This window comes from Haemaphysalis longicornis, unplaced genomic scaffold (assembly GCF_048455015.1).
Source record: "Haemaphysalis longicornis isolate Haplotype H1 unplaced genomic scaffold, Haemaphysalis longicornis Haplotype H1 scaffold_489, whole genome shotgun sequence".
In the NCBI taxonomy this organism is placed as follows: Eukaryota; Metazoa; Arthropoda; class Arachnida; order Ixodida; family Ixodidae; genus Haemaphysalis; species Haemaphysalis longicornis.
In genome coordinates this window covers 78,959-148,602 of record NW_027526383.1, presented here as the reverse complement: position 1 = coordinate 148,602, position 69,644 = coordinate 78,959, and the positions used below count along the sequence as shown (strand labels likewise).

Genomic DNA, 69,644 nt, shown 5'->3' with positions numbered 1-69,644 from the left:
CTTTAAACAATTTTAGCACATCAACGGCTTGGCGCGATACATTGCAGTTCTCCACAAACACAAGAAAGTCATCCACGTATCTCACTACTTTGAAAGCCAATCTGCACAGGTTTTGCTGTATATGTCTGTCAATTGCACTGAGGAAAATATTGCTAAAGACTGGAGCCACCCTGGAACCAATACATATCCCGGTTTTCTGCAAATGTAATCCCTTATTCCACTCTACAAGGTGGACTGTAAGTAACAAGACAGGATTTCGAGAAAACCACTCATAGGAACACCGCAATTATTAGCAAACTTCATCTCATCATTTTCCTCGGTACTGCACCCCTTCACACAGTTCATCAGTTCATCGTGAGGAGCAGAGTAATGCAGATCCTCAACATCGATGCTGAACATTTGGCACGTGCCGGAGTTGTTCCTACTCAAAAATTCTGCAAGGCTGTCCGAATTCGAGATCAAAAACGGATCATCAAACCGCAGGCAGTCCAGGTGCTTTTGCGAATTCCCCGACATTAACCTCTGCCAGGAGCTCCGCTCGGAAACAATGGCTCGAAAAGGCACATCGGGATTATGCGTTTTAGCAGAAAAGAACAAATCTAGTGTCTGACCTATTTCCAGCTTTACATTGCCCGCAAGACGCTCCAGGTTGTGCGTATTTAGTAGAGAAATCCCCCGTTCCTTTACCTTCGAGGCTTTTACATCTACAGGCCGGAAATTCTTACGAACGGCGTCTAAAGCTTTCATAGAAAACATTTTGTCTGGAACGATGACAAAACAACCTTGTTTATCAGAGGTCATCACGCGCAACCGGTTACTCACAGCAAACTCGACACACTCGCGGACCGGCTTGAGTCCTGGAGATGACATCAACGGTTTCCGCGATGAATCGTGGACGGTCTTCTTCCGGAACGCACCGCGAAATATACCTATTAAGGGCTATCTTCTCTGCTGGACCATATGCAGGTTCGACGCTGAACTTCGGGCCTAGGCCCAAGAGCTTCTTGTGGCGGTCGGGTAGTGTCTCGTCCTCGAGGACGATGACCCTGCTTTCAGCAGCTTTAGCCCTGTTTGGCCGAGGAAGGTGCGGCAAGGCGTTATTCCAAAGCCAATCAGCTTTTTTCTCCGACGTTTCGCACCAGTTCAAGAAGAGCTGACCATTTGTCCCGTGCAACACGGGAATTGTGTACTCATTGCCGTTATCATGTGATAACGTATATATTGGCCAGTCAGCAGGTGCATCAATGTTCGACTGATGGAACACCGGAGGTCGCTCAAGAATAACCCTCATCCACATTTCACTCGACATTGCGCGACCCACAAAGATAAAGACCAGGCGCAATGCTGTCCATTTTTTGAAAATACCAGCGTGTTGTGGCGACACAATCGCCAATTGACGCGTGAGATAATTGAAGCCTTTTATATAAGAAAGCACGATGATAAGTGTGTCAGCCACGCGTCGGTGGCACTACATGAAAAAGAAATTTATGTTCCTATCAAATGCTTTAACTTAGCTGTTTTGCGGGTTGTTTATTGACTATGTACAGTGTAATCTTGTGTTTTTCGAATCGTAATCCTGTAACCTTTGTGTTTATCAAACTGCACTTTCGGGGTTGACCTCGACACGTGTTCATTCTGAGTATATATTTGTGTTTATGCGTAATAAAATCAGTTGCGAGTTAGCGCCGTCGTGTGTGTAATCTCTTCTGTCGTCCCGTTTCAAGCGCTACTTACGATGCATCAACACCAACTAGCCTAACTGTCAATTTTACTGAACATACAGAGATACAACCGCACTTACCTGGGAGTAGTCGGCGAAACGTCGAAACCAGCTACTGTAACAAAGCGACTGATCAAACAGTAAAAAAATGTGGTCCGTAAACTACGCCATCACAAGTTTGACGGGCTGGAGTACATTTATAGGGGCCCTGAAAGAATGCCGCTAAGCAGTTTCACTCTTTCCTTCTTTCGTGAAGCACTGCGAAAACTATAGTTATCGCCAGCGCGTGCAGCCTTGCGTGATTTTGTCGCCGCAGCAGACACGTCATTCAGTTTGTGATTTGCTTGCGTTTTCTTTTAAATTGGCATCTCCACTGCTGGAACTGTTTTTTGCTGAAACATATCGTTCATTGATGCAACTGAGAGCAAGTTCCCTATTCTCGACTGCGCCAATTCCCGGGAAATCTGGGAATTTTGCGGAAGTCTTTTCTGATTGGCTTTCAGTTTTGGTCACGTGCTTATGGTTGACAAAGCGGTTGTGTGTGCTGTCGTCATTTTGACGTTTATTGACGTTTACGGGCACGAGTTTTAAAGTCTGCCCTATTTCTCTTTACTGAAAGCGCATAATTCTTGGCCAGCAATGAAAAGCCAGACTAAAAGCATTAGACATGACACCGTAGGCCTGTCTTTGCTATTCAACAACAATAATGCCTGTATTACATGCCCTCCCTCTCTGTGATTGGCTGAGAAGGCATGACGTAGTTTAAACAGTTGGCGGGAACGATCACGTCATGCATTGGCAACTTCAGCCTGCGTAAAAGTGGCGTAATGTTACGTAACAGCTTGAAAATGGCGGCTGATTTTGTCGCAAAATAGGGAAAAAAAAATGCCCCGTCTTTCAGCGCCGCGAAATGTCCGCAAATTTGCTGCAAGCGCAGTTTTGCATGACGCGCTGTTTAAAGCATGTTTTCTACCGAAAGAATTAATAGTTTCGGCTGTTTCCAAGTCAGCGATCAGGGAGCATACAAATAAAGGGCCATAGTTCGCTTTTAGTTTGACAATAAAATAAAAATTATTTGTTTGCCGTAACCGCTACATAAGAGGGCAGTAGAAGTCTCTCCATGACAAAAAGAACCCAATGCATGGTATTTGTCCACGCACCTCCTAGTAAGCTGCTGGGTCACATGATCGAACTCAAGAGAAAGAGAGGGAGAACATCTTTATTGGCCGGCTAGAAGTTAATCAGGGGTACCAGCCTCCTGAAGGGGAGGCAGCGCCCTCGATTGCTGGCGTTGGAGGGCCTCCAGAGCAAACTGGACGGCCCTTCGTTGGGAGTCAAAGTCTTCCTTGCACACCGCACGAGCAAGGTGAGGAGGAAGCACATCCGTGGGTTCCGGGGTCACTCAGCATGTCCATAGCATGTGCGCCATAGTAGCGCGAGTAACACCACATAGCACACACACGTCACTGGGTTGTAGTTCGGGATGGACGTGTTTGGCCCCCACCGGAGTCCACGTCGCGCGCACTTGTAGTTGTCTGAGGATCACTGCCTCTTGCCTAGAGAGGTTGGAGTGGGGACCTGGGTACTGTCTTCTGGTTTCTCTGAAGCATCTCAGCACCTCTCTGTATGTGTTAATCGGGGTGAAGTCTTCACCGTCGCTGTCGTAGTTTTCCGCAGGAGGGGGAGCTGGACAGGCGTTGCGTCTAGTGAGCGCACTCGCCATCCGGTCCGCGTCCTCATTGCGGTTCGCTTCGGGTCCTACCATACCCATGTGGGCTGGGAACCATTTGATGCACACGCCCGTCGATGATGGTCTTAGGGCCCCGCACACCCTCACTACACTCGGATGTACTTTGTTCCCGGCGAAGCGCAGGACTGCAGTCCGCGAGTCACTGAGGATGGTAGTGCAGTAAGGGTTGGAGAGGGCCAGCGCTATGGCTAACTCCTCTGCTTGCTCGGTGGTAGATGCCACGATGCTGCCGGCCGTGTAGAGCTCGCCAGTGGTGGCGGCGATGACGGCGGTCACGTAGGTGTTCTTGCGGTCCGGGTACCTAGCCATGTCGACGTAGAAGGCCCCGGTGTCGGGGGAATGAGTGGCCGTAAGCGCTCGGGCTCTGGCGAGCCTTCGTTCGTAATTCTCTTCTGGGTTATGTGGCGGGGGAGGGGGGCGACCTGCAACTGTCGGAGTAGCTCCCGCGGAAGCGGCAGCCAGTCCCTACCCTCCTGCAGCCTCGATTGATACCCTAGCCCCTTCAGTATTGCCCGGCTTGACTCAAAAGAAAAATAACAAATAAAAGTGACTCGTTTGTTCATTACAGTGCAGATTGAAGTCGAGCTTGACGAATGAGTGAATCGGTGACATCGGTTCTCTCCGCGGTTACCAGTCGTAGCGCTTCGCTGCTCTTATGTGTAATACAAGCGATGGTCGCCGCCGTCTTTTTCTGTGATCACGCTATAAACTTGTGGCATAACAGCAGACGATAGCGTGGCGGAGTGGGAAGGTGATAACACAACAACGCTTGCATTGAAGCAGAGAGGCCAACTATGTTACTAAAAGCGATTGAAAGAAATAAATAGATACGGTAAAAAAATTGTGTGATGTTCTTTAGCTCGACATCCGCCTTTCGCTCGCTCTTGGATCAACGTTACTCAATCGCCTTGTGGTGTTGACGCCAATTTTGACCTCCAGAAATGTGTTTTTCTTGTCAGCCTCAGCTACCGTCTTAATTTTTATAGTACATGCCAATTGTTTTTATATCTTTCCTGCGCGATATTTGATACCTTGGTAGCGATCTTTATGAGTGACTCGTCAAATTACACTGCATGTCGTCATAGCTATAGGTGCAGCACGTCACTGATTGCTTACGTCGTGCTTACGCAAAAAAACATGGGCGAATTGCCGGCAATTTGTGCAGTCGAGAATAGGGCCCTAGGGGCCCAAGGCTCCGAATAGCCGCGGTATACCTCGAGTGACGTCACTCAAGCGTGCAAGCAATGCCCAGACCAAGAAACAGAGAAAAATATTTCGAGCAGATTTCCAACTTCTCTGATGCGCGCAGAACAGCAATAATTGGCTTTGGCATTCTGCGTCCCCCTAATTAAAGTGCTTGCAGCCGTCGTCGACTACGTTGTGAAAACACTACAAATTTTGTAAAAACCTGAAAAAAAAGGAATTCTGCAGGATTCCTTCAAACGCCTAAAATGCTGCTGTTTCTGAACGATTAGCTGGGTGGTTTTCCGTGGGGCAACGGAATCATGGAGTCATTTATTTGGATTACTCTAATTAAGGCCGTTTACATTTAAAGTAGCAGAGTGCGCGCGAGAAAAATGCCCCGCTCTTCCTCCCGAACTGATTCACAGAACTGTGTGATAAAATTTTGCTTCAGCGACGTTGCAACAGCTGGTTTCCTGTCGGCAAAGCAACGCCCATATCAAATGTCTTCCGGTGGGTGGAGAAACAGCGCCGTTGGCGCTATACTAAATGTCACCGATAGTGAGCCCTCATCACCCTGTAAAGTGACGGCCCCGTCTACCTGATAACAATTGAACCTTCCGGTCACCGCTTCACGATCGTTATCGTAGCGTCTTTGCTAACGCTGCTGGGCGTTGGAAAAACATTGGCGCACCTTGCACTAAAGGCTGGAGAAACAGCAGAGCTGGCGGCCCGTATCCCTTCGTCGGAGACCCGGCTCTTGCACCTCACACGGATTTCCGAACTTGAATCTGAAAGTTTTCCATGACTGGCAGGCCCGGAACGTTTTGTCGGCAGCCTATCACATCTCTTTCAAAGTGGACCCCGTTTGCACGCGCTAGAACCCGCGACAACTGGCTTTGCTAACTCGGCGTCAGTAGCCTGAACTCGGCGTCCGTGCCTCCCACTTCCAGCGCGAACACACGTGAATTCACTGTCCAAAAGAACATCACGCCGCAAAAGCTAGGCAGAGTGTTCTCGAAGGCCGAGCTGGCCTACAATGGGCGCTCCTCACTACGCGCACGCTCATGTGCGCTCAGTATTTTTTGGTATTGTTTGCGAGCTCCTCACGAGGTGCAGGATTACGTGCGCTCGGCTGAGCGGAGTTTTTTGGTGACGTTCGACGGCGGACCTGAAAGTTTATAAACAGCTTGTCTGTTAAAATGTTCGCGAGCATTACAGCGAACATTATTAGAACTGGTAGCCCAAACACGTACCTTTTCGGAGTTTAGCGCTGTTTTATTTCACGGCTTTTTAGCTGCGTGATCTGAAACAGCATTATGGGGGGAGGGGGGTGGGAAGGACGAAAACAATAACGAGACAAGCGTTACAAGGATACCTAAGCGCTTATCATGTAGTCAGTGTGAAAGCATTAGCGTCTAATTCCCTAACTTGTCCCCTCATAATCTTCATCATTCCCTTTGCGTCTTTTAGGGCGCAGCGCTTTGGCGGCCACTACTGTGGGTTGACACCACCGTCGTCGGGAGTAACCGAGTGAAGGAAGACAGAGATAAAATGGTGAGGAAAGTGTGGCGAAAGTGTGAGGGAGAGTAAGCACAGCCCGAACGAGACGCTTCTCTGCGGCGAAGCATGTCGAAAGTGTGTGAGGGGGAAGCAGTGAGACAAGCTGGGCGGTGGCGGCGCACTGAGAGATGACGCCATAGCAGCGCGTGCCGTCGTGCGCTTGACGATGATGTGAGTTCACTTCCTAAGACGCAGTTCGCGGTCTTTTCCTGAGACGCAGTTCGCGACGCTTACGCTGAGGCTTACCATCGCGGCCGTCGAGAGAACTCACGAGTGAGTGCTGCCTCATTGCACTGCTGCACTCAGGGGTGAGTGCTGAACAACGAGTGAGGCAACCGTTGGATGTGCTTCGCATCCCGTTGCGTGGCTCATCCGAACCACATGACATTTGCGCGGGAGGTTCAAACACGATTTACAACAGCATGCTCGGCGGTGGCGATGCGCTGCGAGAGAACGGGAGATTTTCGTTTGCTCATCATTTGCGTTTGCTCATCAAGCGATCACCTTCTGAGACGCAGCAGCTATGCGCCGTGACCGGGAAGACTGCAGTTCGCGCTGCGCACAAATTTCGCATCATAGTAATCGTCAGCCATTTTTTCTTCGCTCTGTTACTTTGACTGAGATCATTGGCTGATCGCTCTGGTTATGCCTGTAGTAGTAGTAATGAACATTTATTCACGTGAAACGAATGTTAAGGTTTCCGCCAATTACTCAAACGACTTCAGGCGAACAGTTCGTCGAACATCCCAAGTCCTTGGGAGATCCCTACGATTAGCCTTGCGTCCCAAGGGGACTTACGAGATCGGAGGCAACATTGCTGTACCGCATCCGAACTGGCTGAGCGAAGACCTCAGCGTGACTATTCAAGGTGGGCCTCGGGCCATCGCCTCTGTGTTCCTCACGTGCAGTGATAGGGGATGTACACCATTATGTATTGTTTCCCAGAGCATGATGTCGAGCAGACTGCAATTATCTCAGTGATTAGAGAGTTGGCAGCCTCACACAACACTCTGGACCACATCGTCTTTTTAAGTGGTCATTGGATGGTGCTCAGAGATGTGCCGCGCCTTCTACTAAGCCTTCTTCAGGAGACGGAACTGGCGAAAGGACCCCAACATAGACTATTTAGGAGGAGCTTGGGCGGAGCGATTTACGGCATATCCAGCCAGGCTAACCCCGCCTTATCCCACACAACCACCACCACCACCACGAAAAGTAGGGGGTTGAGTTCAGCCTCCTCGGTCCAGGAGCGAGCGAGCCTGCGCTGCTTCCAAGGCTCTCAAACACGACGGCAATTGCTGCTTCTTCAGCGATGACTGGGTCAGTGCGGTCTCCCATTGCTCAAAGGTGGGGTTTGGCGGAGGGTGTGGGTTGTGCGAGCAAAAGAAGATTGAGTGGTACGTGGCGAGGGGCAAGTCACAGTTTTGGCACCACGGGTTGTGGAAGCTGGAAGATATGTAGGAGGGTAGTGGGGTTATAATAGGGCTCAGCAGCACAACGCCTTAGCCACTGAGCCACCGCGGCGGTTTCATGAGAAGTGGCAAAGGAAGCTTCTGGGGACTTTCTAAATAAGCGAAGGCAAATGTCTAGTTGGACTTTCTGTTGATCTCTTCGTGAACTTTAAGCAGAATTTTCATATTGCTCTCGTCGGTCTGCTGCCACCACAGGCTTACGCATAGCCATTTTTTCCCCGAGGGCGCTTCTTTCTCGCAGCGTATTTCTTGGGCCTTCCGCGCCAGCGAAGGGAGGGCCTCATTCGTCACTGTTTCTTCCCGACGTCGGCTGTACGACGGTTTCCCCCCATCTTCCTCAGAATCCTCCTCTGGCGCTGGTGTTTCCCTTTCTCTGGCCGCGCTTTGATTTTCCGTGCTATCCCGCGTTTCTCCCAACAATTTCTGTGGCTCACGCATTCCATGAAACGCGGAGACCTAAGGTTTTTGCTTTGAAAAAAAAAAAAAAAAAAGAAAGGCCGCGCATTTGCTGACTTCGGTGCAAACGTCGTTTCAAGACGAAAGCCGTCTGGCGGCCCTGCCCCGTAAATCAATTCAAGTTTACCGCGTTTCACTGCTCCACTATGAGGCCCTCTCCACGCAAGGGTGCCCGGATGCACCGGCTCCCCGCCGTTACCCGCGCTTCCCAGCGGCGCTAAGCGCATGCATCCAGGCATGCTACTGCGCATTCGGTCCATGCGCAATCTACTAGAATCTTTCATTAGAGTTGAACAACTTGGAATGCCGCCAGGAGCTATAGTGGCGCGGGCGACAGCAGGTAAGGGCCTAATACAACGGTTGTAATATATCATTTGCTATCGCAGAAATCGAGCATCCATGCATTTTTTTAATAACGGAACACTGCAAACCTCCCTTGATGTATTGATTCAAAGCGGCAGATCGGCGTAATGTTGTGTTTTTGTCCACCAATGTTGACAAGTATGAACACTGCAACTAAATCTAGATGTTGTAGATCTAGATGTAAATCTAGATCTACAAACATCTTGTTCAAAATGTCTCAGTTTGCTCGGAGGTACAGATATCATTAAGTCGTGCATGTCAGCGGCGTTCTTTTACGTGGCGAGGGTGGCTCGGTCACCTCGTGATATAACCCGTCGGCTGGCCACAAAACTCGGGTCCTTTTCTGGGCTGTCCAGACCGAGTCGGTCCTGACCGAGTCGTCTGCCCCACAGCATGGGGAGGGGGGGGGGGGGGGGTAGCGTACCATGCCTGAACCCGATGTCACGTGTTCCAGGGTTGCGCGGTGTGTGGGAACTGGTAGATGATTATGCGTACCCGGGGCAGGTTCTGCTTCGCTACTTATTGGGTACTGCTCGCTTGTTGTTTTATGATGAGCCCCTTACCGGACCTACAGCCCTGCAGCCGCAGGCTTTCTATAGGTACGTTGCTAAAACAATTAGAGGCTTTCTGTCGGGCAACCTATATTTGGATATTAGAACTTTATCAACGACTGATATATGTGAGAAATTGGCTATCGGGCAATTGAATGATCGGCAAAAAGAGAAGTCTCTAGGTGCCTGCCGGTAACAGTTGCCGTCAGCGGTGCTTCCTGCAGACGTTCGTGATTTCGGGTGGCTGCGGGGCTGGAGAGCCCTTCCGACGTGTGACCGCCTTGCAGCATTTGGTGTGGTTCCCTCTGCCCGGTGCCCGCAATGCGGACTCACTGAGACGCTAGAGCATGCTCTTTTTGAGTGTCGTGCGGCCGCCACATTCTGGGTTTTACTCAGCAAAATGTTTGAGCTAAGGCTGGGAGCCCACACGAAATAGAAAGATCCATTTGTCAGCTTTCTGCTGTGTGTGGGTGCCTTTGTTGTGTGGCGCCAGTGAGGTATAGCCGCCTTGCAGGCACCACCGCAGCGTGCCATGTATCCCCTGTTGTGGCGCGTTCGTAGAATAGCCATAGAGCACCTGCAGCATGAGCTGGTGGCGCTGGGTGAAGAATCTTTTCTCATGCGTTGGTTGACTCGCTTCATCAAGGTGCCAATAACACCGTGCAATGGTGTATTGTGCCTTATTAATAAGGCATAAAATTTGTGTGCTGTCTAGAGAAGGGAGTTGTATGTTTAGAGGCCAAGGTGAAGTTTAGGCAGGCTGGCTGAGCATGCCACTATGTACGGACATATGCATGAGTACAGAGTAGAAATGATGCGTTTCAACTGCTGTGGCTTTTATGTTGACTCCCACGCGTGAATTCTGCTGTCTGGGCCTTGTGCCGCGGACATTAATGTAAAGAGCCTTCGGTGCGGTAGACCTTCTTTTTCTGTGAACTTGTGTGATGTTTACTTCGTTTCTTCCGCAGCACATTGCGTATATCATCTGCCCTGTCGACTCGTGTAGTAGCTAACTACAGCGGGTCCTAGCTGTAACTAGTTTTAATAAATTCTCTTTTCGACAGACAGAGATACACAGAGCCCAAAATTTCGGCGCTTTTCTTCCCCGGTGGAGGTAGTTCCTCAGCAGTCTTCGGGCTGGGGTGGCCATCCCATCTTCAGTCACTCGGACTTGGGGACCCTAGCCAGATCCAGGAACATGTCCCAAGTGTCCGGCTCCAGCAGCTGGAGCTGATGGCAAACATCTTTTGTGGACGTGCGCGGGAACAAGGACAGCTCAAGACGACGCGCTCAGAAATGTTGGCCTCCGATGGGATAAACCGGATGACTACAACCGCTGGGGGCAGGAAGATAGATACTGCCGGTCGCTGATGGACTTTCTGCACGTAACTGGACTTCATGCATACGTGTAGACTCGAAAACGTACCAGTTTCGTGACTCTCTGTGCTTTTTGCATTTGCAGCCGTTCTCTCCCGCTTTCCTACTTTCCTCTCTTTCTCTGGTGCTTTCTCTCTTCCTTTATTTTAAACTCCTCTCGTATGCCGCGCGTCAAAAACACGAAGCGAAAAAAAAAGTAGCCCGAGAAAGACCATCGTCTTTAAAAAATTCCGGACAAGGTAAGTTTTGTAGCAGTGACGGGGCTTCAGAAATGGGGGAACCTGTGGCAAAAGAAACGTAAAAAATCAGTGTCACTCCGTGAAGGAGGACAACCAGCTAAGCTGGATGCAGTCCAAAGAGGGCACCCAACAAAACGCATTTGCTTGTAATTTGCGGCTGAGCATGCTTCCTAGCTAATTAGCTGAATGAAACGTGGAAGGACTCGACCTTCATTCCAGCGGACAAACGCGGGCTGCCCGTTTCCAACTCACGACGTAGGAATCTTAGTGCCTGTGCAACTCCCTATCCCAAACCACTGGAACGCAGAGGACAGCGGACTTATGTCATTGGTGAGGCCATGGAGCCTCGCGGCGGGTGCACGTCCCCACCACCTCCCTCCACTCCCCACCCGTGCACGCATACGCTGGTCACTGGTGGTGTGCTTGAGCTTACACGTGAAAGGCACCGGCAAAAATGGGGCTCCGGAAGCCCTTAAAGGAGCCATGAAGAAAAAATGCACCTTCGTTTAATTTGAAAGAACTAGGATTCAGTATCTCACTCAGTTCCATTACAGCCACAAAATATGTTTTTTTAACGAAAAAAACGCAAGAAGTATTTAAAACTTTCAAATTTTGCGCCACAGTGACGTGTTATGGGCAAGAATGACGTCATACGGGCCAACAATGAAACATAATTTTGCAGTGCGTTAACTGCACGTTAGCATTCAAGTGATGCGGTCAAATGGAACTAGAGGCCCCATTACAGACGTCCAGTCATGTGCCGTCGCGACAGGTCAGTTAGGCGGCCGCCAATCGCACAAACAAGGTTCCGTGACGTCATAGAAAAGTTGCGGGAAATTGGCTAGGGGGTCGCGACTCTTCACACGTTTTCTTTAATATCTCCGTTATTTGTTCGAAGATTGCGATGATATTGGCATCATTGTTATCGGGACTAAGCAGTCTTTCTAATAAACTCAACTTGTATTTTATCTTCATGGCTCCTTTAAAGCTGAAGAACAGATATAAACTCACATCGGCGTTCCAAGTGGGCAAGTTGCGCTTCGTCCGGGAGGAACTCGCAGCTACTTGACCAAGTAGAACTTGAGGCGGCAATGGCGGAAGCTCCACGTTTTGGGGCGGCGGCTTTCCGCAGTTTTTGCGACGCCCCTTCGGTTCCCACTATTCTTTCTCAGAGCGAAAGACACGCATTTGTCCCATGGCGAGTTTGAAGTGCAACTGCTGATAAAAGCACTCGGGCCGCTATAAACCAATTTTGCAACTTACAGGCATTACAGAACTTACACAACTAACAGTTTCGCAGCCGGCTAATTGAGCAAACTGTAAAAGAGGCATCGGTGGTGGCGAGAGGTATAAAACTTATGACAGAGGGTTTTGTGCTGGTGAGGAGAAGCGGAGAAGCTTTGCCGATAAAGCGGCTTCACCGGAATGAAAAATGGGGTAAGCCATATACAGCTTCGCTGTAAAATGGTTAATACGATTGGGCACTCCACTTAAGAGGCCATGACGATAAAATGCAACGTTTTTTCACTGAAATAACTAGCCTTTGGTAGCTCCCTCCATTACAGCCCCAAATATGTTGCAAACCCAAAAAAGATCAGAAATATTCAAATACACTCACATTTGGCGTTCTCTGACGTCAGCAGTAATGTAAATGGGAGAGTACTGAAATCAGGCTTCTTTACGTGCTTCTTAACTACACGATAGCATTCATGCGACAAGGTAAAACCAAACTGGGGCACCAATAAAATCGCAAAGTCAGGTTTCCTAGTGATGGCGTTCGTTGGGGGCCTGCAATCGCCAAGACAAGTTCTTTTGACCTCACAAACACCCAGCCAGAAAGCGGCCGGTGAGCCGCCACCTCTCGGTCTGTTTTCTTTATTAATATCTCGGTTGATGAAAGTTTGCGTTAGAATGGGTGTCATCGTTATTGGAACAATGCAGTCTCCCAAATAAACCAACTTTCGGAATGGCCTCGAAGGCAGTTTTAGTAAATGTACGATGGGGAATTTCTGGCTTGTCACTGGCGTCGCGCTGGTACTGCTGAAAGCGGATAACACGAGTAGATCACTACGGCACACACTCAGTCATTTGCAGTGCTTGTAATTAATATCGTGCTTATCTATTACATCACCAGTAAGCGATATTATCAGTCGCAGCCTCGAATTAGACAGCCGTAAATACTTGTCCAATGTAAACGGCTCAGTCATCTCTGAATAATTGTGTGCACTGGAGAAGTCATTCAGGCAATCAGGTCCTTGCTACAGCCAAATAAAGTAAGGGGTTTGGTTAGAGATAATGGTTTTCGGTATAATTTATATTAACAGGACCAGAATGTAGTCAACGTCATTTGCAAATGAGAAATTCTGATACTTTCTGCATAAGCTTCTCAACGACGCTCAGTGTTATTGTAAACACGCGGTAAATTTCTCAAAGGTTGGAAGATGTCGGAAAATATTTTTATCCAAGATCATCGCCCGCGTATTGTGTTATAGGAATACATAAACGAAACTATCACACAAGAAAACTTACCTTCAATTCACGCTGGGCTGTAGTGATAAAAGATATTCTAGAAGAGCGCTATTGAGATGTATTCTGCCGTTTTAGAGTCTTTGCCGAATACTGTAGCGGAAGTCAGTTCAATTCCTTGATGGTCTAGGGTTGCTATTGCGAAGGCTGTTATAGTGTCGTATTCGGCTGCGTCAATGTAGCGGATGCCTCGGGGCTTGACTCGACTACATTTCAAGACATTCTCCCCATAGTCACAGATTCTCAAGCTGCCTGTCGCATTACGACGCCGGTCGTACTGCTCCCTTAGCACTACGCATCCTACCATTCATACCGAACCACCATGACCTCTACTATCTCTGGACCCCGGAACGTGAGCCTCTGGAGGGGAATTAAACGGCTCATGCTGCCGCCCGCGCGCATATCTACCGGGCGTTCCCATCCAACACTCCAGCGCCACCGTTGGAACTGTAACATTCTGTGCTTCAGAAATACAAAGATATTCTCGAACACTACCGCCTCGAACGCCACACCTTACTCCCGCCCCACGACAAGTTGACTAGGGAAAAAGCCACCACATACCACCGCCTTCAAAGGAACACATATCCTCACGACACCCTCCTCCACGCCATCTACCCCACTACCTACTCATCCACGTGCAAGTACTATCGCCACCCCTACACACTCTAACATATGAACTGGGCGTGCTCCCACACACCATCCCTTCCCCCATTCACTCCTCCAACCATGAGCAGTGGGAAGGCATGCTAGCCAGCCCGGATCCCGGCGATCAGCTTCGGCTGGTTGAAAGGGCCCGCCTGGTAGCGACCGCCCAGGGACTTCTGGACTGAGAAGATCCTATCGCCATGGATCGATAATTGCGATACAAATAAAGCTTATTCCCCCTCCAGAAAAGGGCTAACCCTTCCCGGATTTTTTTTGATATTTTACATGGGATGTTTGTTAGTGCTAAGTGCTCATAAGTAAAGGGGAAATATCCTAGAGGAGATATACGGGTCAAACATTCAAAAGACCTCAGCCCTCCTCAAAAATTTGTCACATATTCGTGGGATAAACACAACGGCAGGCAAGACGACGCAATAGCAAAGTGCTTTATTGCCGTGTTGCGTCGGTCCGCAGCCGGCTGAACCCCTAAAAAAATAAACTTGTGTGCTGCCCAGCCTACTCAAGACAGCACTCCAAAGTTATTTATTGGCTTATAAATGAGGTGTGAACAAACAAGTCAAGACCGTAGTGCCTACCAAAGGCCTTATGTCACTTAAAACAGGTAAACAAAGGAAATAGTCCTAACTATTCGTGGCGTCAACATTGTGGTTCTTTAATGCGCTCGTAGGCTTTGCGTTCCTCTATTTGAGCAGTCCGCATATTCAGGAGGAATTTGCACGGCTAGGACAAGGCACGAAATGAAGACACGACTAATCAGTAACTGAAAGAAACTTTGTTTTGAACACAAAACACTCAATGGTTTTTATGGCCTTCCGAGGCTAATGTGATCGTGGGCAAGGTGTAAGTGCGTTTTTAGTGTTTAATATTAATAAAAAGAACGTCCTAGAAGAATACAGGCCTTTATTACGTACAGTAATTCTTAGTTATAACAAAATCGCTTTATTCAACCTGTTTCATGGCTCCCACTTCAGTGTAAAGAGAACACATTTTTTACGAATTATCATTTATAAAGAACTAAAGTTCTTGTTACCATAATTTTATTATATAGCATAAGCTTCTGTTATTTCGTTGTTCACTCTTGTTGCACGGCGCAAAATAAAACTTCAAAGCGAGCAGCCGAAACCAAGCTTTACCGGTGTGCCCAGATTGCAAGGCTCCATACATGTCTGTGGAGCAGCCGAGGAGCGTTAAAGCTCCAACCGAATTGACGATCAGACCAGCTGTCACCACGTGGGTTGGTGAAGGCCGCTTATAGACTTACCGGCACACCACTAAATTAGCTACAATTTAGAAAAAGAAACAACATCGCACACTGTAGAGTTTCAAAACCTCAAAACAAACGTGTATTCCTGGTTGAAGCAAAAGTTCACACTTTGAATGTTGAAATATGGTTGCCATCGATGATTCATGCAGATGATGGCGCTCCTATATTTCCTGTTTCGGCATTGGGGTGAATGGACGAGACAGCAGAGTGATACGAGGGTGGTTCATCTTCGGGTGCAGCCGCCATTGGGCGCGGCCTTCCGGGAACGGCTTTGGGAGATACGACCACGTGGAGGGAGGGCAGATCGTAGGGCGGCGGAAGATCTGTGGACTGAGGCGTCGAAGCTGGACAAGCTCCCGTGGGAGATGCTTTGCCCTGGCGAGGCATGGGTGGTTGGAAGGAGCTGTAGGAAGCTGTTTGGGCCTCAATCTGTTTGGAAAGGGAAAAAAAAAGAACGAGAAACGTATATCCAAAGTCAGAGGGAAGAGGGACGCTGTAAGCGCGAATAGCGTCTGTCTTTTCTTTTTTTACGACGAGAGTTGGCATAAAAACTTCAGAATGCTTTACGAACAGTATTACTTCAGTGAAACATATTGTTGGGCAAGTTCGTGCGCAGAATAAACACAACGACACGGAAGAAACAGGACGGGACAACCGCTTGCGCCATCCTGTTTCTTCTACGTCGTTGTGTTCATCGCGCTTTCATTTTAAAGCAAAGGTTTCTTTACCTCTACCAGCCAACGGTTTCGTGGCGTGCGCCACAAGAAACTCCCAAACAGGCTAAATAAGACTACTGGCACCACTAGGAATCGAACCCGGGCCTGAAGAGAGGCTGAGCGAGAGCCCGTCGTCTTAGCGACTGAGCTACGCCAGCGCGTGGAGACGGGGGAGACACACGGTGTAGACAGAGAATAGAGGAGGGAAAAATTTGTCAAGCCCTAAAGGAATTTTGAAGCCCCCTCAGGGGGACCCATTTCAAGTGGATAAGTGGCATTGTTTAGGGTTCGAAGTGGGCGTGGCGAGAGTCAATCTGAGCACTGGGCTTATTTCCCCTCAAATGCTTTCGTAGGATGGTGGTATAGGCTTAAATAGACGCATAGTCTACGGGCGATGACCAAATAGACGGCGCCCCTATTAGGTTATCGTTTCCTGTTCGTTTAGCCCCCAACTCGTCTTCAAGGACATCAAGTGCGACCAGGTGCATTGCCATAGGGCTTTCATCACTGAGTTACTCGGAAATTCCGACTTTATTTTCTATTTTTGCTTCGAATAGCAGAAAATAAGCCGGAAAATTCCGGGATCACGGGTCTAAAGAAGAAAACTCTTAAGCTTTGCACCATAGGAAAAATTCCGTAAAGGACGGTCACAAAAGCGAATGCTCTCGTAACAAGGGCAGTTATAAACGCTGGAGAGCTTAAATCGTATAGAAAAAAATAATTGTAAGCGAGAAAACGATTCTAGTGATTTTCAATAGAAACACACTAGACGACTGAACTGAACAACTAAACACGGCACTAACATCCGGACTTTCCTTATTTTGATGATAAATTAACAATTGACATGTCACAAATTAAACGAACGTGTTGTACTTAAACAAAGCACATTCACAAAATAGACGATTGTTCGTAAAACCCTAATGATATCATCTATTAATATTTGAACAGAAGGCCGTTTTTGTCTTTCATTTGCGTATCCTTATCACACTTCCGCAACCGGACGAGTGCGCATGGACTGCTAGCTTCCTAAATACTCGCTACAGATACGGAAACTAAATTTCCATGCACAGAGAAAGTACCCATAAATTTTAGACAGGCTGGCTGATGTGCTTGAAAAGAATCGCAGCCAGTTTTTTGGCCTATAAGATTCCTTTAAACGAGATACTCACCGTCACAAATGAAGCTTCAACTGCTTTCTTTTTTTGTGCGATATCAACGATAGTTTCGAAGTAACACCGACTTAGAGCTTAAACACTTTTTGGATGCAAGAGGTCAACCCGAAGTAAACTACAGGACGTTATCAAAAAAGCTGCGGTCCAGTGGAACTCGCCACATACGCAAAAACTGGCGCAAGCAAAACCATAATTTGGGAACAGAATGGTGGAGATTTGATCCAAACACATAATTGAGTCAAATTCAAGCAATGTCTTAACGTGGTGCGATAGTTTTCGTGCAAAATATGTGAGTATTTCAGGGCAATTATCAGAAATGTTTTGCTTAGCCTCGTCGCGCTGGGCGGAGCCGTTTTCATTCCGCACGGCAAAGCAGAACGATTACCACAACGAAGCGTTTACACAGAATATCAAGGCGACACTTTTGCTGTTATAATGTTGCTTTCACTTGGTTAACCTTTGATTTGGCTGTAATTGTTATGCTATCTCTCCAAAGACTCCCTTTTGCTACGGTTGTGGTCCCGCTTCAGGCATTTCCCGAGCCGAACGGCTCGTCGGCCGATATCCGCGGGGTGGTCAGACACCGTTAACCACCGACGGCTCAAATCCAACCGTACAACGCTAGGAGAACCCGTTCCTGCTATCATTCATGGCAAAGCTCGCATGCACGCGGCGAGTCACATGGCCAGGAGCTTGCCAGCTGCGGAGAGCGCATGCGCCAAGCCGGCAGCGGCGCCGGAAGCGGCGAACGCGCCCTCTGCGTAGCTCGCCCTAGCCAGTCACGTGATCCGCAGCTGCGGTCAAATGAAGGTCAAATCCATCGCGACGGTGAAACCGCTCGACGCGGTTCGTGAAGGTTTGGTTAAAAAAAAAAAAACAGAACAAGCAGTCAGTGCGCTAACAACACCTGAATGGACGCGGTACAGTAGGAAGAAATTCAGGATATCGCCGTTTAACACAATAACAAAACTAGAGCATTTCATCGGCGTTATATCGGGGTTATAGGTTCTGTGAATAATTGGAGCGATTAACCTCCACATCAGGTTTATACTTGCCTGTACTTCTACAAATCGATTTTAACCTACACCCTCTAGACTGGGTGTTGGTGCAACTGAACGATTAACGTTTCAGTCCAAGGTCTGTGGCAACAAGGTCCCAGTGTTTCCTGTTTTTACAGAGGACGGCCGGAATAGTGTGAGCGGTGCTTTCCGCACAACTTTATAACTACTCACAACCTCACAATTGTCTTCCGCGTCTTTTTGAGGTTTTCAACTTTGAGCTGAGGCAGCTGAGAAACAAAACTATAAGTATCCATTCAACACATGCGTAACCGTATTTCTTAACAATACACAAAGGTTTTTCGGCTAATGCAGAATGTTTGTAATCATAAAGACGCTATAAACAGCTCAGATCTCGCTAGTTATTTATAGGTTTAGTTTTAAGGTAAAATGTAGTACAGTTTTAAGATTGGAAAGCATTGATATTTTTTTTCTTATTTGTATTCCTATTTCTAAAGAAGATTTACACTAAGCTGCCCGGACATGGAAAATAGTTATATTATGGGCCAAATAAAAAAGCGTATCAAAATAAGTACGCGTGTTCGAATAACGCTAGTTTTGAATCAGGTATAATGCCGGAATTCTAAATAAATGGCCGCTTATACGAAGTCAAATACGGAATATTTCTTTGGCTATAATATTGAATATTTTTAAAATACCAACGCTTTTAAAATGGTAGGTGATATCTAGCTGCATTGAATTGTATCGAGAAATAAACTGTCAATAACGTGAGTACCCGTTTCCGCATTCGGCTATGCGTGACACTGATTGATTTTATAATACATGATTGCTAAATATTAGCGAATATTTGAAAAAAAACGAAATATTTGACTATATCTGATGTCAAAAATTGCATACCCATGCAAATAAGATTCGGAAATTTTCAATATTCGAACATCCCGGCGAATGAACACTTCATAGTTTACAGAAGATGATTGCCGCACAATGCGGCACCACGGGGGCGGTGAGTGGTGGAAGGGAATGTACCTGCCCGTCGTAGCCGCGGCCATTGTCGCACCGGCAGCAGCACCAGATGCAGGTAAACATGGCGACGGCAATGATCAGGCTGATTGCAATGAAGACGGCACCGACCACGGCTCTGCTCACGGCAGACGCACGGGCTCGGAAAGCCTTTCCTGTCAGGAACCCTGCGTGTCACGAGACGGCAGAACAAAATGAAAGGCTCCAACGCGAATAAAAAAACTGCTCACACAACTACAGATAGTACAGTAGTGGTGGAACCAAAGGCTTCACAACGCCGCAACAGTTTTTTTCAATTCCTTTTCGGAAAACCCAGATGAAGGCTGGAGTGACGAAAGCTGTGTTATAGAAGATTGTGTTGGCCTCCCTACAGCCGGCTTCAAGCCAAAAGTGGCTCGTTCCTACATCCGTCCCTGCGTACAGCCAGGCTCATAAACCAGAATTCCTAGTACAGAACCATTCGGTTTTGGTGCGGACTAAGTGCGCGTCGGCTTGGGAGGAAAAACAAACAGGTATTCAGTTAACATGTCCATGTAAACAGGTGTGCAGCTAAGAAGGTCCACGCTCGTTTGGTAGGAATGCGTGGTGCTTCAAATGCTGCCAGTGTTGAATCCAGATTTTTGTCTCCGGCAACACATCCCGGCCTTCCCATCGTCACCGCGATCATTACTATGAACTCCTCATGGCTAACTACAAATAGGGCTCGCTAGCATGTGGAGCGAAACCGAAAGGAGGGTCAATCTGAATAAGCGGCGTACGTGGTCCGTGGGTGGACAGCAAGGTAGATTGACAAATCCCCATCGCCTGTTTTCAAGAAGGAATCTCAAGAAGTCCCTCTCTCTCCCTCTCTCCAAATGAGGGCGATGGAAGTTCTTCTGCTTCTTAAAAGGGTCATGAAGACAAAACACAGCTTTGTTTCTTCCAAAACAATCAGACTTGGATAACTCCCCCAGCTCCATTCCAGTTACGAACAACGTTTTTTTGACAAACAAAATGTGCGCGATATATAAAAAAATCCCTCGCCATCTCCACTAACGTGAAACCTGGGGAGGGGCGAAGCATGCAGTGTATAAGTGTATTATTGGCGCCCTGGCGTTTTCGCCAACGTAGATGAAACGATTGGGCGGTTCAGGTATACAGCTTTGCTGTAAAAGTGTGGTGTCTTTGAAGCAGGAAGCGTTCTAGCGGAAGGCGTAGACGAGTGTCCCGGTGTTTTTTGTTTTTTTTTAGTACGCGTTACGAAGCGTCCCAGCGCGAGGCGTAAACGAGTGGCTCGGTGGTTTAGTACCAAGACTACACGAGACGACGGTTACGGCGACGACTTGAGACGCCAACAGCCCGAGTTCCGAAGGGGCTTTGCCTTTAAAACTTTCAAACTTCGCGCAACAGTGACAGAATATGAGACGAGCGACGCAATAGAGCCCATCACTAAGGATACAGTCATCAGTGTGTTAGCGGTACATTGGTGTTCAAGTGATGTGACCAAGCGAAACTACAAGACTTGCTACAATCGCCCCGTCATGTTTCTTGGCGGTTACTTCTGCCGCCAATCGCACAAACAAGATTCTGCGACACCTTAGAGACGTCGTTGGAAATTGGCCAGGGATATGTTTTCCTTAATACACTTTTAAACGTTGAATAACGAAGTTGACAAACGTTCGCAATTTTTCGTTCATGCACGTTTCGAGTTAAGGCTCGCGTGAATGAAGCAGAAACGAAACCAGAATGCTAGGCAGCAGGGAAGGTGAACTCGCCTTTCAAAGATTTATTTCATATATAGTGGAAAACGGAGTGCAACATTCCACCTCATATACTCCTGTCCCCACTCCCCTAACCCAACCCCCTTCCCCACCCCGGTGCAGTGGGTGATTGAGGTGACCAGCCCGGACCCGGCTGGCCAGAAGAGGGCCGTGGTTTCTCGGGCCATTGAGTCGGTCCGGTCAAGAGGCGACCGGGACTAGGGACGCTTCACCACCACCCTTTTCCCATTTCCCATTTTCTCCAATAAACATTTACTACTACTACTACCTGCTGCTTTCGCACGAGCTTAGGCACTACACGGTGCTCCGAAGAAGCAAGATAAACTTGCCCTGTACTCACAAACGTAACTTAAAGGAGCCGTGAAGACAAAACACAAGTTGGGTTTATTAGAAAGACTGCTTAGTCCCGATAACAATGATACCAATATCATCGCAATCTTTGTGCAAATAACGGAGATATTAAAGAAAACGTGCGAAGCAGTCGCGACCCCCTAGCCAATTTCCCGCAACTTTTCTATGACGTCACGGAACCTTGTTTGTGCGATTGGCGGCCGCCTAACTGACCTGTCGCGACGACACATGACTGGACGTCTGTAATGGGGCCTCTAGTTCCATTTGACCAGATCACGTGAATGCTAACGTGCAGTTAACGCACTGAAAATTATGTTTTATTGTTGGCCCGTATGACGTCATTCTTGCTCATAACACGTCACTCTGGCGCCGAATTTGACAGTTTTTGAAAACGTCTTGGTTTTTTTCGTTAAAAAACATCTTTTGTGGCTGTAAGGGAACTGAGTGAGATACTGAATCCTAGTTCTTTCAAATTACACGAAGTTGTATTTTCTCTTCATGGCTCCTTCAAGCATCACTTTTGCCTTTTGACATTTTACGTCACCTCAACGCGTTTCAAGAACCATACTACTGCTGGAATAGCCCCTCTTCGCGAACTTGATTCTCTTTAACGCTCTCAAAATTGTTGGGAGGGTGCTGGCTGCGATACTGCACCTCATTTGCTTCACCGTGACAAGTTTTGTTTTTAGACTCTTCTGCACGTTTTTATAGCTGCTTGCTCCTCAAAGTTTGCTAGTATTCGCACTTCTACCGCCGAGTTTTCACTAAAAGTGCAAAAAAAAAATTACTTTTTAGCTGAGTGAGTTTGTCACATCAAGGTTCACCGCCGGAACGCTTTCGCTACATAGTGGTCGCAAACACATGGGCTTCAACGGCGGTGGCAACGAAGAATTGAGAAACTTCGTTGAATCCAGGAATTCGTTACATCCAGGTTTACCGCTATGTTCAAACTTTTTTAACGACGATGATTTTTTTTTTTAAATTTAAACCCGAAAGTTCTGGTAGGTCTGTCTGTCTATCTGTCACTCGATTCAGCCACCCGGCCAACCGATAAAAAAAGTCTTGAACGAAAATTTATATAGGCAAAAATTTTTGGAACCTATAAATCTGGATACACACTTCACACTTGTACCATTGTTTATTGATTTAAAATACCTTAGAGACCATTTTACAGGGAATTGAGTAAGGGGCGTATAAAGGTGAGGTGGTACAGATCATACAGAATTAATTCACCCGTTACAAAACATAGCAGAACAACTGATGGCGACGAGGTTTGTGATATAAGTTGAAGTCGGAAGAAGATAACAAGAAAAAAAAAAAGAAAAGTCGATTGCGTAGTGCACACACGAAAGCTACGCCCAAGAATGACAAAGTGAACCCAATACAATTAGGCTAGTAGATGAAGAAGACAGCAACCAAAGAAGCCGACTATAGGACGCGACGCGCGCCAATGAGTTGCCATAGTTTGCAATACGCACGAAAGAAAATCACAAGGAAAAAACGCAGAACCAATCCGCAGAATCTATGTTCAGCGAAAAGGAACCGTTAGGCATATTTGATGCAAATCATGAACACGCTGGTGGTATTTGCAGAGTTTTTTTTATTAAAAATACCGTATTTATCGCATAATGATTGCACCCCTGAAGTTTGTCGTCAAAATTAGATTTTTTTTTTATTTTGCCGCGCAAAGAACGCACCCTGAACTTGCCGCAGCAGACGGTGTGCCAAGTCAACGCCGCCTGTATTAACATTGCCTGACGCGTCGCACGCTTTTCAATGGGAAGGGTAGGGACGCTTAGTTCAGGCACTGATCCGCTATGTGGCGCGTGCCGGCGGACATCTCGCCTTACGTCACTGCTCGCGAGTCGCGAACGCTGCACCCACTTCTACGACGTGTGTCTGTCAGCTTGCCTGTTGGGCTTCAAGGGCTGTTGCGCTTACATCTTAGCCGCGACAAGGCGCTAGTTCTGTGGCGCACTGGGGAATCTCGTTCAACTTGTCGCTCGCTTCATACTTGCTGCATTTTCCCAAAGATACAGACGGAGGCGGACTAAAAGAGTGTAAGAACATACTGATTGTCGGGTAGACATATAGCTAACAAAAAAAGGATATTTTCGGATGGGGCAGCCATCATTTTACTGATATTTTTCTTTCTGGAGTATTTAGAGAAGAAAAAATTACGGGCACGTTTTTTGTTCAGGCGCTCACTTCTGCGATTACTTTCCAATAATATCACGTGCTTGTAAACTTCAGAAAATATAGGAAACAAAAGGATAAGCAGCTGGGATCACGCCACGCAGTCCGGGCGCTTCTACAGCAGAGTCCTCAATTTTAGAAGTGCGTACCGATGCGGAGTGCGAACAGCGGGGTCAAAAGAGTACCTAAATGCGGAGGGGATAGAGGTGGGATACCCCACTCAGAAAATTTCCGGTCCTGTGATCCGAGTAGATAAGCGCGCAAAGCCGGCATCAGCCTGCGGCAGCGCAAGGAATTTCGCTTCGTGACAGAGGAAGTTTTATCAGTGACAGACCAAGACAGACAGGCATGGTGAAAAACAAGAAGGCGTAGGAGCGCCGCCTCGGGAACGCCAAACAAACTTTCCACTATTTTGCATAAATTCCGAGAAGCGGCGCTGGCCGGCGGACACGAAAGCACGCTGGAAGGCTACGGAGCGGGGAAGGGTAGGAGAGAGCAACAGGAGAGTGGCTGTTTGGCCATTTTGCGCCCACGCGTTAGGCAATGTTTATACAGGCGGCGTTGGCCAAGTCTAGCTGATGATGATCGTGCTTACCTCTGTTTCCTTCCCTTTGAAAGCAGACATGGCTACGTTATTGCCGCAGACGTGCCGATATTAGCGATATCGGCAAGCGTGCGTTCAATATTGATGAGGAAGGCACTCTCACAAAATGCACACAATGTACTCACAAGACAAAGAAATAAAGAAAAACTCACTCAGCTTGCTGCGTCCGACCGCATGTCGGTTTTGATGTCCCGCAATGTGACAGCGGCAGCCACTTATAGGTCGCCCTGTTTCGCCTCGCGGCAAACTCGTTCCACCGCGTACCGTAATTAATGAAAACACTGCATTTTGCGTCACTTTGCAAAGCGGCTGGTGGCGGTGGGCGGAAGTTTATTGTGTCTTTATTTATTTTTACTGTACTCATAAGGCCTACCGTAAAAATGTTGACCCGAAACTTGCTCGCCTTTTCTGTGCTCAAACGTTTCTCGCGAAAAATTTACCCAGCGTAATGAACGCAGCCCTAGATTTGCATCAAATGTTTTGGAAAGAAAGTGTGATCATTATGCGAGTGAATACGGTACATGGTCGCTTCATTTTTGTGATAGCAAATAAAACACACGGGTTGTTTTGACCCTAAAATACGAAAAGCGCTCACGCCGGACTCACGAACTCATGGCAGCTTTCCAAAAGGTTCAAGAGAGGTTGCAGTATACGGAGCACGATCGTGGAACGCGATAAAATTAAACTGACTTGAGCCAAAATCCACTGTGTTTATCATGAGAGGAGCGATACAGTAGGGGAGGAGCGCGAGAGGTGGTGGAGAAAGCGAAGAGAGGCGTTTACTTGGTAGGGCCAACAGAGGACTATCGTCTTTCGACGACATCAACAACAAAGTGAGGAGATATGCGGCCAATTTTGCAATAAAATTATTGTAACAGTTATCGAGAAACAGCAGTATTTTTAATGCACCAAACGAATTTTTCTTGATAGCTCCTTTAATTTAGTTGAGGCGTATGGAGAAACAGCGTGCACGCGTCTGCCTGTGCATGTGTAGACAAATCACTATTCGTCGCATTGCTGATACGCTCTTGCCAAACCTCTCGAAAGAGTTTTGAGGTGAAAACATTATAACTGTATGGTTCATGGTACGCGTGAGGTACAAAAAGTGACTTCCCTCCGTCTAACGACGGCGGTGGTGGAAAGCAAAGCTTTCTAGGAAGATTCCTTCGTTCAAAGCTACGTTTAAAAAAAACGAAAACCTAAAGCAGAATTAACTTGTGATAGAGTATATTTGAGGCAGAGTACGCTTTACAAGTGGAAGTTTGCTTTCATGCAGTGAGTTTTGAGGTGGACTACAGAGGTCATCAGTGAACACAGAAAGCTTCGCTTTAAGTTCCGACCGCGTCAGAATGGCGCATCAGATAAAACTCGGCTCCATAAAGCGAGGGACACAGGTTAGATTCCGACCACAGGAATCGTTTTTTTTTTTTTCTTTCCCTTCACCCAAGATCATTTTCATAGTGCGAAAAGGCGGATTTCCTGCAGCGGGTTTAGAGGTGGACTACAGACGCCATCAGGGAGACATAGGAAGCTCCGTTTTAAAAATCACTGCAAGGTGCACATAATCGCACAAGAAATCGCAGCACTAGCCGTGGATCGCGTGCCGGAGAAGGGTCGGAGGAGAGCTCTCAGAAAAGGCGGTGCAGCGCGCGCCGGAAACGGGAACAGCAGCACCAAAGAAGGTGAGGGCGCTGCCTCACGCGGAATTCAAGCACCGGCGGTGAACAGGTGGTTTTAGGCGGTTGTGTACGAGTGGAAGGAGCTTCGCAGCTTCATCCAAGGGACTAATGAACTGGTGACCGACACCGTCACAAAATTCAACAGAAAGTTCAACAGCAAATCAACAGATGATCCGACCACACTTTCCCATTCACATTTTAACAGCGATTGTGGTTGGGCCGGCGAACGTGCGCAGGAAAACCTCGCGGAGCGATGACGTCATCATGCGCGTGGCAACAGCGCACGACTGCAGCTTTGCCTCGCCGTGCTCGGGCGGGACTCGTGTCGCCATCTCCCGGAGGAGCGATACAACTGGTACAAACGCGTCTTTTGTTGCGACGACTGGTGCAGTTTTGGCGGTGCAAAGAGAAGAATTGATGCCAAAAAGACAGAAGCCAAAGGGCTGAGAAGCGCTAGCGTGATTCAACTTATTAATTAGCGTCCCACACGCCAGACCGCACAAGTAAAACGGCCACCACCGAACGAATTAAAAAAAATTGAGCAAACGCCTGCGCCCTTGAACGACTCTCTTAACCGAGTCTCCAAGCATGACCACGCATAAACTTAGCCGAACCATGGAAAAGCTATGTGGGACGCCCCGCTTCACTGTTTGCGCAGTCATAGCGCCACTAGTGCGAAGCTGCCCCAATTTTTTAGGAAGCGCTGATTTCCCTAATTTTTCCCCTAACCCGATAATTTTTGTTAAGCTGCTGTTGTGAATGTTTCGGAAAACCTAATTAAGAAATGAATGATGACGCAAAATAATGTCAGATTGTAGAAGACAGAAAGAAGATAATTTGGTGTAGGACTGATGCGGACAGAGAATTCGGAGGTGGCGGAATTGGCTGACGGTAGACCGTAATTCTGGCGCTGCTGTTGATAGGATAATGGGTATGACAGTTATGATGATGATTGAACCGCTGGCACTGCGGCTGATAGTAATATAGCTGATGAGAATGAGACAGAAGGGACAACAATTAAAGGCTGGCACCGACCAAGCATGTTCACAAAATTCAAAAAAAGAAACGGCTCCCGTACGGCACGCACCCATGCGGGAGCCGATACGCCTTTTTTGGATTTTTTGAACCTTCTTGGTCGGTGCCAGTCTTTAATTTCTGTCATGCGTTTTCCCGAAGAGACGGGCTTCCGTCCAACCCTTGGTTTCAAGACAGAAGGAGCTGAGAATCATTGGGAGGAGCCTTGGTCTTTCATTTGCTATCACCTAATACAAGTGCAGCTGTTCTTAGTGATGATGATTGAGATGACGACAACGATGTTTATCATCATGGTGGTGATAGCGACTGTGGAGAATCACTAAGCAAGAGAAGTGAACCATTAGAATACACTGTTTGTTAGCCAAGTTGCAAATATAGCGGGAACGGCTCCCTCGTAATTAGGGTACTGGTTTTTGTTTTCCCTTAATCAACTCATTGCATACTTGCAGATATGTAGGTGAAGTGCCACTTGCTCGTCTGGCCCCCCTCGGGAACCTTCGGCTTGCTTGCGTGCGGCTCATCATGCTGCTCCGTTGAGTTTTGTCGATGCACCAGCCATGACGGTTCGACGGGAGGTATTGAGGCCGATGTGGGGAAAAGCAGCACGTCGTTTGGATTGCGGCTGTTCTCTAGCGGGGCGCCAACTTCGCTGGCGTTGTCTCCGAGAATTCCTTCCCCGGTGTCCGAGGCAGTGCTCTGCGGGGCTCCGCTCGCCACCAGCCAGAGTATCGACGTGGCACACGTGACCTGTACCAACAGCGACCACCTGTCCTGGCGTCGCCTGATCCTGCGCCAGAGTAATGAAAAGAAATCAACGAGCGGAAATTTAAAAGTAACGTTGCTCTGACTTCCGAGATTACATATTTGCATCAATCGCACTGGCAGGGTTATGAAACACACACCTTCGACAAAAACTAACGGAAAGTATGCGTGGGAATTTAATAGTCGCAGTGTCTGGAGTGCCGTCCGATGTCGCTGTCGCTCAGAGGTGCAGAATGGCTAGAGTGCCGTCCGACGACATTCGAAATTTTAGAGCTAGTCTGGCAGAGCGCAGATTGTATGTGGTTGTGGTGGATAGGTGCCGGCTTAGCTTCATAATTCATACGATGATGGTTGGAGTTTAGCTCTTGCCTGGTGTTTTATTTTCATATTTTAGTTTAAATTGTGTTTTACATAATTTAGATTAGTTTCTTGGTGTTTTAAGTGGCTATCTTCTGTTAGCTATGCTAGATTACGTTGCTTTATGGAGAGGGAAGGAGCGCCAGTCGCGGCATTTTTTTATGAAACGCCGGTGGACGTCGCTTTAGTGGAGTGATTTTTGTACCATCGCACGGCCCTCTAACATCGCCTTTAATATTTTAAGGGGATTTTGGCGAGTCATATTTTTGTTCCGAAAGCTGCAATGGCCGTATTCTCACCGTTTCGCTGTCGGCGGTGGCCGCACCGCGAGCTGAGCGGTTGCCTAGCAACCGCCGCAGCTGGCAGCTCCGCTCGCCTCGCCATCTGGCATGACGTCAGAGGAGTTGCCGGTGAAACCGCGTTGCGACAACAGAGGAGGAGCCGGCGTTGCATCGTATATGTAGATGGGGGCTCGGTTGGATTCGTCGTCAGATATGGAAACACTTAGACGTATGAAGCTAAACGATAAAGTAACCGTACAGGGAACCAAACTAAACATTAACCGTATTATCAGTACCTATTATTAACCGTACCTATCACTACGCTCACCCAGGCATAACTGAGTTAAGCCACAGCCAATTTTTTAAAAATTGTTATAGGAAGCATAACATCAAACCTAAGATAACGACACTTACGAAGCGCAGAGCCTCGCTCGGGCAAACTGTATTTACGTTGCGATGGTTTTATTCTCCGTTTACCCGTATGAAAACGAAATGTAACCTATTCATGATAGTGCTCCATATGACTGACAGCGAGCAAGGAACGGGAAAACTTGAACTGCTGATGGAAAAAACTAACGATTCATTCATTCATTCATTCATTCATTCATTCATTCAAATTCCATGTTTGCGGTTCACCTGCTTGCCACATTTAAATCTCTTTTATTTTCTTCATACGGTGCTTTGTAGTATGACACAACCAGTCAGTCCATTCTGTTACTATGAACATGAAATTGTCTTAGGTTTAGGTTCATTAACAAAATTTAGTTCATGAATTGTAAGTAATTTACAAATTCCGAAAAATCTATACAGAAATACAGCCTCGTTTCGCGACATATCTAGCATGGCTAGCACTGCCACGATGGTGTCCTTCACAAGCTATCCCTACTTTCGACATAATTTGGGACGATTTACTACGACCCAAAACGACGTTTTCAAGTCCTCGGCACGCTGGCAGGCCGCGGCAAGAGATTTCCGTGAAAGTAATAACCAGTCCGCATTAGTGGCTGTCATTCGCCATTTAAATCGTGTAAACCCACTGGAAGTGCTCACCTGTTCTTTTTTTTCACCTTTCACCTTTATTCACTGGCCAAATCAAGCACAGGGCTCCTTTTTAATCCAGTCTATCCAGAAAGTTGATAAGCACTATCGCTTACAAAGCACCAACCGCAGCGCCACGCGCAGATTTCAAATCTTGACGAGGGGTATTAGTACGTTACGCGTGTTTACTCTCTGTACATGGATGTTAATGTATACGCGGCGTGGGACTGTACCTCATCTATCGCAAGTGTGTCCGAGAGCTGTATCGTACAATAGATGGCCCAGTCGGCGTTCTGCCGGGCAGTAATAATTCTCACGGATGCCAAAGCAGACATCATTTGCACTCGGCAAGCGATTCATTTACGCATTTGCTGATCAGAATTAATCTCCTGACTTTTACGCGTACATTTCATGGTAACATCCAGCAGGCGGGATAATACATAACGGGTCGTGTTATTATCCTCAACTGGACGCAGGAACGGCAACGATGAGGCCTGCTGCTACATAAACCTGCAGGTACATCAGGTGTAAAGAAGCTGCCCCAGTTCCATGCAAGCTTATGTAGGTATCGATGGCTGCGGGATGGGCAAATTGATCGGCCAGGGAAGTTTCGTTGGTAGACAGATTTGGAAAGTCATCTGAGGCCACTATGAAACTTATCGCGGTCGCGTACAGGCGTTTCTTAATGAGCACAGCCAAGTGACACACGGCGCCATCTAGGGGCACGTTTGAGCATTTATCGACGTGCTTCTAAGACTATGATCAACCGACCTGAGCCGTCTGCTCTCGCAGTGTAGTGCTTCCGCTTCTGGATAGCAAGATAAGGAAGCCTTGTGCTGCTGAGCCCAAGGATTCGGGTTCGATTCCCGGCCCTGGCTGCCGCTTTTCTCGTGGAGGCGAAAAGCGAAAACGCCCGTTTATCAGAGATTTCGGCGCACGTTAAAAATCCCCAGGTGGTACATATTAATCCGGGGCCCTCTACTACGCCGCGCCTCATCCCCTGTGTAGCGTCGGCGCGTTAAACCACATAATCGATCATGATAGAACGGCTGAATTCAAATCCCGGCAGCTTTTGTTTTTTATCACGCGTGAAATCTACTTACGACACCTTTGACCTTTAGAAATGCGACTTTGGATAGTTGTGTTCCCTATAAGTCAGTTTGAATTTTGGTGTTTTGTACATGGCTTTGTCTCTTTTATACCGGTTTCGGCGTCTTTTGTTGCAATTTTATTACCGAGGTTGTTCCCGTGTCGGGTAGGTTTCGATCCTCTTTTTTTAGATTTTGAGTTGTTTTGTCCACTTCGGGTTTGTGTCGAGTTCAATAATGGTGCGCAGCGGTGTTGCGCACTCACATAGGTGCGGTAAGAAACCATGGACGTCGTTTTACAGCGAAGTTGTTATCGTCTCGTTGGTCGCAGAATTTCGTGACGTTGTAAGCAAAAAAACCCAGGCAGTGCCGAGCAGTTCTCGCCCAAAACGCTGGGCGCATGCATCAGGCCAATCAGGCATACAGCATAGATCTCAGTATTCCTGTAAAGAAAAAAAAACCACAAAACAAGCATCGAAACTGCACGATGGATGATAAGGCGCCTGTGAACAATGGGAACCCCCCTTAATGTGTTACTGGTAAAGATTAGGTTTGCAGCTGCTCCTGAAAGGGAGGGGGGCGGAGGTGACGTCATTCGGGGAAACGCATGCGTCAGGCTAGGCAGGACCCAGGAGTTCTCACCCAAGACAACGAGCGCAAGCGTCAAGCTAGGCAGGACCCAGCAGTGCTCACCTAAGACGCCGAGCACATGCGCCAGCTGCTAGGCGAAACATCAGCATTTGGCACTAGAGAAGCCGACCGCAAGCGACAGGCACGCCAAGACGAGGAGGACCGGTTCATACCTGAGTTACAAACAGCGCAGGAACAGGACAATAGGAAGATCACACAAACACTGCTCTGCCTTGTTTGTGTGATCTTTTTATCACCTTGTTCCTGCGCTGTTTGTAAGTTATGTACCAACTTGCCTTCCTACAATCCGTGTTGCAGCCGTTTTATACCGTTCCCCATTGTAGTGGCACTGGGAACGGTTTACGAGAGCTTGGAATTTTGTAGAATATAATGGAATTTTAGAAAGCTGTTAGTCAGGCTTCCGGTCAGGTAGGTCCACAACCGACAGTGTTGTAGCGTTGGAAGCTTATATAAGAGACGCATTTGTACATAAACAGCACTGTTTCTATCATTTTTGATCTAGAGAAAGCCTATGATGCCGCATGGCCTTATAGCATTTTACTTGACCTTGCCGCATTTGGTATCGGCGGCAATATGTTCAATATCCTGGAGGATTACTTTAGTCATAGAACACTTCGAGTGCGGCTTGGCCCAGTTTTATCAAGAGTGTTCACCAAAGAAAATGGTGTGCCGCAGGGACGTGTTCTGAGTTGCACACTTTTTATTGTTAAAACGAATATTTACCCCGCTTACTTTTTTATTCTGTCTATGTGGACTACGTGCAGATTAGTTTCAAGTCATCCAATAGGTCCAGGAAAACAAATTCCAGTGAAAAAGAGGCAGAAGTTTTTGGGCATTCTGCTGGATGAGAAGTTTAGCTTCATACCCCACATCAAAAGACTAAAAATAAAATGCATTAAGGCACTTAACAATCTAAAGGTTCTCTCACGCCAGAAATACGGAACTGACAAGGGTTGCTTATTGAAAATTTTCAATAGCCTTGTCAGATTTACGCTTGGCTATGGCAGTGTTATTTATCAATCAGCCCCAAAGTCCGCTCTGAAACTTTTTGACCCGGTGTACCACCTGGGCCTTCGAATGGCGACTGGTGCTTTCCGAACAAGCCCGGTAGAATCCCTCTATGTAGAATTCGATATGTGGTCACAAGAAAGTCAGCGTGCCTACACAGCCTTACTATACGCAGTCAAAATATCTTCATTTCAAAAACACCCTACAGACATTGTAATACATGATACATCCACTGCAGGTCTGTTCACAAAACGACCCTCTCTTGCGCAACCCTATGTAATATCCGTAAATACTTTGGTATCCGACATGAAAATTTCGTACGAAGACACTTACAAAACCACCTTTACTGATGTACTTGCACCATGGAAACGGTCGCCGGTTGCATGCGACATGTCATTTGCCAACATAGACAAGAACAAAGCTCCCTGTGCCTTAATACACCAACACTTTTTGAGCCTTCAACACAAATACCAATACACAGAATTTTACACAGACGCATCTAAAACCAACTCTGCTGTTTCTTGTGCTGTTTGTGGACCCCATACTCTACCTCTAAGACACTCAACCCTAACACCAGCACATTCACAGGTGAAGCCGATGATATTTTATGGCTTTAGAACACATAATACAACACCAAATACACCGCTCAGTCATATATACAGATTCCTTGAGTGTAGTGACAGCCCTGCATTTTGCAAAGCCTCACAAAAATGCCGTGCTTAACTTTCTTTTAAACATCATCATGTCCACCTACGCTATGGGCCTGGAAATCACGATATGCTGGGTGCCTTGAGATTGCGGAATAGCTGGAAATGAGGCTGCTGACAGGGAAGCAGCTGCTGCAGTTCTTCGGTATGATGCCGACATTACATCTGTACCGTACTGAGATCTCAAACCACTCATTAAAAGAAAACTGTAAAATCTGGCAGGATCGTTGGGATAAGCAAATAGAAAACAAGCTCCATTCAATCAAACCAACAATAGGCAGACATACTCTAGGAAAGGTACACAGATCCGTCGAGGTCGCACTTTGTCGACTAAGGATTGGGCACACATATGACACACACGGACATCTTTTAAATGGTACACCACATCCAAATTGTTCTAGATGCGGAGATGCTCTTTCTTTAGAGCATGTGCTAATTGAATGTAGAGAAATTGAACCAGAAAGACGCAGACTTTTTGCAGATTTATACACAAAACGCATACCACAACACCTAGCACACTTTCTATCAGACGAAGCAATTGTCAAGCTCAAAATGTGTTAGCTTACCTTGCGGATGTTGATTTTTTTTAAAGGAAATCTCATACTGTGTGTACTCGCAGCCTGCCCTCAATGAGGAGGACAGTGCTGAAGGCTTCTAATGTGATGCTCAGGGGTCTCGCCTTTTTGCCTTGGCAAAACGATCTCCCCGAGGCACCCTGTTTTTGAAGGCCTCACGTACTCGTGCTTCCTGAACTGTTTTATATCCACTTTTCATCACTAACCATTGGCCCTATACACCAATTTTAGACAAGCACCTCTAACTGAAACACTAGCACTCCTCTTGGCGCTATTTGGCCTAGTAGCCCTTGCGCCATTACACCATGCCATCATCATCGTCAGGTTACCCTTCAGCCACATGAGATCGGGCGTCGTGTCACTGTTGGCGCTGTTCCCTCTTCTCGTGGCCACCCCGGACTCGTTCAGTAACTAGAATTCTGCCTCTTCCATGGCTCTGGCCAGAGCTTTCCCCCGTTTCCAACTATACAGACACCGAAAGAAAACCATTGCGTTCCAATGCGTGGTACATACACACGGGCGGGGGGAGGGGGGGGGGGATTGGCGAAGAACCGTAGTTCGGCGCACCATGCCTGAAAAGCCGGTTTACTAGCTATTTGCGCAGGCCGGCTCTTTATGTGGTCAGATTCTTCGTATTCATATTTTATTCACTAGTCGGTGTTCACAAAGAAATGTCAGCTGTAAACCGTTCGCTGTGGATGAAGCGGGGCAAGGGGTTATGCTACTGAACCGAAGGAAGCAGCGGACGTTTTATTTTTAATGCGGGCGAAGAGCAAGAAAGCTCCGAGTACACCTACGCACTTATTAGTAGTGTATGCGAAATCGTGACTGTCTAACTGAATCCCGCAGAGTACTCCTTCCAGTTTCAACTGCTGCCCCTCTGAGTGCGGTCAGCGGGGCGCGTGCTTTTATGACGTCGCTTCCGCCGAACACCGCCCTCACAGCCACACAGGCACTTTCCACTTTAAATCGCGGCTCTGCGCACGCCCAGGCGTTCCTTATAGGAGCGCGGTCCTTTGCTGGCGCTTTTATTAAAGCGGAGCTGTTGCAATTAAACGCTACGCAGTGGCGTGTGCCCTGTTTATCGGCTTCCGACGCCAACTTCAACGCTGACAATGGATTTTTGTAGCGTAAGCTAAACTGGCCGAGGTTGAGCTGTTTCGCGTGGACCCTGAAGGGCCGTGCTGCACAAGCGCCACGAGCATTGGATTGGATTGGATTGAATTGGATTAGATTGGATTGGATTGGATTGGATTGAATTGGATTGTATTGGATTGGATTGGATTGAATTGCATTGTATTGGATTGGATTGGAAATTCAATCCAGTTGGAGGACGGGTGTGTAGAGAATTTGGCTCTGCACATTCGCCGGTCTGCGCATTCCAGAGGAGGGACGTCATAGCCGCGGCAGACGCACTGGCACCGGCCCGTGCCCAGCTGTGCACCTCCGTTGCGCAGTAGCCAAGCCTAATGCTGCGCCGGAGCCGCTTGATAGCCGTTTCGCGTGGCTCCTGGAGAGCCTTGCTGCGCATGCTCGAGGAACAGGGACTTGACTGGACCGGACTGGATTGGATTGGATTGAATTGGACTGCACTGGACTGGACTGGACTGGACTGGACTGGACAGGAGTGGATTGGATTGGATTGTTGAACCTTAGCTCACGCTAGTATATCCTGGCATAGCCGAGCAAAGCCACTGCTATTTTTTTATTCAATGGGCTGTTGAATGCTTCCGCATTAAAGCGATCACATGTCGCGTTTTTATCCCTTAAGTTTAAAGGAGCCATGAAGAGAAAATACAACTTCGTTTAATTTGAAAGAACTAGGATCCAGTATCTCACTCAGCTCCATTACAGACACAAAAGATGTTTTTTAACGAAAAAAAGCAAGAAGTATTTAAAAACTTTCAAATTTTGCGCCACAGTGACGTGTTATGAGCAAGAATGACGTCATACGGGCCAACAATAAAATATAATTTTCAGTGCGTTAACTGCACGTTAGCATTCAAGTGATGCGGTCAAACGGAACTAGAGGGCCCATTACAGACGTCCAGTCATGTGTCGTCGCGACAGGTCAGTTAGGCGGCCGCAAATCGCGCAAACAAGGTTCCGTGACGTCATAGAAAAGTTGCGGGAAATTGGCTAAGGGGTCGCGACTGCTTCACACATTTTCTTTAATATCTCCGTTATTTGTTCGAAGATTGCTATGATATTGGTATCATTGTTATCGGGACTAAGCAGTCTTTCTAATAAACCCAACTGGTATTTTGTATTCATGTCTCCTTTAACACGCCGACGCTACACAGGCGATGAGGCGCGGCGTTGTGGAGAGATCCGGATTAATTTTGACCACCTGGGGATCTGTAGCGCCCGCCAAAATCTCCAACACACGTGCGTCTCGGTTTCTCACCTCCATCAGAAAAGCGGTTGCCGCAGCCGGGAATCGAACCCGCGTAATTTATATGTCGCGGTGCCGGTGCAGGTTAATTGACGGTATCAGGGCGATCTAAATTAACCCGTACACCTCCACTAGGGAGCACCTCATGTAAAGGTGCCGCTTTTGCGCAGGGTTATGGAAAGCTGCGGTGCAGGTTTACGTTTAAAATTGCAATTTGAAACACCAGCTGTGAACTAAGACGCCTCATTCATATTTGGCCATGAGGTTCGTTTTCAACCTAGATATATATTTACCTTGCGATCAGCCATTGAGGAAGATCGCTTCCTTTCAAAGCTGTTACTGTGCAACTGTGTCAAGGCTTTTCATGTGCGGTAATGTGTCATTCATCCAAGTCCTGTTAATTGGCAATAAAGATAGCACGCCTTTGAAGCGATTTGAGTATTGTAGAACTTCGTAACGAAAGTACAGCGTTACTAATTCAACGTTGGAACGAGAAGTAGAGACAGGGGCTGACATCGGTACGCACAAAAACAGAGATATCAACATCCATTGTTTGAGAAATGAAGTGACCACGTGTCCGTTCTTGTGGAGGCTGCGCGGACTTAATTGCAGGCCGCTTCATTATCTATCACATCCATCCAGTTTCCGCGGTGTAGACGGCTTGGATAGTCTCTGTATCCGTTTTATCACGCCTCACTTCACTAACTTTGTTTAGACGTTGTGACCTACATGTCTGCTATCTGCTGCCAACAGTTCCGATTAACGGGTGTTATTTGCCGTAATTTCCGCTGCTTTCAGAACGAGGAGTAATTGGTAGTCGCGCGAAACGCTTACGTTGCTTTTTTCGTACTCACAAACACACACAGGCTAATAAGTACGTAATAGAGCAGGGCAAGGTTGCTGCCAATTCGTTTTTTAACAGCGAATATGTTTAGCAAGTCGTAATTTTTCGTGTCCGCAGTTTTAAAAAACACCAAGAAATTGTCGAGTGCGCGCACAAGAGCGCGGGCGTCGCGGCGACCGTCCGGAAGTTCACAAAACCAAGCGAATTCCTAGAGTTGTGTGTAGGTGCATCGCGATGACCGCTCAGCGTCCCCCGCGCACGTTTGTCAAGCCAAGCTTACCCACATAAAAACAGTAGCCAAATTGGCAAAAAAAAAAACTACAGCGTTCGCCGTAATTGTGGCAACACTTGCTCGGAACGAGGAAGACACGCCATAGCGCACGCTTCTCCAAGGTGATGTGCAATGATTATCACTTAAAAAAAATGAAATAAGCTCACACTTATAGCAAGAATGATGGACTGAAGTTCGTTGCGGCAGAGCAAACCATCTGCAGTCATGGACTTAAACCTTCGTGATGGTCGTGAAGATTTGCGTACAGCTTCGCTGCCTTCAAGTCTTACGGGTGAATGTAAGCCTCCTTCATTTTTTAAAAGCAAAAGCTTTCTTTGTGGGATTGATAGCGTTCTGTCAGAAATAATTAATTTGCCCATAGACCGGTTTATTGACCGAAAGGCTCTGATAACGTCTATGGATGCATGGCGCGTGCGTGAAAGCGTGCTTCGATTGTGTCAAAACGGTTGTGCAGAAGCTTCAAAATCGCGAAAAAGGAACAATTACAGATTAGACAATACGCGCATCGATCATGAAGGAGTACAATAGTATACTTTTATCTCACAAATCACGTATCGGTATACATTTAGATTGTTCGTACATGTGTTAACGTAGTGGGCGAAAAATCGCCGCATGGGTTCGATGTTTGTTAGCGATTTGGGTCTTTGAAGGTTAGACGACCAATAGTGTGCACTTGGAGGGAAGATTGGACGCACTGTAGTGAAGGTTTCGACGCACTTTTGACGCACTTTTGATGTCATAAAGGTTTCGTGCTTCTCGAAATTTTCTTTTGGAAGAAATGGTAAAATGTTTGTACGAGAACGCACGGCTGCGGCGCGCCTCTTGTCTTCACCGTTCCCTCTCGGTTCTCCGAATGAATTAACTGATGCTTACGCAGGCCTTGCGCTGTTGGGTGCAAAGCGTATCGTACAGATAGATTGATTGATTGTGGGGTCTAACGTGCCGACGCAACGCAGGCGATGAGGCGCGCCGTAGTGGAGGGCTTCGGATTAATTGTGACCACCTGGGGATCTTTATCGTACGCCGAAATCTCGTACACACGGACGTTTTTTGAGTTTCGCCTCCATCAGAAAAGCAGCCGCCGCGGCCGGGAATCGAAACCGCGACCTCGTGCTCAGCAGCGCAACGCCTTAGCCACTGAGCCACCGCGGCGGGTGCGTATCGCACAGATGGGTTCACCGCGATAAAGGCACGGAAGCACCAACCGGCATGCCGATAAGCTGGGACAGCTAACAGGATTATCCAAACAACCGTACAGTAGATGCTGTGTGATTTAAAGCAAAATCTTTCTTAGTGGGAGCGATGGCGTGCTGTCAAACAACTAAAGCATTTCCCCATACGTCGGTTGGTAGACGGAAAAGCTCTGATAAGATCCCTGTACACACGGCGCGTGTGTGAAAGCGCGCTTCCATTGTGGCAAAACGGTTGTATCAAAACTCCAAAATCGCGAAAAAGGAGGAAGAGGCAGTACAATACTACACCTTTATCTCATAGATAGATCTACATGCGTTTACTTAGTGTGGGAAAAATATTCACATGGGTTCGTTCTTCGTTTGCGATTTGGGTCTTTGAAGGTTTGATTATCGATTGGACGCACTTTGAGCGAAGGTTGGGCGCACTTTTAGCGATGGTTTTGGCGGACTTTTGACGCAGTTTTAGTGTGAGAAAGCTTTCACGCTTCTTTCGACTTTCGTTAGGAAGGGACCGTAAATTATTTTTCTTTTTGTACAGCTGCCTGTTATTATCATTTACCTAATTGGTTGATTATTCGACCTATTTATGCCCGCTGCAAGAACGAAAGCATCATTCAATATAAGAGGTTTTGTTAGAGTGCTACGCTACGGTGGGCAATGTTATTATGGTGTGGTTTTTTGGGGTTTATTTGCATATGAATTTTTGATGTGATGGGCCCTGATAAGGCCCGTTCCTGCTTCTTCTCCAACAATAGTCTAATCGCCTTTTACTAATATCCATTGCGAAGCAGCAAACCTCCGCTTAAAGAAGACTCACCTGATCACATCTTACGGGACTTACTAATTCTTCCCCCACGGGCTTAAAAAGCATCGTGTACAGATACGCATTTCGTTTACAGATACATGAATATGTTCCGAACGGCCTAGTCTGCTTCTTTTAGAAATATATCATTTCTCTACTGAAATAAAAATTAAGCAAGGCACGCATTGTGGTTTATCCAGCTTTCACTAGATTGCACTAGCAAGTGAGAGTTTTGTTTATATATTTCAGTAAAGAAGTGACATATTTCCAAAATAAGTGAACTTGGCCACCTGAAGCATTTTAATGGATCTACTGGTACATGATTGTTTTTGAGGCCGTGGGTCATGATGTAGGAAGTCCCATAGGAATGTTAACAGCTGAGTCCCCTAAAGAGAGTCGGCAGTGAATTCGGAAAACATCTGTTTGTGTTTACATTGCATAGATGGGCTTATATACACGTACATTTTATCATTTATCGGGATCGATGAAGCAGTATTTAATTTAAGAAGCTAAAAAAAGGAAGAATACTATGGGAAGTCTGGCGTTGGACGGTGCAACTACAGCAGGGACGTAAAATAATGCAAACTGTCCTGGCGATCTCATTGGACGGTGCCGAGGCTTTTAAAACTGATGAATGCGCACTTGCGCCTGTGCCAATTTTCTATTTCTTTTCGAAGAAACTTTTATGCTATTGGCAACAAGTTTATGTGCCCGAATGTCTTTGGGGTTTTTGTTAAGAGTTGTCAACATCAGTTTCGGTTTCGGTTACCTGCTACAACAGGCTTGGCATCGGACGTTATCGTTGTTCGCGCATTCCAGATATCCCAGGAACCGGCATACTGCGCGTCTGCCATGCTTTCTGCTGCAAAATTTGTCAGATAAGCCTGCCAGCACCACTTGGTATCATTATGGCCATACTATAGCCACCATAGCATCGTACCGTTTAACAGCCCATACGTACGCAGTGGCTGTACGTCGTCAATTCATCGGAGACGTTCGACGGCGAGCTGCTTCGCCCCCACCTTTCGAGCTTGCCCGGATTGTCCGTGTGTCGTAATAGGCGTGTTTACACCAGACCGACTGCCGGCTAATTCGGCACTGTGCCCTCAAGCTGTCGGTGCTTATGGCAATACCACGCCAACGAGAACTCACCAGCGGGCCAGTGTCTGTCTGCACGCAATCTGCCAACTTGATTGTGCAGCAACGAAGGTTCCAGTGCAGAATCGTTAATGCGGTGTGATAACATTAAACGACAAATTAACAAAAAATCGCATCGGATTTCGACCTCCATAATGAGGCGTGCTACATACAGTGCTCTAGACCGCTCATCCAAACACTATAATTGCCGTTGTGAAAATATTCCGTATATGAACCTTGTGACTAAACCTGCATTTCGTACAGGCTTTTTATTGGTCCAACCACACAATTACGTGCAGCTTTACTGAGTATTTCTTTAATAACGATCCTGCGGCAAGTTTCCCCCGAGCCCCCCCAACTAGCAAATCACTAGCGACTGCGTTCTTTAAACAGTAGAAGCGATCGCAAATTTATGGTCGTGCTTCTGACTTGGCTGCTTGTTCTTCTTCCGCTAACAGTCCTTCTGATACTGTGTTTATAGTATAAGCACTCTCCTCACACTTCAGGCTGATTAGATACTTTGGCATTCTATTACAATTCGCTTGATTTATTGTGTTTCTGCAGAGCATATTCATGCCTGAACGTATCGCCAGTATTCGCTCACATCACTCCTTGTCGGGAAGCAGCCAGCTTTGGCCCCAATAAGCAACGCACTTCCTATAGTGTTATCCTAAAGATTATTTTGGTTGCCTGATTTATACGCTCTAAACGACATTTTCATTCCCTTTGTTTCTGCAGACGTAACCGTTTCCTCTTCGTTCATTTTCATTTCTAACCGCCCATGGTTGTATGCTTTCCCCAGTACGTTCTATTTTGTCGACATCTTTTGCGTCCTCTTCCCTCATTGAGCGTCCACTTTAAGGTACAGGTATATCTCCGTCTCTGTTGCTTACATCAATGATTAGTAAAAAGTGTGGGAGTGCTACACGGCCGACTACCACACTACAACCACCTGATGGTTGGATATACGTGGTATTCACTAAAAAGTAGCTGTCGATTTCTTCGCTTGGCAACACAGTGTGCCATTTCGCCCCCACGCCGCACGACGTATGCTCCGTTTCAGCTCGATTCTGAACGGTGTTGTCAACAGAGATGCTGTTAATCGCACTCGCATCGGAGTCGAGGCATTACTTTGCGTTCCTGGGAGGAGTTTAGAACGTCAAACACACATCATGTGCTTAGCACGGACGAGTGCCGCCATCCCGCGGAGCCCGACGTAACCAGCGACGGCGCACTCGCATGGTTGCCTGCATGCGTGTCTCGCCAGTGAATACAACTTATACGTAGTCATTGTCGTAAATCGCTCTTTTCCACTCCTTTCATCAACGCTCACATCAGCACTCGGCTACAAAACTGAACTTCTACACAGACAACAAAAGTTAAATCGTACACAGTCAAGTTGTTGACGCCGCCTTCGGCGCCATTGATTGTGTGGTTTATCGACGAAAATAAATTTCTTTAAATTAGTAATACATTCTCTACAGGGATAAGCGTTACCGCGATAAACTTTTTAAGTAAAAGGTCGATTGTAATGTATTTGGAACTAAACAATTTCATCTAGTTGTGGCATATAGCGCTACCAAATATTTCCCGCATATATGGTTCTTACGTCAAGTTAGAGAGTGAACGAGCGAATTGAAGGTTGATTGAGAGATCTGGTAATACTCGAGAATGTCGCGAAGTTAAGTAACTGAAAGCAGCAACACTTCAATAAAATATTCATCAAATATGTTTACATTTACGTTTTCTTACACCTGCAGGGCTGTTTACATTATTGCGTTGACATTAAAAATGCTTACCTAGCGTCTGCAAACGAGCATAAAGAAGTACGTTAGCATTACGAACGGCGATCAATGACGCATTGAAAGTAGCCTAGACTATTTACGAGACCGATCGCCACCGCGTTGGTTCTATGACAAAGGCGCGGGTTGGAATGCCAGCCGCTGCAACCGTTCTTTTGGAGGCGAAGAATAAAAACGCATTGGGACGTGACATCTGCACACTGTAAAGACCGCCAAATGGTCTAACTCAATGTACAGACCTTCATAGAGCACGCTTCACAGCCCAGCCGTATTCCTTCGGCGCAAAAGCAAAACCAGAAAACTTCAACTAGGAAGGCTCAAACGCTTGTAGTCGTTACGTTGGACTGGTTAATACAGTTAAACACGTATATGACGCAACCGCGCATTTAGGCAGTCTCCAAAGCTTACAATTGCTCCTTTCTTTTGATGAAGGCAAAATACTAAGACACTCGGGGCACGTGACTTCGGTGCACGTTTAAGGTCACCAGGTGGTTCATATACCTCCACACAGCACTGTTCATAGCACCAGCGTAGCCTCGGTATAATGACCAAACTTTGAAAATTTGAACGTGACAGATAGAAAGCTCATTCTCCTTGTATTCGACCTATAAGCGCAAGTGAAACATTTATAAGGCGCAACCGTGCAGTAAGGCGGCCTCCAAAACTTACATTTCTTCGCCTGCGAACCGTTGTGCGTTCCCAGCTGGCGCCTCTCTTGCGGTAGATGCACGTATCGTATCGTGACCCCAGCGCCCGTGTTTGTCGCCAGTAAAGAAGTCGGTAGTCTTATCAGGCCATGTACGATACGCTGAAAACAACGCACGTGAACGTGCTGGCGACCCGACGGGTGGTATGCTCCAACATCGTTTCCTGTGGCGCTTGCGAGAGCTATTACTAGCACTTATATGATGCCGTTGCCCGAACACATGTAAGGACAAAGGCGCTGGCGCAGTTGAGGCACGGTTTATCAGAGCTTGCCTGCGCTGGGGCCAAAACATATTCCGGCTCATTTGTCGCCGGAAGTGGCAGCAACAAAGCCAGCATTTCCAGAAATAAGTTAGCCGAACGCAATAATGCAGTGCTTGAAGTTAGGTTCGATTCAGGGCCGATAATTCTGCTTTTATAACGGAGGCGAAACATTGGATAGTCGGTGCAGCCGCGCCTAACCTTTCTACGGTAACAGCGGGAGCGACAATTAAAAATCATCCTCTCCCTTACGCTCCTGCATCCGACATACTTCGCATTATTCTTCCAACCTCAGTCCCTCTCCAGCGACAGGGGGCAGGCTAGCAAAGAGGGCTCTACGACCGATTATACTGCCTACCTTTCCGTTAGTTCATTTCTCCTCCTCCTCCTTCTCCTCCATCCTCCTCGACGTCGTCCTCCTCCCCATACCCGTCATCATCACAATTGTAGTGGCGGCAGCTTCACCCGCTAACAGCGCCACTATCATCATCACGTCCGGGTCGCCAATTAATGTGGGCGCCGATGTGGTCGTGCGGCTGACCCTACATTTATTTGGAGAGGAGAATTCGGTGGCAGAAGAAGCCCCGCGAGTCGGGGAGCGCCCGTGGAATGCGGCCGAGCAGCGCTGAAGCCGGGGTGTTCTCTGACTCGCGGGGCTTCTGCTGCCACCGAATTCTTCTCTGCAAATAAATGTAGGGTCAGCCGCAAGACCACATCGGCGCCCACATTAATTTGTGACCCGGTTGTGATGATGATAGTGGCGCTGTTAGCGGGTAAAGCTGCCGCCACTACGCAATCATCGTCACTGTCGTCTTCATCGTCGACCCGCCGCGGTGGCGATGGCGGCGACCTCGTGCTGCTGAGCACGAGGTCGCGGGTTCGATTCCCGGCCGCGGCGGCCGCTTTTCTGATGCAGACGAAGAGCGAAAAAGCTCGTGTGTTCGAGATTTCGGCGCACGTTAAAGATCCCCAGGTGGTCAAAATTATTCTGGAGCCCTCCACTACGGCGCGCCTCATCGCCTGCGTTGCGTCAGCGCGTTAAACCCCACAATCAATCAATCAAATAAATCATCGTCGACACCATCACCACCACCATCGTCTTTCGAGTAGCGACGTAAAAGTGAGTGAGTGAGTGTTCAGCATGATTGCGCTTCTCCGCGTATTTTCGGAGCCTTTCAGATTCAAAAGTCCCGACTAACGATTCAACTTGGATGTTACAAACGGACGATCACAACGACTTTTCTAATTCAAGTATCCGTCCGCTTCGCAATTAGGATACGGCAGCATAGAAATGGGATACTTCAATACACGCCTTTCAGTTCGGGTGACAGGAGGAAATGTTGGTCTCAACGCTGCATGTGTTTTCGCTCCCGAACTGGGAATTTTAAATCGTGGCTACAACAGAAGATCCGCTGTGTCCTAATAAAATTGCTCGGCCGAATTAACGTGCCTTAAAGGCGAAAGCTGGCGGTACTTGCTAACTTTTTTTTTACTGATTCATCGTATTTGCGTCTCTTTTTTAGCTTTCGTTTCGTAGTTCTTTACCGTGAATTGCTTGGACCGGATCCTTTCCCCCTGCACCGTATTTGTCGCTCTTTCTTCGTTTTCGTTTCTTCACCTTACGGCGCAAATTACGTCATCAAGCACGTTCGAACATGCCACAGCTTCCGTAAAATCAGGTTTCTGCGCGGCTTCTATGCACCTTTTCTACTCACGTGCCATCACGACGAGGTCTTACGCTGCACGCCCTATTCTACAGCTTTTCCGTTTCCAATTCATAGTTTTGTGAATTTTGTGAAGCGAGAACATTACTCCCTCCCCGAATCCCCGAAGTGGTTAAGTGCCTCGAAGAGAGGAACAACAACGGCAACAACTTTTGCACCACCGCTTGCAGCGTGTGAGTAACGCCACTCGGAAGATCCGGATTGCGACACTGTATGTAATGTTTTCTCGTGTTGAAATGTGTTTCCTCTCGCTATTGTGCAGAAGCCCACCAATAAAAGTATCTGCTCCTTTAGGTGCAAATGTCGACAAATGACTATAGTCTTTCGTCAACATTTGCCAAGTTAATGCCCCCCCCCCTTTGCTTTCCCGTTCACCTCTCATGCTGTTACTCTCCCGTCGCACTCCTCCCAAGGTAAACACACCGGAGGTGTGCTCAAGTCAATTTAAATTCCCCGCGTTCAACTGCTCCAGGTCGGGTTCCTCGATGCCAGCGCTGCCGTACGGCGGAGACGCGCGTAAATCGAGGCACCCTACTTCAACCTTTACAGAACCACGTTGCCCTTCTCCACGTGCGTTCCAAACAGAACGTGGAACCTATCTAGTGGAACCTTTCGTAACTGTTGCCGTTAGAGTTCTTCAAATGCCGCCAGAAGCTATAGTGGCTCGGGCGACAGCAGGCGACGGAGTGATTTTTTTTTCTGCAGTGGAGGTGGTATTTCATTTGATCAAGCATCCATTTTATAAAGGAACACTGCAAATATCACTTATGTATTGAACTTCTGCCTCATATTTGAGTAATGTCTTGTTCTGTTTCAACAGTGTTGACAAGTATGAACATTTCCACCGCATCGGACGTTTAAATTTGGCTGTGGGTATATAAACCTATCGTGCATCTTCTATATCACTTTGGCCGGGCGGCTGAATCGAGTTACTGACAGACATACGGGCAGACATACAGGGAGACCACAATTTCCGCGTTTAAGTAACCAAGAAAGACTATCGTCTTTAAAATATAGCGCAGGTAGAGCGTTGGGCTAGTACTGCTGTGGAGACCGGAGTACGAGTCCCACCGGTCACACGTGTGTTTTTCTTTTACTCGTTACACCGGCAGCCATTGCCTTGACGGGACGACGACGACGACAACGATGACAACAACAACAACAACAACAACAAAAAATCAGCAACGGCGGTTTTTCGCAGAATAAGGCACCTAAGGCTGCCGCCTTAAACTTTCGTTAGGCCGAGTGAGCTTGTAGTCATTCAGGGTTGAAAAATGCCCTTTACAAAGCAGTGCTGAAGAGACATTCGTTTTAGGTGAACGTTTTGCACCTTTCCGTTATTGAAAAAAAACAACTAATGAATTGACCACACATCTGTGTTTACGCAATTGTTTCTGTTGGTGAAATTGCTGGTGCACCCAAATAATGAGTCTCCGGTGAACTTATAAATTAATGCGGAGCTAACGATCTGAACGGGAGCACCGACAAGTTGGCAAGTTCGTATGAAGACATTGTTGTTGAAAGCGCAGAAAAACGCAGGACAAAGAGAGGAACTACACAGGTTGAATGGGGATAAAATCTGTGTCCCGACCTAAATAATGCAGCCAATGATTAAGACGCGCTATAAATGAACAAACGGCCATCTAGGAATACGTTGCGTAAGTTCTCGGAATGCTGAAGTTCAAGGGCGTCGAGGCATTTTTAGCGGAGGGGAAGATGAGCAACTTGTAACTTGTAACTTGTAACGTGCAACTTGTAACTTGTAAAGGAACCATTGCAACATACCGAACGTCACGGGTTCACTTCTTAGGTAATCAAAGTGTCGGGCGAAAGTTTGGAAAATTCTGTTATTGCGGTTTCGAATTCCACGGGCGGTTTGTATTTTTTCGCGGTGCCGGTTTTTGTTTAGATGACTTTTATTAAAGCGTTATTGCTATGGAGGCGTGCTCCATGAAACGTAATCCAAGGTTACAAGCAATTGACACTGTGTCATCGCTGCCTTTGACATGAAAGCCAAAATGAGGGTGTCGAATTTTGTTTTATTTCTTGAGCGTTTTGTATTTGAGAGACAGAATAACGTGGTGAAGTGCTATTTGTTTTGTGTCGTCTCCGGGGGAAGTTTTTCATGGTACCTATAAACATCAGATTAAAGCGGTCTTGAGGGAAGGCGATTATCACACATGCCGTTCGGCCCTCCTGCAATGGGGTAAGTGCGTCGAAATATTATATCTCAAATTCAAAGTGCGGACCCGTGTACACAGAAAGCAGTTTAAACAGTGGGCACACTTATCAGCTTCCATTAAATTGTTAGTGTAAGGTAATTCCGTGTACACACTAAACATTTTTGCACGCTTAAGGGTGCGGAAAGGGTGCATTTAACATTTTACACCCTTTTTGCACCTTTTAAGGACCATAATTTAGCTCTGGCACCCTAACATGAGGGTACTTCAAAATAAAGGGTGTAAACAGTCGTTTAAAAGGGTGCAACAGCAGCCGAAAAGGGTGCTGATTGGTATTTATGGACGATTAGGGTGTTCACCACAGCACCCTATGTTTTGGGTATTAAAACAAAGGGTGCGAATATGGTGGTAGAAGGTGCAAAATTGCACAAAACATGCTTAATGTTTAGATCCCACTGTGCACTACATCACAAGGTTTATTTGCATCACAAAGTTTATTTCGATATTTGGGTATACGGGAGGAGAACGCTACTAAATGACTCTTGTAGTCCCATAAATAAAATTTTTACGCCAGGCATCGATGTCTTCAACGAAATTGAATTTACCTAAGAATTAGTTCTCGTATAATTATGCAGTAACACTGCTGACGCGAATCTGCGCAGTCTCTGAATGATGGTTTCGCATTTTATGATAAACAAACAAGCATTGAATCATTTTTTAACTGTTCATTAAAATCTTGTTTCACTAACGAAAAATAAAAAAAAACAAATGGAACAGTATACAACCAAAAATGAAGGCGTTTACGATAAGATCTCTCTTTGCCAAATTCAATAAAAAGCAGCAACGGCACCGACGTTCAAACAGGAAAACATATCAGCCCTCGCTTATTACGAACATCGACACAATAACACTCCCCCTCGCACTTTTTTTCTACAGCCTTGCACTGAGCACAGCACAACCTTGAACTGTGGCATCTGTATCATCATTCCGTCGTTCCCTGTTCCTCTCCTATCCTACCAGCACAATCATAGCCCCTCTGACAACAGTCATTATCGTCGCTCAGTGGAGTTATAACGTACTAGCAATCATAATTTTATTCCATTATTATTGTTAGCGACCGTCAATAATGTGTACAAATGCAATAAACAGACAACCTAGTTTCTCCTGCACAAACAACGCTGGAGTACAAGGCAGATATCAAAAGAAAACAAAAGTTGGGGAGGGAGGGGCATGAAATCGGGCGCTAAATCAACAGACGCCAAATATTAATACGACTACTTGCACTACAACACTGCCAAATTTCATTGCGCAGTGTTATCTTACCATCTGCTGCTTTTTTAAACGTTCAAATCGAGCGCCAAAAGCTTCAGTTCGCGTTTCATGTTTGTAAACTTTAAATATCTAAGTTTCTTTATTATAATACACACAATAAATAATAAACTTAAAGATTGTTATATTCAGTAAAAGAGGCAATTATCTATTGTTGTCGTTTTAATTTGTTTACGCAACTCCCTGCCGATGGCCGAAACGCTGAGTACGGCGCGCGGCGGCGTTGCCGGATTCCGGAACAGATACCCCGTGACCCGTCTTTCGGCGATTGTTTACTGTGGTGTGCCGTTAAAGAAGCTCAGTTATTATGATTAATTGGGCCCCTCGTCGTCTTCGGTTATGTCTGTCGTGTTCGACTTCGCGATGAAGTATTTGAGAACAACTTTGCCACCTGAAGACGGCTAATTTTGTTTGGCGCTTGCCCATGAACGTCGCTCGCTCTTCTGTGACGTTTCCTCTCAGGTAAGCTGTCTCGTCACATTTGCCGCCTTTCTTGTCACTGGATGTCATTTGTAGCTGTCATGGCCGCTTTAAGGATTACCCCAACTCTCGTAAACCAAATTTGACAACCCAGCGAGTGGTGTTCTTGCTTCGCTGTTGTGGCCATTGAAAAAACAACAAAGAAGCGTGGTTACTTGTCATGGTGGCGAGTCCTACGGCATTCGCTATTCACAACATAAAACAAAACGTAGACCGATTTCCTTACGTTGTGTTTATTCCATTTGGAAGAACAAGATAATAGAGTTACTAAAATCAAAGGCTGAGCGTAGAAGATCGTGGATAGGGAGGGACGGGTTTTGTAAATTTGAGTGGCAGTGACGCCCTGACGAGAAGAGTCGATAATCATTTTTGTTAGGTAATATCGAATGGATGGATTTGAGTATTGTTAACGAAGCGTACGGATGTGAGGGCGCGTGTGAAGACAGAATTTCAGTATCCAGCCTGGATGTACGTTAATCACAACCAATCCCCCCTTACTTTTAGTTTTAGTCTCCGACGGTGCCTTAACACATGAGTCTTTGAAAGATAGTCTTCTGCTCTCACTATGCGTGGTTAGAGATGCAACGTTCAGCAATAAAGGAAGACTCCAGGACTCCAAGGAAGACCCCAGGGATACCATCACTGGGTTCGAAGGAGCCACATCTTCTTGTTCAGTGCTGGTATCCCTGGTATGGGTAAGGTGGCGGCGGTGATCGAGGAATGATTGGCATGGCCTCCTGCGATGACCTCCGTGGCCGGTTCATGGGCACGGCGTCGCCGATAGCGCTGTATCCCGGCATTCCACCCACGTAATACGCCTGCAGCCTCTGGCTCTGGTATCCGTGATCTTCCTCCTCGGGGTGCGGCGCCAGGGCCGGTGACCAAGAGTGGAACACCGCGGCACCTTGGGGAACGCCCGGATGGGCAGCGCCGCCCGGATGGGCAGCGCCGCCCCGGACTCCGCCAGAGGGGTAGGACGGTGGGTAGACAATGGCGTACGTTCCTGGGGCCTGGGTTACGTTAGTGGCCTCCGCAGGAGACGGGTTCCTGGTTTGCGTGGATGCCGGTCGGCTTGTGCTTTGTCGCTCTCGGCGGCTCAGGATGCTGGGAGGCGGTAACAGTGGCTCCCTCTGCGAAGCATACGGGAAGAGCACGCAGTGAATATAGACCGTTTACAGCGAGCAGTTCGTCCCGCGTATACCAGATAGCAATAGCGCTACACTCGCTACTACTGGCCTAAACGTACTTCCATTTCAGTTTCTGCCATGAACTGCCATGGTCAGTAGTGTGCAAGTTGTTAAGAAAATATAGAAGGCAAGGGGAAACGCCATACTTTTATGCTGTCGACGCAGTCGGAGCTGATGTTGGTCGTTGCGACATGAAATAGAGCGTTCGCGGAAGCCCTCGAATGTGCGGAACCATGCGAAAGCTATAGAGCGCCGCCGCCACAAGCATGATTCTACCATTCCCTCCCCACTTTCGGTTCCCTCCGTAGACCTTGCGTGTAGAGTTAATTACGACAGTTATTCCAGACGAAGCGTGGAAAAGCAGCGAGAACACGCTTGCATTTATCGATCATAACTGCGGCTCAGAATGTATGGTTGTCCTCATTTGTCATCCTCTGGGAGCATAACGTACCTTGAAAGCCACCCTAGAGGACTCCATTATCTGTGGAATCTTCAGCCATAAATTTTGTAGCGATAGTTTTGTTAACGTAGAAGCGGAATAGCCTCTCACAGTTGACAGTCAAACCGGATCACTGCAGCTTTTTCATCTCACGTCGAAACATTAAAAAACGGGCATGGGAAACACGTAACTTTCACACCCAAATACCCAAGCACGGTTATTAGAGCTCTTCATATTCATAAAATCGTGCGCCCACAGCCAACCATTTTAGCGTACACTGCAAGGGAAACCTTTCCAAAATGCTTACACATTCCACGATGCTACAGCCATAGGCATTGCTTATGTTAAAAAGTACGTAGAAAAGAAAACGCTGAAGCTTTCAGGTAGCTTTATGCTGGACGACCCGCGTGAACAAGGAACCGGGCGACGGACGCCAACGAAGACATCGGTCATACAGCATTTTTAGGTGATTTTTCGTGGCTAAGTCACCTCTGAAGGTTTACAAATACTACCTAGTCGGAAGATAAGTCGCCATTTTCGGAAATGCTTGAAAGGAATGGTTAAATTCGCCATCAAACCGAGGCCACGACGAGAAACGCGTTCTATAGAAGGCCAGCTATGGAGAATGACGTCACATCGTCCAACATGGCCGCGCCCGGGGAACCAGCCTGTAAACCGTGTATAGGCTTCGACAACCTTTTGTAGGGTGTAGTGTAAGGGAACTAACAAACAGATGCGCGACAAAGCGCGGGGCTCAGAATCCCAGGGAGATTGAAAAGCAGCAGGGGTTTTTCTCACACCCTTCGGTAATTCCGTTTTTTAAAGTTGTTGCGTCAATCGCACGAGGGTGGCAGATTGGATAAAAAAAGTTTATCCTATTAGGTCAGTCTTTATTTTTTTAATTTTTTTTTTTTGAAAAAATGTCCATTTATGTTGTTACAAATGAGCGATTGAATGTGTTATCATTGCCAATCACGCATTTTTGCGCGAATAGAAGACGAAACATGGTTACTTCTCTGGAGCACTAAAACTACTCTGAAGCATTAAAATGTAAATTCCTGGAATTTTACGCCTCGAGCTCACACCTCACCTGGGCTGACAGGCAGGCCTAGGTGGAGTACTGCGGATTCGTTTATTCCACCTAACGGTCTTTGTTACACGCGAAATCTTGATACACAAGGGTTGTCCATCACGTAGGTTTTTCACTGAAGCTTTATACCTGTTTGAACCTCAGCGCATCCACTCCAGGTAAGCTAAAAGGGCTAAAAGTAAGGGACGCTGAGTAACACCGGTGTACCTGCGTTGCCTACTTAGGAAAGTAAATACAGACTGGGGGCAAAAGAATCGGAATCATCTGGTAACAAGGCTATAAACGTGGTGGGGAGACGGCATAGAGTTTCATACTAATATATACTAGAGGGAAATCTGGCGCTGCATTCGCGTGCCGCCGTGGGCGGCGCCATTGCAGCTAGCGACGTTCCTCGCCTCCTTGGCTTGGTCAGCCACATGGCTTGTTTTTCGTCTTGAAGCCAAAAGGGGTAACACTTTTTTTATTCATCTTCCATGAAGCTTCTAAATAATCCCTGGCGAATCAATCTTTATGAAGCTTTAATTTTTTAATAACAGAACAAATTCGATAAATTTTCTGCAGTAATATTGTTGCATTTTTGCAGCCAAAGCCAACTTTTAAGCCTGTTTGTGAGCCATGCCAAGGACAAGTGGAACGTGCCTGTCCGGTACATGACGGCACGCTCGCCGAAGCGCGGCTCCCCTAGACGGTGGCGCCACATTTCCCTCTAGTGTATATTAGTATGAAACTCTATGGGAGACGGTTAGCGACTGAATAACGCAAAGGGTGAGGATGTAGAGATAAAAATTAGCAGTGGCTTAGCTCGGCTATGCCAGGATATACGTAGCGTGAGCTGAGGTTCAGCTGGTTATTCTCAGGTTTCCTGGCAGTCTAGGATTAGCCTATTACCATGCTTACTGCTGCTAAAACGATTTCTAATCCAGTCTAATCCAATCCAATTCAATCCAATCCAGTCCATTCCAGTCACAGCTCCTCGCGTATGCGCAGCACGGCTCGCCAGGAGCCACGCGAAACGGCTATCAAGCGGCTCCGGCGCAGCGTCAGACTTGGCTACTGCGCAACAGAGGCGCACAGCTAGGCACGCGTCGGCGCCAGTGCGTCTGCCGAGGTTATGACGTCACTCCTCTGGAATACGCAGACCGGCGAATGTGCAGACCCAATACTCTACACACCCGTACTCCAATTGGATTGGATTTCAATCCAACACAATGCAATTTAATCCAAGCCAATCCAATCCAATACAAGCCAATCCAATCCAATCCGATCCAAACCTATCCACTGCTCCTCGCGCTTGCGCGGAACGGCCCTTGACGGCACACGCGAAACTGCTCAACCTCGGGCAGTGTAGCTTACGCTACAAAAAAGGAAGAGGAAGAAGGAGAATAGTGACTCGCCGATGAGGATGATCGGTGATGCTGCTCTCCTCTGTGGCTGTCGGCAGGGGAGCATGCGCAACAGCATATGTACGCGGCTCCACCCAAGCCGGTCAACAGCAGACCCGCCATGCCGAACCAGAAGATGAGCTGGGTCAGCAGCGTCGTGTCGCCCATGAAAGTCCAGGCTACAAGCGTTGTCAGGAGAGGCGAGAGAACAGTACACATGAGGGGAAGCAAAACAACTAGAAAATATGCACGCAGAAAAATTCCGCTTAACTACAGAACAGCGCTTATACCGTAGATCCGGCCATGGGAGTACAGTCGATTCACGTTAATAGACAGACAGGCAGACAGAAAAACTTCATTTGGCCACAGCTGCGGCGATTAGGCCGGCTATTTCTCCTCCGTCGTCCGTCGGGCAGCAGGGCCCCTTTTGAACAGGGGTTCGTGCTGTCGGCCAAGCGGGCCAGGTCTTGTTGGACTTGGAGGTTTTGGTGACGCAGGGTGGCCTCCCAGCACTCCTGGCTGGTGATGGTAAGGAAAATGGGGTGGCATTGGTGCCTGGATAGTGGGACGCTATCACAGAGAATTTTAGCATTTCGTGTGTTCCATCCTTTTTGTGCGTACCGCCAGTACAAGACCGGAACCAATGCGCAAGTGCCCAGTCGAGTCCCGGTCAACACGGTACGAACGGAAAGGACGGGATAGACGGAATGATAAAACTCCCTAATACGAAGTCCACGGGGACCGCAAGACGCTACGAGTTAACAAAACTTTGAATTAAACAAAAAACAAAAAAAAAATCACGCCATATCCACGGGATGAATAATGATAAGTGGGGCGAAGTTCGAGAGGGGGAGATCATCGGTAACCGTAACTCTCCTGTGAAAGTTCGCCCATTACATCATTAAAGGGGCCCTGAAAGGCATTTTGAGCACACTAAATGAACTAGCGCAATCGTTAGATAGGGTCGTCAACATCATCTGTGCCAAGTATTACTCTTTTACGCGCAGCGGAAAGCTCACACTTTTGTTGCAAAGTTTGTTGCTTTTTTCTCACCTTTTCCTTCGTGTTTTTGGACGCCGCCATCTTCACATGTCTACATCATCGATTCCCATATGTTCGTCATGAGCTAGACATCCTGCTATTGGGCGGCTTTTTCACGCACTTCCGGCAAAGAGATGAGTCGTCTGCTCAGCATCGGCTCGCCCGCTGATCTGCCAGCGGAGTGCCGGAGTGTTGGACATTTTACGACAAACGAAACAAGTGTAAACAAACGCTTAACCGTTTGTATTGAATGCAACACGGCCATAGCACGACATGGATTTTATGTTACATGAGTACGTACCATAAAGAAAGCCCCGTGACACTTATTTGGTGCAATCGCAGAGAACGCCCTGAGCCGAATGCCAGGGTTTGACGCGTACATTTTATTCAACTTCAAAACAATCCAGAGATGCGTTTCGAACGAACGCATCGTCACAACATGCGTTGCAAGTCTGAACCGCGATTGACAGACGATGGGTTGCCTCCTCCTGCCCGTCGTAAATTTGGCACTCACCTCACACCCGGTTTGCGTGGACGAACAGCAAGTCACAACTCTGGCGCGCAAGCGAGAATGCTTTTAGCCAGGCACACTACACATACCCCATGCGAGGTTGAGTCGTACGTCGTTCGAGAAAGATAATCCAGACCATGGGAAGCACTATCCACCCGCAGAAGTACAATGCCGCATTTCATCGCGAAACGAACGCGTCCACAACACACAGGAGGCGATGCACACACACACACAGCTTCGGTCACTGCATTGGCTTAGCTGCAAGCTTCGTTCGGACAATCAGCGATGCTACGACGATACAGAGCTGCGTGAGGACGACGTGCTAACCACTTCACGTATTTAAAAACACAGGGGCAAAGAACTAGGTTAATCGGAAGCAAAAAATATGTCCTCCATTATAGTGCCTGAAATATACTGGCTAGTGTGCCGAGGGCGGCCTCCAGGCGGGCGCCGGGAGCGATGTACGCGGCCGGCTGCAGCTTGGGGCGCTGCCGTGCGGGAGTGTGCGCGTTCGTTCGGCCGGTTCGGCCCGAGCAGATCGCGCGGTTACCTCCGAGCTGCGGCGCAGACGGCAGCGGCAGAACTTTCCATTCCCGCTTGCGACGAAAGCGAGCGAATGCGACGGAAATTCTGTCGCGCGACGAAAATTTCTCCCGACCATTCGACAAAAACGATCGTCGCGCGACAAAGCGACGGAATTCCTGCCGCTTTCACTCGCTTTCGTCGCAAGTGCGAACGGGCCTTTATGCGCAATCACATAAAACAAGCTCTTGCTTATCGCCTGAGCATACGGTTTATATCTGACTACGTTACACTGTGCTTGCCAGTGTATTTAAACGATGTCACTAGGTTTGAAACGTACGCGCTCGGCGTGCAGCTTTGTAAACGCAAGCGGCCTCACATACGCACGCTATTTTGCTGCTAATAGAGTTTTAGTACAGCGTTTGTGGCCTTTGCATACGCTAAACGCTAAATTTTTGCATCCCGCTACGTAAACACTGCGAGGGGAGTTTTAGTAGAGCGGTAGAGCGTCTAATCAGTTTTGCGTAGCGACACACTAATGCATACGGCGCCATCTGTCAAATGTTTTCCGAAATGTCTCGCCGGCTCATCTGCTATCGGAGTGCCGGAGTGTTTGGACATTTTACGACTATCCAAACAAGTGCAAACATACGCTTTCCCGTCAGTGTTGAATGCAACACATGGGTGCAGCTTGTCAGTACACGGGTTCTCGCTGATCGAGTGCGGCGTTGGTTAAATTTGCTCTGCGCCTTCCCGTTCATCGCCGCTGATAAAGCGATCCAATACGGCGCGTTTTGTGCACGGGTTCTGTGTCGGTTTAAAATGTCCTTTTCACATGCCGCCGGTAGTAGGAATTACAATCGCCGCAAAATAACACCCGGCACCAGCGGGGTCACATCTGAGACCGCGCTTTTTGGATAAACAGTGCGCGGTGCACCAAAGGGAACGAGCGCACGATTCTCCCCGCGCGGCTGCGAATTCGCCGCCGATACCAACGGCAGCTACGTACACCGCAAAAGGGCAAGGCCAGGCCGCACACATGCGGCCAGGTCCTTCGTTCACTTTTCCAGCCTTTAGAGGAGTGTCCATGGGGTCAACAAAGATGAAAAAGACGAAAGAGCTGGCCCGTAGCAGACGGCAGTCTGTGGGAGCGCAATAGCGGAAGTACGTCACCGCTGAGGAGCGGAGCATCATGGGAGGGGAGGCCAACAGCGAAGAAACAGTTGAAAGGAGGAGGAAATACGGCGCGACGATAATTCGCGGTTTTTGATTTACGATTTCTCAGCTAATACTCATCGCTTTAACAAAATTCTTGCAGGAGGAGATTGCTAATACATTGCTTTATTTGGTTACATGTACATCCATGCATCGGCGGAAGGCATTTCAGGACCCCTTTAAGAAAGACGTAAGGCTGTGTGCGTACATTGTACAAATCAACTTTTATTTTCGGAGTCAATGCTCCCAGGCCCAGACCTGGTGAAAGACCCCGCGCCATCGAGGACTACCTCGCACCTCCACCACAATTTGTCACGTTGGATGGGACACAACGGTAACGAAAGAACGTTTATTTAGGGCGAACTTGTGCCCGAACAAGACGAGAGGAAACGAGCAAAGGTCCTTGCGTCTCGTCCGATCTCCGAGAACGACTGCCTGCGTTCGTGGTGTGATCTCTTGCGTGATCTCCCCCTCGCAGTGCACGTGCGCTCGCGCCTCCGTTGGCGAACACAGAGAAGCTCGCGCTCCCGGTGCCGAGTTTGCGCTGCCGGTTGCAGCCGGTTCTTGCGCGTGCAACGCGGCCCACTTTGATACATCTCCGAAATCATGCGGCGGTCACGTACCACGAGACACAAGGGATGGACAGACCCATGGCTTTAGGAGCTTCGCCCCTATAACAGCATTGCTACTGGCTTCATCAACATGTCTCCCTTCTTAAATTCGTTCGAAATCTCGACCTTCGTCGCCAAGTCGAGCATACAACACGGGTTGCCATGATAGTTGAGACTTGTGGTTAAAATCGAAGCCTGGAGCGTTCGTTATACAGACTGTTTACGCGGCGCTGTGCGCAACAGAAGGTTGAGGACCTGACAAGAGGAAGAGGCATACGCTGACGCGAGTCTCAACTGGCCTCGCGCTGGCTGAGTTGCGATGGCACCGACATCAGTACAGAATACAGCGCTGTTTTTGCGCTTGAAACATTTCAATTTTATAAAGGATTCATGGGGAACTGGTGAAACGGAAGCTATTCAAATAGCTTCCAATTAACTTATGAAATAGGTTTTAGCTTTGAATGATCTAGCACTTTCTTCTATGGAATTGCATGTAAAATTGCCGGAACCAGCAATTCCTTCCAATTACCCGTTCAACCCAAATAAGAGACTTCGAATTAACGAGAGTCTACTGTAGTTGAAATTACTCCTCCTCTCCACGTCCTCTCTTCCTGTAGTCCCTCCGTACACCGTACTCTGTTCGAAGGTCAAATACTCCCTCCTCTTCTTTCCGCTATGCTTATTCTTTTTTCTTTTAGGTAACTCCGACTCCTATTCCGCCCTTCTACTTCTATCCTGTTCGGTTTGAATTCAAGTCATATCTTTCCCTGGAGGAGAAAGAAAGAGCGAGAGAGATTGAAGGAAGTACACAGAGGCATAGATATGCATATGGGCGGTCCGGCCGCCGACTGATCGGTCAAGCGAGACGGTTTGGTCGACCAGCCGCGTGCCGCACAGCACACTACGCCTTTTCTCACTGGAATGGTTAAGGTGGGAGGAAGGTTGGTGTTTTAGGTGACAACTGCAGACTACGTGGTAGAGTGGGCCGAGACTGCCGCAGGACCTATACTCCCGCGAGTACTGAGTTAATCGTACGGGTTCTGGAAAGTTTGTCTGCAGCCAACTTGACATGTTTTCCTGCATTTTTGAGAGGTTGAGTTGGACGGGGGGAAAGGCCTTCTTGAAGTACATGCGTGATTTCTTCGAAGATTACGGCATGTGTTGGATAAATCTGATCCTCCTGAGTCCACAGGGCAGCTGCGTGGGGTAGTTGTTGCAATGGCGAGTGGAAGGAGCGCAGTCCAGGCTCTATGGGAAATTTTCCAGGAAGTGCAGTCCCGCCGTTGCGACCGTTCCCTGCCGCGTATCTTCTGCAAGGTTCCCGGGAGTCAGTGATGACTGTGAAGACGACTGTGGTTTGGACGATGACATGGAAGATAGCTTTCTTTTGCTTCCAGAATGGTAGCAGCCTTCAGTGTCACACTGCTTAGATGCTGATTCTTAGATGAGAACACCGCAACCATAGCTCCCCGGTGCCCAAAGTTTGAGGCTACAGCCGCATAGACAGGTGGGGTGCCCCGTCTGTAGAGTTTTTCAAGGGCTTCAGCTCTGGCTGTTTTCCTATCCTCGTTGTGCAAATGGTGAATGTTTCTCCGGACAATGGATAGGCGAATACCTTGGCCGCAGATAGAGAGGAAAGACGAATAATCTTATATCGTTGTAGAAACGGAGTCTTTTACGCTGCATCGATTTGATAGAGGACTCGAGTTCGATTCCCGGTCGCGGCGGCCGCTTTTCTGATGGAGGCGAAAAGCAAAAACGCACGTCTGTACGAGATTTCGGCGCACTTTGAAGATCCCCAGGGGGTCAAAATTACTCCGGAGCCCTCCACTACGGCGCGCGTCATTGCCTGCGTTGCGTCGGCGCGTTACGCCCTATACAATCAATCAATTAGGCTGCATCTGGCGATTGGCTCGTCAAAATGTAGCCTTCACCTGATGCGCGAGCATGCGCGGATGCGGTGCTCTCTTGGCTCGACCTAAGGTTCTCAGCATGGTAACCTGGTAGGCAATACCGCAAGTTGGGCTAGTTGGTACATGCTTGAAAACTTCAAAGAGCACAAATAATGGGGACGGACAGGAACGACACACACGAGCGCTTACTCGCAACTGAGCGCTTACTCGCAACAAATCATAGATTACAGAAACATGGTGCCGATTAGCGCGTGCTCCTTCCCGTGTAGAGTGATAGACAATATGCTAACGCACTTGTTATGTTTCTTGATAAAAAAAGGCCTTGAGCAGCTCCCTGACAATCTGATCATTATGCCTGTACAGCACCACAGTATCGTCAAACAAAGGGTGATACCCACACTTTTTACAATGCGCAGGAAGATTGGCGCTTGTTGAATTTGTTATCGTGCATGCCGCATGCTCCCTCAGACGGACGTGTAGACAGCGTCCAGTCTGCCCCACATACACAGACGTGCATGATAACGGAATTCTGTAAACGACGCCAATCGCACAACGAACAAAAGTCTGCGCATGGGTGACGTCACACTTGTTCCTCCCTTTTATCGAGCGACCTTGTTATTAACCATGCGGCAGAGACTGCCCACTTTTGCTTTTGCAGAGAAAAACACCCTTACGCCGTATTGGGACCCCGCGTTCTTCAAACCGTGCGCCATTTTATGGACGTACGGCCCGATTTTATGGTATATATGTTTTATGATTTTATGCATAAAACCATAAAAATCATGTATAATACATACATGATTTAATGTATGTATGTATGTATGTATGTATGTGTGCATGTATGTATGTATGTATGTATGTATGTATGTATGTGTGCATGTATGTATGTATGCATGCATGCATGCATGTATGTATTTATGTATGTATGTATGTATGTATGTATGTATGTATGTATGTATGTATGTATGTGTGCATGTACATATGCATGTATGAATATATGCATGTATGTATGCATGTATGCATGCATGCATGTATGTATTTATGTATGAATGTATGTATGTATGTATGTATATATGCATGCATGCATTTATGAATGCATGTATGTATGTATGCATGCATGCATGTATGTATGTATGTATGTGTGCATGTATGCATGCATGTACGTATGTATGTATGTGTGCATGTGTGCATGTATGCGTGCATGCATGCATGCATGTATGTGTGTGTGTGTATGTCTGTATGCATGTATGAATGTATGTATGTGTGCATGCATGTATGTATGTATGTATGAACGTATGTGTGCATGTATGTATGTATGTATGTATATATGTATGTATGTATGTATATATGTATGCGTGCATGCATTTATGCATGCATGTATGTATGTATGTATGCATGCATGTATGCATGCATGTATGTAAGTATGTATGTATGTATGCGTGTATGTGTGCATGTATGTACGTATGTATGTATGTATGTATGTATGTATGTATGTATGTATGTATGTATGTATGTATGTATGTATGCATTTATGCATACATGTATGTATGTATGTATGCATTTATGCATGCATGTATGTATGTATGCATGCATTTATGCATGCATGTATGTATGTATGCATGCATTTATGCATACACGTATGTATGTATGTATGTACGTATGTATGTATGTGTGTGTATGTGTGCATGCATGTATGTATGTATGTATGTATGTGTGCATGTATGTACGTATGTATGTATGTATGCATGCATGCATGCATGCATGTATGTATGTATGTATGTATGTATGCATGTATGTATGTATGTATGTATGTATGTATGTATGTATGTATGTATGTATGTATGTATTTACTTCGATTCAGCCACACGTCCAAAACTTAACAAAATGCCTGAACGACAATGTTCTATTGGCGGTGAGCGCGAACACAGGCGGCGCTGCGAAGCGCGCCTCCGTGACGTCAGCTTAGGGATTCTCGCATTTGTCGTCTGCTTCACTCAGGGTCGTTCTCCCTGCTGTTTCTTTGCGCTCGGTCAACGTCTGATGCTTGTCCGCACCAGAATTGGCGTGTGGGTAACTTTTTATCGTAATAATAGGCTTACAATGGCATACACTAGCTCATGGTGTCAATTAAAGTATAGTTTTGGATACCGCTACGGGAGAAACATTGCCGGCGCCACCCCATTCCTTGCGAAGCCGGTCCCGTGCGGAGCGCGAAGAGTCGGAGCTAGGCGTCAGCTTCTCATGTAAGCATTCGAACAAAAGGAACAGTCAACTGCCAATAACCGACAACAGCGAAAATGGAAGACCAAAACAAATTCTAGGCCTTCAGGGCTGTCGGCTTTGGCAGAAGGCATCACGATTCCCGGTAATCATATGTAAGGTAAAACAGTTTTTGCAACCTTGCCGAACGCTCGAACGCGTTTTGTCACATCACTTTACGTTGTCAAGGCATGAAAGTTTGCCGAGATGCACTATAGACTGCAAAAACTGTAGGTTGAGTTCCAAATAACCCAGTGTGTATATACGCGCGTGCTGATTCTATACCAGGCATCTAACCAGTATGGAGGTTTATTGAGCAAAACAAGTCACATCTTCGTTAAATTTATAGTAACACATATATGTTTGTTAAGACCTGGAGGGATATTTCGGAACATTTTGCACAGCCAAATCTTCCCGATATTCGGATATGCGTTATAGGAAAACTGCACTCAAGAGGAGGAGGAGGAGGAGGAGTAAGGGGAGGAGGGAAAAACTTTGTTTAACAATTAAATCGATCTGGTTAGTGGGCCGGGTCCTCAGTCCAGGACAAGAGAGTAAAAGTAATTTTCTTCAAATCATAGAACGTCATCCCGAGTAAAATAGGATTTGTTCTTCGCGCCTGGAAGGGTTGAAAAGCAATAAAGAGCTACTTGGAATTCTTCTTCGGTTTCGAGTCTTGTAATATATGCAGGTATACTATTTATTACGTTAGTTAGCGAGTATATCATGCCTTCGACACCGTAATCATGACATCATTGTTCGAGTTGAGAGTCAGTTCGTTATGATAACGATAAAATCACGATAGAAATTCGGAGCACAAAAGCCGCCTTCGAGTACTGTGGACCACGTTTTTTAGGGCGCGATCGCGGTGGCGTAGCACAAACCTTCCCATTATATTTGCATGTGAATAAACAAAGCACGCTGCGGATATGCACCTTCTTGCACGCAGCCGTAATGATAGCCAATTAGTGAAGAAGGGAATGTATGCCATACAAAATGAAGGAAATATCCACACGACCTTTGTGAGGCTCCCAAACATCCCGAAACCTCATAATAAGAAGTTGGTGACGGCGCAGAAAAATTAATGCGTTGGGCAGAAAAAAAAGCAAGAAACATTAATCCGATACAAGACAACAACGAAAGAAACAGAAGAAAGCCGCTTTATTTCCTGCTGTGCGATGAGCGTGTAGAGGCCGCTTCTTGGTACGTAGTATTAGACTGTTGAGTCTTCATACGAGCATCTCAAAAATACTGCAGGGAAGCCTACGCCTTTTTGAATACCTATCGAGAAGCTCTGATCGCTGATCCTCGCGGATAAGCAAGAAAGGACCAGTTACACACGATCTTCTGACCGATACTCTGAAGAAAGTTGTTCTCTATCTCTTCGTGTGCTGCAAACGTGTGGGGGATACAGCTTCAAATTATTCAGATGCGTCAGAAGCTGGCAAAATAACTCAGTCGCTAAAAATGCGCTTTTTAACGCACTACAGCAACGAAGCGAGCGATTTCTAGCCCGGCACTGTTGCCCCTCACAAGCGGAGTGTAGCAGACGACAGCGGCGCGAATCCCTAAGCCGACGTCAGAGCCAGGGGGCACCACTCAAAGATCTCACCGCCAATAAGCAATAGTTTACCAAACCGTCAAATCTGCAACCACACCTCATACTTGTCAACATTGTTGAGAAAAAGAAAACATTACGCATATTTGAGTCAAAACATCAACACTAGACTTGTATTTGCAACGTTCTTTTAAATAAACATACACGGCTGCTTGAATTTAAAATGCAATTGTATGCGTTGAAAGCAATGTTTTGACCCAAAAACACCAAAAGCGCTCGCACGCATGCCTAGGCCGCGTGGCGGCATACCGAGAAGTCAAACAGAAAAGAAAGGGTCCAGGAGATGCCGTGCAAGTTGTGGAACGCGGAAAAATTGAACTTACTTCAGGCAACCCCCACCTTGTTTATCGTGGGATGAGCGAAGGGGAAGGGAAGAGCATGAAAGAGGTGGAAATGAAGACAGTCACGTTACAGGGTTTGCAGAAGACAATCATTTTTCGACGACATTTGCAGTGAAGCAAGCGGATACACAGTTAAATTATTAACGCGAAAGTGTAGTATTCCGGGATACGCAAATATTTGAGTGACGTCATATCCGTCACGGAAATGACGCCAGTACAACGAAGCAAGCGGCCTGTGAAGGGTGCACCCCTGCACACAGGGTCTTCTTGCGGGGAAGCAACTTTTAGTACTAAGGAGTACGTTATACTTAGGGTTGTTCGTTTTCGGATTTTATATTTCAACACCAAAGTGTTTTATGCCGGGATACACGAAGATTTCACTCACGTCATATCCGTCGTGGAAATGATGCCAGTACACCTTTGCCGAAGCGACCCGCCAGCACGACGTCCCTCGCCAAGCACACCCACAAGATATGCACCGACCCGCAAATCATGCTCAGCTGCAGATTTCGCTGCACATTTCACTTTCGTGTTTTACCGATTCCTATGACAGAGGAATCAAACAAGACTAACAAAATTTTTCGTTCCTCTTTTAAGAAAGTTGAGAGAAGCGCGGAAGCTAAAGTTCGTCCAACCTATCGATCTTCAACCTTCAAAGTCCCAAATCTAAGACGAAGAACGAAAACATGCGACGAGTGTTCGCGGACTAAGTAAAAGCGTCTGCGAACGACTTCAGTGTACCGATACGCGCTGTATGAGACAGGCATAATATTGTACTCCTTCGTGATCGATGGGCCCTTTCGTATCTAGGACCTTTCCTTTATCGCGATTTTTAAGTAACCGTTTCGACACAATGGAAGCCTGGTTTTACGCACACGCCGTGCGTCAGAGATCTTATCAGAGTTGTTCGGTCGACCAACCAGTCTATGTGGAAATGCATTGGTTTTTAAAAGTATGTCTTAAATTGCCTTAAATTGTCACACCTTGTCTTAAATTTTAGATTTGGTACTAATTAAGTACCTTTAAATAAAAGCCATTGTTTATGTCAACCTTTATTTTTCCTTAACAAACCCACGAGATTGTGCATGTTGCCATTTTGCACATGTTTTTCTTACAACACAGCATGAAAACGGTCAACAGAATCGACAGCTGGGCTAGTTGGAATCGGTCCATCCTAAAAAGCGCTTAACAACACAACGACGAGGAAGAGGGGACTTGTGTCGTCTTGTGTCCCCTCTTCCTCGTCGTTGTGTTGTGAAGCGCTGTTTAGGATGGACGAAAATGGTCGCCAATATCGCTCACTGGAACGTGCGAAAATTCCAAGCGGCTGAAACGCCGGCTCCGCACATGCTTTGCAGTTAGACCTACGATATCTGAGATCTCAGTGAAGGTTGCGTGGTAGAATTGAGTGCGACACTAAACAAGAGTACCAGCATGCCGGCGCTTTTGATGGCTTTGGAGAGTTTTCGACGGCCAACAAATGTTAGCCCGAAATCGCCGAAGGCACAGCTAAGCTCAACGCAGTGGTGTACAAAGTTCCCGAGGAATACAAATACTAAGACACCTCGCGGACTCCACGGGTGTACTAAAAACGAAGCGGGCCACCGCCGCAGGGATATGCATTGCCCAACGTAATGGGAGCACTTCGCTAATTTAATACTGCCTAAATTTCGAACTAATTACGGTAAGCAAATGGCCCATTTCTTTACATACACAATTTCTAATGCACTTCCCAAGAAAATTAACGAACTGAAAACACTGCATTCTTTCAAAAGTGCTTTGAAGTGCCATCTCCTCAAGCAGAATTCATAACTTTTTGTAATGTTTATGTATTGACAAGGATACGATTAGCAATCAGTATTAAAAAAGTTACTCAAATTATGCACTCCGCTCTCTGCTCATTTTTCTTCGAAATTAATATTATGACAATGACTTATTGCAGCGTTTACATTCTTTCTTTGTTTTACATATGTAGTAATTGATTCTCTTGTTTCATTGTTTCAATTTTTCTAGATATTTGTTCTTCAATGTGTTTATTATATTTATATTTATGTTCACTGGCATTTTATGAAGCATAACGTCTACAATCTTGCTAATGATAACGTACTGTCTAGATATTTATGCTAGAAACAACCTATTCATCGAATCTCCTGTTTGCTGCACTTTGTAAAATCATGTATGTCAACCTTTATAGGAGGTCCCGTTGCAGTCTGTGACTTTGGGACCTCCATCTGTATATCCTAACCATGCAGTCAAGATTCTTTTTATAATAAAATCTTTTTACTTGACTTGACTTGACTTGACTTCCAAAATTCGGAAATGATTGAGTATGCTACGAAGGGCGGTGGCAGAGTACTCTTTATACTTAATTTACCGTAGTAGGTCGCTGTCCCTAGGCACACTTTTTGGTAGGATCCATGTTTTGAAAGCATGTCCTTTCGCGGTTATGAGCCGAAACAAGAGTAATGATGCCAATTTTCGATGTTATAGATCAAGGCTGGCATAAACAATGTCCCTTTGGGGATAAAATGGTAGCTGAACAAGTAAAAAAAAGACAGAGAATTAAAGGAAAAGACAATATAAAAGAAAAGTAAGAAACAAAAAAAGACGAAAAATAGGAAAAACGAAAAGGAAAAAAAAAGAAAATGTTTCTCATTTATTTTCCTCTCAGGCCTTGGGAACAAGTACTGAAAATAGCATGTTCCGAACAGCAGCTTGAATCTCCCGCCAAACGTATAAACACGACTCACGCGATGGTTTAGGTGTTGGAGGGCATTTCGGCGCCATTGTCTCGCTCTCTTGCGGTGCAGGGGTGGTTAACCTGTGTCTGACCAAGAGCTGTTGCCTTGGCAACTGCCCTTCGGTTTCCGCCATGGCCTTCGCCAAAACGCAAGCGATGAGCGCCAGGAGGACAGGCAGCCTTAGCTTGATAGACATAATGCTGGAAAATAGCATGAAGTTTGTATATAGCAACACCGTGCCAAATGTGTGCAGCGGGAATGCTACGGGCTCTTTTCATGACAAAATGAAAAATCTTCCACTCACGCTTGTTCTTGCTTTCATGGATAGCTTATACTCGCTATTGCTGTTTGCTGGTGTGTACTGAAACGGCCACGATTTATACTTCTTGGTGCAGATAGTAGCTGCTGCGTTTTGGGTTTTGTAGAACGTTTTTGTTTTGTTTTACACGAAACAGCGACCTTTTACAGCGAAGCTGTCTTCCGCGAGGTTGGGACTGAAATTCCGTGCGCCTCACTGGTCGCGTCGTCAAGGAATCGTAAGCACTCCCCCGAGAGCTAGTGTAAAGGGACCCTGCAACACTTTTTTCAACTTTTTTAAAATGAAAAATGCTTGCAGAACGTGGTCACCCAACACACCCAGCACTTATATTAGTGGTCGTAAAGTACCTCAGCCAAAAATTACTGCTCTATGCACATCAGATAACTTGTAAACTCGCTCAAAAGGTTTCTCTCTTGCGCAGTCTTGGCGTTCTTCGACCGCTCGAATTACGTCATTGAGGCCATGCAGCGGCTGTTCGTCGGTTTTCTTTCAGTTGCAGCAATGAGCGCTTTTCGATAGCAACTTTAGAAATAAAACCACAAAAACGAAGCAGGAACGGAAGGCGTATCTGCTGCGACGAGGAAAACACGCAGTGCCGCTCCGTGCTGGCGATAACTATAGCTTTCGCAGTGCTTCAAGTCGCGATGGAAAGAGTTAAGGGGTTTATAGAAAGTATTGCAGGATCCCTAAAACACTCTGCAGCCCTCAGTATAATGTCGATATCTTACAAAACGTAGCACGGAATTTGGCAGCTAAGGTGACTCCACCATTACACTTAATTCCATTTACTTGTTGTAATTATTAAGCCCACAGTGAAGTTCTAAACGTTACAGAATTCCCAGCTGTTGTCAATATATGACCATCTACGGAAGGAGTGCGGATACAGAAAATGGCTGTAACTCTTGTTTCGCCAAATTTATCCTCAAAACAATTACCCGAAAATTGGCCGTTAACACGAATATATCCTCGCACCAACTTTAATTTCGTTTTCTGAATTACGTAGTTCACGGTGGAGTTGTAAATATTCCGGAATTCTTTTCTGCTCTTAATCTACATGGCCGTCGACAGATGGAGTACGGTTACATAAAACGGCTGGAACTCGTGTTTAGCCAAGACTATCCCGAAAAAAAAATGATATAAAAATTAGCCGGTAACAGGTATCCAACTTGACGCCGAGTTTCATCTGCTTTTCCTAAATCCATAGTGCACATTGAAGTTGTTTATATTGCGGTAATTCCGGACTGCTGTGCGGTGTGGTGCTTTACATGGTGCTCTACGGGAGAGATACAGACGGCCCCTTGTTTGTCCGAATGAATAACGCTCTCTTGCGAACAAGTTTCGCTGAGCTAATTTACTTGAAATTACGCTCCATCGCAAATTACAAACAACGTATTTTTCCCTGCAGTTCCTGGGCTGCGGCCAGCTCCTCTGGTCATGCTTCCCCACGTAGTAGAAGGGAAGTGATTTTATGAAATTTTATTTAAACTGGTTTCATATTTTTACATTAGTTATTTCTTAATACTCGATTGTTCTTAATTAGTTTTCTACTGTTCTCTATTAGTTCACCATAGTTCTATATTAGTTCTCTCCACACGGTAAGAAACCTCAGGGGCTCTAAATTAGCGCTGTCCACAGTGATACTTCAAGCAGAGCTGTAAAACTCCTGCCTTGATTTCAGTTGGTACACTGCGAGCTGATTACTATTTTGGTTCCTCCATTCAATTTTGAATAAAAATGAGGATCGTGAACTGCAACATGATAAAATAAGTGAAAAAGCGATCATTCGAACGACAACCATCCCTACACGGTGATCTAGGAAAAGCGTTTGCCAACAGTATAGCCGAAAAAATAACACTTTAGCCATGAATGGTTGCATCTTGATGCCCCTTTTTGCTTTAACAATGATAAATCTGTCTCAATGTTCCTCCTGGTAACTCTCCATCTCCTCAGATACCTTATAAATAAATGCACACGCCATACTCGCGTCTAACGGGATACCAAGGCCCTTCGAACGAGGAAGTAAACCAAAAAAAAAAGGAGATCCTGAGCTCACTTACCCCAGTTGGTGTGTTGGTCGCGCAACTGAAGAACTGCCCAGCACCCCCAGCGTTTGGCCGAGAGCGTCTTAACAACTTATCAACTCCGTGCGATTCCCGAAATCTATGCACTTTGCTCGGCTCCGCCGACGCTTGGGAACTTTCTATCTGCTTTGTATGTTCGGACTTTTGTATCCACGGGACAGGCGCGAGTTCGCGACATCGGCCGGTACCTCGCGACGTTGTTTGGTGAAAGTGCGGCGTATGGTTTTGTCCGTGCGGCGTAAGTTTTGGTTGAAAATGCCCAGGTACAGCCCAATCTGCACTCCTGAACTCACTGAAATTTCATCAAGATTCAAATGTGCATGCGAGTCTGTTTTCACTGAGAGGCTTTTGAAGCGGCTTGTTGTAATTTCAACTCCTCTGATAGAAAACGTAAATTACGTGGTTGTAATTTTAAAGTAATTCATCATTCCGAGAGGGCTTACAATTAGCTCAAATAAATTCTAACAGATGTTTCATCACGCATAAGTTTGAACTACAGAAAGCGCACTGCGCCTGTTCTTGCATAGAAACATAGCTGATCTTTGGGGGAAAGACGCCAAACATTGCAGTGCTTGATGTACATGCTTTGCATCTTCAATCTCTGCAGGCGCGTCATCAAATAACACTCCAGTGGGTTCCTGCCCATTGCGGAATAACTGGAAATGTGAAGCGGACGCTGCTCCATTCATAGCGCATAATAATTCGGGACCGTTGTGTTTGGCGCTCTTTGCCCATGTCGGCCTTGCGCCAATAAAATCAAACCATCATCATCAATAATTCGGTACCACAAGTACCGGTACCATTTTCTCAGAAAGATGCTTCAGCACTTGCATCCCGTGTGGCATGGAGCATGCAGCGTTCGATTTGGTCAGACGCATCCCATCATTACGCGCCCCTCCACTCTATCGACCCGCCCTGTAACTTTAGCATGCCACCTGGAATATCGAAGCATGATGAAGCAGTACTCCACCGCATGCGGTTGAACGTCGCCTACACGCGATACTACTGCTACAAAATCAATCAGTCCACCTCGCCTCTATGCCCACAGTGTGGTGTCCGTGAAGATCTGCAACACCTCATTTGTGACTGCGCGCGATTTACTGCGCGCGATTGTGACTGCGTGCGAAAGAGTGTGCCTTGCAGTGTCTCTGGGCCGGCCGCTCTCCGTAGGGCTAGAACTGAGAGACGTATTAGGTACCTGGAATTCTTCCAAACGTGCCTTTCGTGCCACAAAAGCTTTAATGGCCTATCTAAAAGCCACAAGCCTTGATCAGACTTTGTAAATAGTTCAAATCATGTGTTCCTCTTCATCATTATAATCATCATTGTCACAGCATTCATCTGGCGTAGCAAGCCAGGCGGTTTAGCTCGGCTGACATCGCCAGACTCATTAAAGATTGTTCTCTCTCTCTCTCTTAGGGCCATACCGAATAACGGAAAAGATAATTCCCAGGGCATCTCCACTAACGTGAAACCTGAGGAGCGGCGAAGCATGCAGTGTATAAGTGTATTCTTGGTGCCTTGGCATTTTCGCCAACGGATATGAAACCGTTGAGGGGATAGAGGTATACAGCTTTGCTTTAAAAGTCTACTGTCTTTGAAGCAAGAAGCGTTCTAGCGCGAGGCGTTGGAAACGAGTGTTCGGTGTTTTTTAGCATGCGCTACGAAGCATTTCAGCGAGAGGCGTAAACCAGTGTCCCGGTGCTTTTTGTTCGCGTTACGTTCTACCGGGAGCAGTAAACGACTGTCCCGGTGTTTTATTACCGTGATACATGAGGCGACGGCTACGACGACGACATGAGACGCCAGCAGCCCGATCTCCTAAGGAACTTCGCCCCTAAAATATGATCGGCTCTGACTAGCTGTGGTAAATCCGTGCAGAACAAGAATCTGAGAGAGCAAAACGCGGTGCAGAAGTTTTTGCGCGCTCGGCGTGCAAGGTGCGCATGTTTTAGTGCGCATCCCTTTGGCGGCCGTCGGTGGGCTGAGCCGCGTTGTCGGCGTAACCGAGTAAACGATGGCAAGACCGACGAGTGAAAGAAAAAGCGAACAATGAAGCAAAACAAAGGAAGAGAGTGTCGC

The 69,644-nt window shown here is 46.9% G+C and overlaps 1 protein-coding gene across 1 annotated transcript; it reads right to left on the bottom strand.

Moving 5' to 3' along the window:
• Positions 1–14,287: 14,287 nt before the first annotated feature.
• LOC144137723 (uncharacterized) lies at positions 14,288–42,546 on the bottom strand. Its single transcript, XM_077669662.1, has 4 exons — positions 42,283–42,546; positions 27,125–27,468; positions 19,063–19,223; positions 14,288–15,558 (listed from the first exon to the last, which is right to left on the bottom strand). Coding segments are annotated over exons 1-4 (795 nt in total). The 5' UTR covers positions 42,285–42,546; the 3' UTR covers positions 14,288–15,270.
• Between the last annotated feature and the right edge of the window lie 27,098 nt (positions 42,547–69,644).

Coding starts and splice junctions, on each gene's coding strand:
- LOC144137723 (XM_077669662.1), bottom strand. Junction 19,224..27,124: donor CTTCACCTACATATCTGCAA/GTATGCAATGAG, acceptor CGTGACACGCAG/GGTTCCTGACAGGAAAGGCT. Junction 15,559..19,062: donor GCCGCGGCTACGACGGGCAG/GTACATTCCCTT, acceptor CTTTCCAAACAG/ATTGAGGCCCAAACAGCTTC.